The 72089-nt window shown below is 36.3% G+C and overlaps 1 protein-coding gene across 4 annotated transcripts; it reads left to right on the forward strand.

Annotated features, from left to right (window-relative positions):
- The first annotated feature begins 14305 nt into the window (after positions 1-14305).
- atad1a (ATPase family AAA domain containing 1a) lies at positions 14306-28254 on the forward strand. Of its 4 annotated transcripts, none has more exons than XM_073860484.1 (10): positions 14306-14408; positions 14874-15104; positions 16762-16863; positions 17549-17669; positions 18024-18224; positions 18689-18795; positions 22504-22593; positions 24232-24280; positions 24834-25005; positions 27368-28254. In XM_073860484.1, exons 2-10 carry the CDS (start codon positions 14934-14936, stop codon positions 27492-27494), a joined length of 1140 nt encoding a protein of 379 aa, XP_073716585.1. In that variant the 5' UTR covers positions 14306-14408; positions 14874-14933; the 3' UTR covers positions 27495-28254. The 4 variants fall into 4 exon arrangements, with proteins under 4 accessions (XP_073716585.1, XP_073716584.1, XP_073716583.1 ...); XM_073860483.1 differs by having other exon boundaries at positions 14318-14456; positions 24232-24285; positions 24839-25005; XM_073860482.1 differs by having other exon boundaries at positions 14318-14456.
- The last annotated feature ends 43835 nt before the right edge of the window (positions 28255-72089 follow it).

The following is a 72089-nucleotide window of genomic DNA, read 5'->3' on the forward strand; positions in this document are numbered from 1 at the left end:
GAGCAATGCGAAAGATCCTTTGAGATAATAAAAATATCTTTTTGTTTTCAACCAGAGGAAGAGTTAGACCAAAGACAGAAGATTGGCAAATAAAATAAGTGTAGCATGAAATTTAATTTTATTCAAAAGCTCAGCGTTCTGATAAATCAAGTTTGCTGTTAACTTTGAAATGTAAAGTCTGTTGTTAGATAAGTACACAGGCCCGACAGCTGGGCATTGTAAGCAGTCTTTAAATCAAATGTTTGGCGGTTCTGTGCCATCATCAGCTCATGTCTGAGAAAAACTCACATGCAAAAATCTACATGAGAGGAAAGATTAAGTTCTTATTAGATTTTACTCCTACTCCTTACTCCTTCAAATCCAACAGCTAACTATGAAATGTTTGAAATGTCAATGTTTGTTATGATAGCAGCAGTCTTTTTGAGGAAGTCACGTCAATGCGCCACCATGTTGTTATGTACAACGGGTGTTTAAATGGCAACAGAGCCCCTACCCCAGAGAATGTCATTCTTTAAAGGTAGGGTATCTAATTTTGAAAAATTCTAACGGTAGCCGACTAGCAATGAAATCACAATCCCACCCTCAAGTCAAATCGGCATCCAAAGTCACGCCTCTTTCAAAACAGCCATTTGCTGATCCAGGCAGTTTTTGCTGTTGTTGTTCCTGTATAAAACATGTCTTTCATTTTGTGGCTCCTGTGCAGGTTGTCAATTTAGGAAAGTTTGCCGTTCTCCCTCTGTTTACAGACGGGAGGTGAGGGCACATGAACGCATCGATGGCGTATGGTGTCTGCGTGAACAGGCTGCGCGGTGGCATTCAAATTACGCCCACGGATGAGGGACAAAAAAGGCAACGTTGGTTTGGACTATAACATCCAGCATGTATTGCAGTTAATCGTTTTATATGAATTTGTTTGATGATTGTCACCATTGCTGAGATTTGTAGGATGAGTAATGATGTCTGAATGTGTCAGCAATTTTTCTGTTTGTCTTTTCACAGTGTATTTACAAACCAAAACAATTATAAATGTCAAAAATGGATAAACATAGTCATGTAAAGCAGCTTAATTTTATATAATCTTGACTTCTTCACAAAAAGCAACCAGTTTCAACTTAACTTTGAAACACATCTTTATTTTCCATTGCACATGTGTTTCTGCATAAAAACATACATACACCAAAAAAAAGAAAAGAAAGATATATCTTAGTGAATAACAAGAGTCATTGACCCAACTAAAGCAAACACTGATCACAATAATGGTTTGTTAAAATCTCAATATTTTTTCAATATTAATGGAGGATGCAAACCTGATATTAATTCAATGCAGTTAACTATAGTCCCTTTCACACATACAGTCTTTACTGGTAATTTACTGGTAAATTGCCGTTAACATGTCATGTGTGAACAGAACCTTTCCGGTAAATCAATGCTCCCAATTTACCAGTAAGACAGGTTGTAAGATTACCAGTAATTTACCGGTAAGCGCTGTGTGTGAACGAAAATTTTAGGATTACCGGCATTAAGAACGGACGACGTCAGACCGTGCTGACAGCTTCGGGCCAATCATAGCGTTTTAATACAGATGACGCGTTTACCCCCGCACTGTTTACGGACGTTTCCACACACATATGCTGCTTGAAAGTTGAGCACACCTGAAGTTTACGTCCACATTTCTTCACCAAAGTTGTTTAAAACAGCTTACCGCCGAATTGCCGACGTCCTTAGCACGCCCTCTGTGAAACCTAAAGTGCAAACAGTAGTGTTGTTAAAAACGCATTTTCGGTTTGACGTCGTCTAATTCAATGTTGTTTGGTCATGAGCAACTTCGCGACTGTTTACCACAGACGTGAAAACAACAAAATACGGACCGTGGTTATGAATGACGTGGATTGTTTACAAATACAACACTGAGCTCGCCGCGTGCTACAGGTACTTCCGCTTTCTCAACGAATTTACCGGTATTTTGATACTGATGTGTGAATGATGTCTTACTGGTAAAATAACGGAACGCCACTGCGTGTGTGAACAGCACATTTTTGTATTTACTGGTAAATTCATTCTGGTAATTCATGGTAATTTACCAGAATTACTGTGTGAAAGAGGCTATTGACAAATCAACTGTTTTTAACATTGTTTCAATGGTTTGCATGCTATCTGGGTGGGCCATATTGGCAACTGCGATCTCCTCCATTTATAGCAATAGCAGTAACACATCTAATTAATATTAAATATTTTGATAGCAAACCTTAAAATCCACAGCTTTGTCTGATTCGTTGACATTATCTCTACTGATACAGGAAGTTAGGGCGGGACATTAACTCTTTCTCCACCATTGACAAGTTATCTCGTCAATTAAAAGAAAACATTTGTCTAAAATAAGTGTTCCTGATGAGTTTTTATGTTAATCTGTAATACCGCGATTATCCACTAATGGCGCACTTACCCAATTTATAAAAGACCAAAGCAAAAAAATGATTAATATTTTTTTAACTCCGTGTATGTTTTGATAATCATTCTAAATCTGATCTCTAACAAAATTCCTTCACAAAAATGCAATTATTTCAGCTTTTGCTAAAAAATATATAAAAATTTTATTACATTTAAAGAAAAATACCCATATTTAAGAGTTTATAAGCAGAGAAAAAATATTGATAGAATGAAACTTTTTTTCCCCGTTTTGTTTGTTTGTTTATTGTTTGTTTGAAAGCAGATGGTCTGTTCTTTCATTTGATATATTTGTATGTTTATATATTTTTAGGAACTTTCATTTTCCTGGAAGGTATTTTGTGAAACTTTTGTAAAAATCACAAAAAATGCTGGCGGGCAACTTTAAAAAAAAAGGCTGGCGGGGAATGAGTTAAGGATCTCCTCCTTTCTTAAAATAACCACTGTTCCTCACAGGAATCTGATAAGAAGATGAACTGCAGAATGACATAATGAAAATATTTGTTTCGTATTGGCGAAAGTGAGAGAGTATACGTTTTGAATGCTTACATTTTCTAAATGTGAATTGTGTCAATATTTTAAACATGCTAGTTTATAAATCTCCTTATAGCTAACTTATGTTCATACTAATAGCCAGTTTTTATGCTGACTTACCATATACACTAAAAGAAAAGGCTTAACACAGATTCTTGGTGAAATCCAACCACCAATCAGTATGAAGAAATAATCTGCAGATTCATATTTTATCAGTATGTATGTACACAGAGCATGTTGAGCAATTGCTTATTTGTCACGAATGCACCATTTCTATGGGGTTTCTATGGTAACAGAATTCTGGGTGGCACTGGGGGTTTGTGATGATCAATAAAACAATGGTGGAAGGTCAGAGCTCACGAGCAGACCAGTAGAGTGTAAAAAGGTATTTTCAGAAAGTCAAGATTATCCCAAATACTGAATTGTATATGTAGGGTCCATTTATATGCAGCATCTTTAAAAATATATTTTAGGGGGTGTAAAAAATGCAGGGTTGGGTAAAATATGGACAAAACCAGCTGTTGGGTTAAACTAAATGTTCCAGTAAACATTTCTTTAAAAACACTCATGACATTACATTATTATTCAACAATTAATACCCTTGGTTGGGAATCATAGTGGATGTATTGCAGAGGTCTCCCAAAAGCTTGCTGTCACATTGGCTTCTGTATTCTCTCCATACGCCATGAATAATCTGCAAACTAAATGCGTTCTCTATTTATCCATTCATTTTCACTAGACAAGAACTGTCATGCTGACGAATGGGAGCTGGAAAGAGCCAATTGTATTTGTTCAGTAAAGGGACTTTTATTCCCTTGAAATCCAAATGTCCCTCACAAAGAAAGTGATATCCCTCTCCCGACATTACCATACATCTCTATAGAAGCTCATCTGGGAAATCAGATGTTTATTTCTGGATCCCTGCACGAGAAGTGAAATCAGCTACTCCCTGATTGGCCGGCCCTCACCGGTTGGTTTTGTGCGTGTGTCTGGCAAGAACATTATTTTGCAAATTTGTTTCCAGTGTCGCTAATAGACAATCAAATCTTTTCATCACAAAGAAATGAGTTTTGCGAAGGTATCCGTATTAAAAGGTGGAGGCAGGTGCACTATGCTTATGAATATCAGATTAATGCAAGTGACTGAAGTCATCATGCAGGAGAAACTCAAATTCTAGCATAAGATGTTACAGCACATTATTGATAATAAAACAATCGAAAAATAAATTACTCAGACCTCTGGAGTTAAACATATGAAATCATTTAGATGAGAGACTGGGGCTAGTTGTCACACTGTTTTATCCCAATCAGTATGAGCACCTGTCATGGTCTGGTGGCCTAGACAATTTCAAAAACCTGTAAAGCCACATGTTGAAGTAATGCTGGGCGGTATCAGGTGGGATCAGGTCTTGAAAATATATCATTATTTTTTCCCAGTGGGATACGGAATTAGACAATACCAAAGCGCTGCCAGAAATGTACAGTAAGGTCAGACGTAAGCTTTCCAACCAGCTTGCATGTTGTACAGCTGTACATTTTTAAACCGGAAGGAAAACCTTGTCTTTAAAGAGCACATATTGTCCGATTCACGTTTTTACATTTCCTTTGGTGTGTAAGTGTGTATTAGTACATGTTAACGATATGCAAAAGGTACAAACCCTAAAGTAAACGATGATGTGAGTTATTGTCTCAAACGTAAATGTATTTTCTTGGACTACAACAAACACACGGATTGTAGGCAACAGTTTACTTCCTGGGATTGGTGATGTAGTAAAGACTGACATTATCATAATTCCTCCTGCTTCGCACTCAGCCTGTATGTTAACTCCTGTTATTACACAGCTCTCTGGAATGCTTGATTCTGATTGGTCAGTTGAGACATTTGCAGGTTCGTTCTTTTCAAATAATAACCGCTCCAAAGTAATAACGCATAGCCGGTGCTACTTGTATGTTTAAAATCCCTCCGCGCCAACAAAGATTACTGTTTGGCGCCATCTTGTGACAAACACTGGACAACCACAATTAAGAATGGAAAATTTTGACATTCATTTTAAAATGTACGGAAAAAACAAAACATTTAAACAGTGGATAGAAGAACGAACAATGACAAGACACAGAGAGCTTACTGAGACTGAACTTGACAAAATAGAGCATGACAGCTACGAAGCCAACACACAAAAAAATACAGAATGGGCATTAAAACTTCTCAAAGACTGGCTAAAAGAGAAAAAATGGAGACAGACAAGTATGAAGCAGAGGATCTTAATAAGGTATTATGATCATTTTATGCATCTGTGCAAAGTTTCGCGGAAGGATAAAAATGTTAATTTAAAACAAATATGCCAATAAAATGTTTCAAATTCATATTCATGTCCAGTTTTTTTTCTTATGTGGCAAGTAGCCATGTAATAAGCGGGATAATGTAGAGGCAGCCGGTAGTTATCAGGTAAATAAGCCCCTTCAGTGTGATACAAGACCCTCCGCTTCGCGTCGGGTCCTGATCACAATGTCGGGGCTTATTTCCCGATAACTACCGGCTGCCTCTACATTATCCCTTACTTTGCATTGTGACCAAATCTTTAAACATGATAAGGAGCGTTACATATCCGGCTGACGTCAGAGGTATTCAGGCCAATTACAACGTACAGATTAGCTGGCCAATCAGGGACACAGAGCTTTTCCAATCCATGCGTTTCAGGAAGAGGTGAAATCTGGAGCTACAAAAATGTACAGTATGTGGACAATAATGTGTTTTTAGACCATAAACCACGCAAACATTATTGAAATTTAAATTACATAATTGTATTATACCAAATACACAAAATAACGTTTTTTAGCAATGAAGTAGGTGCTCTTTAAATTTTATAAAAAGATTGCAGCGTTTAGCAAATAGCAACATGACCCAACTTCCAACGATCCAATCAATTCTCGATGGACAAAATTCAACCCTACCTCACCCTACCTTTTTTTTTCATTTCAGAAGCCGTTTCACTCGGATACATCACGGCGGGGAAAATAAGACAATCGCTACCGTTTAATTGTGATTTTTAATTGTATTAATTTTAATTTTTTTCACACTGTAAAAAATTCTTTGCTGCCTTAAATTTTTTTGTTGAATCAATAAAAAAAAATTTCATTTCAACTTACTATAATATGTCTTGACTAGATTAATTTCTTACATTTTATATAGCGCTTTTCTCAGTACTCAAAGCACTTTACATATGAACAGGGAATCTCCTCAACACCACCAATGTACAGCATCCACCTGGATGATGCGACGGCAGCCATATTGCGCCAGAACGCCCACCACACACCAGCTTATTAGTGGAGAGGAGACCGAGAGATATCGCCAATTAGTATGAGGGATGATTAGTAGGCCAATGGGCAAGTTTGGCCAGGATGCCAGGGCACACCCCTACTCTTTTCGAAGGACATCCTGGGATTTTTAATGACCACAGAGAGTCAGGACCTCGGTTTAACGTATCATCTAAAGGACGGTGCTTTTTTGACAGTATAGTGTCCCCATCACTATACTGGTGTGTTAGGACCCACACAGACCACAGGGTGAGCACCCCCTGCTGGTCTCACTAACACCACTACCAGCAGCAACCTGGTTTTCCCAGGTGGTCTCCCATCCAAGTACTGACCAGGCTCAGCCCTGCTTAGCTTCAGTGGGCAAGCTGTCTTGGGCTACAGGGTGATATGACTGCTGAATATGAGTTGTTATAACTATAGATAAGTTGTTATAACTTACAAAATTAGTTGAAAAAAGTTTAAGCTTCATTTTTTAAGTTGTAGCAACTTATCTTTTGTCAAGATAAATAATGTTAAGTTGACGTGACTTGTACAGTTGATTCAACAAAAAAATTTAAGGCAGCAAAGATTTTTTTTACATTTATATTTTTGGCCAGTTTTTGCCTTTATTAAACAGTGAGGTTAGGAGAGGATAGGAAAGTACAGGGAGGACATAGAGGTATGGGATCGGTAAATGACTACGAGCCGGGAATCTAACTCGGGTCACCGAAAGTGTGAAAGCACCACATGTCGGAGTGCTGCCCACTACACCATCAGCTCCGACGGCAGCAAAGATTTTTTACAGTGTGGAAAATACAAAAATGTTTATCGTATATCACCATTCATTATAAATAGATAAATAAATAAATTGCAGAGATATTAATTTTGACTGCTACTATATTTTAACATATTTTAGGTCGTTCCCATAGCTGAAACGCATGCCCTCATTATAACAGATAGAGCTTGAAAAAGAACATAATTATGTGCATTCATATCAGCATATTGCAAATTGTTAAAACATTGCTAATTTCTTAAACAGAAAACAAGCCAAAAAACAAAACAGAACAAGCCAGATTTCTCACGAATAGCGTGGCTCAAACCTAGCATAAGAAACACACCTTTCATAGTTGAAACGGTGAACGGATGTGTGCTGGACAGCGCTGTCACTGACAACCAGAATTGTAATTTATGCTATCAGTAGAAATGCAGGAGTCAGACTGAAGCTGTACACAATTTGTGGTTTCTCAGTTGCCTTAGCCTTTACTAACCTTATTTATTCTGTTTGTATTAAAAATGTTACCCATAATTGCTTCTAGTCACAATATTTAAGCTGCCTAATGTTGTATACAGTATGAGTCATGTTCTGAATCGAAGGTTATATGCCCATCTAATCTATAAATGAACCACCAGAGCATAAAAACACTGCTCTGTCAGCATTTTCAGCATCCCCTGCCTAAATTCAAAATGATTACATATGATGCATTAAAAAACATTTTGCGGTAACACTTTACTTGAAGGGGTGTTCATAAGACTGACATGACATGTGCCATGAACATGATTTTATGCACATTTATGACAACCTCATTGAGTGTCATTCGTTCAATTATGTCATTTTTAATGCAAAGATGACATTGTTTGAGATGCCTTTTTTATGACAATATGACATTAACCAATACATTATAACTTGACATTACCAAGACAACATAACTGACCAGTGATACAAATTGAATTTGTCATTGAAATGTCATTGTGTTTATACTCTGTCATATAGTTTTATAACAACATCATGATTATTTTTCTTGACCTCAACCACAGTGGTACAAATATAATTTGTCATTTAAATGTCATAAAGTGTTAATACTCTGTCAAATAGTTTTATAACAATGTCATAAATATTCTTCAGTTCATAATGTTTTTTTAAGTTTCCTCTAGGTGTTTAAGAAATAAAAGCAATCATATAATAATAATAATAATAATAATAATAATAATTAAAATTGATAAAATTGTATTTTTATTGCATTTATAGACAGTTTTACCTAAAATTAATTTAAACAGTACAATAATGAGTTAAGCCATGCAGTGTTGGGTCAATATTGCTGTAAAAACAGTTAATTACATTATATTAAATTAAATTAATTTAATTAATTAAATTTAGAACCCTCTGTGTGAGGAAGAACAAGTTCTGTTAGTTGTCAATTTTTTATGCATTGTGCACATACATAGAGTTAAGAATAATATTTTGATGTGTCTGTTGCATTTAAGGTATTTAAAATTATTTGACATAGTATTAACACGTAATGACATTTAAATGACAGTTTATTGTAATGTTAACCCATAAAGCTTGGTAGTTTCTTAAGTTTGATCATTATTTTGTTATGTCATGTTTATGACAGATTTATGACAAGTTATAATGTATTGGTTAATGTCAAGTTGACATAACAAAGACTCAAACAATGTCATCTTTGCATTAAAAATGACATAATTGAACAAATGACACTTAATAACAGTTGTCATAAATGTGCATAAAATCTCCTTCATGATCATGACATGTGTCATGTAAGTCTTATAAACATCCCTTCAAGTAAAGTGTTACCCATTTTGCTTTATGCGGTATTCCTTACTCTCAATTGTAATGTTGACATAAAATATTCTTCCGAAATTAAAAGAAGATGATGTTGTGCATGTTTACTATTCCAGGCTTAATAGTGGTTCAAATGAATTGGCATTGAAATATTGCATAATATTGCATATTGCAATTGATTATATCGGTTGATTCAGGTGCCTTCAGTTTAAATCTGTGACTGAAGAAATATGGCATTAATTTGTTTCTCTTTGGATCAAAATGAAGACACTATATTTCATCACTACATTTCTCACAGTGCATTTTGATTAGGTTTTTAATTACATTGGCAATAAAGCAAAAAGAGTTGGCCTCATTTCTCAACATAATAAAAGATTAGATTTCCGGAGCACTGGGAATCAATTTTCCTCCGAAGTGTATCCTGCTACCATATTTTGTGAATAGTGGGGAGAGAGGTGGCAGGAACAATCACCATAAAAATTTCCCTCAGGAACTGCTTGATCCTTTTTAAGTCACGTACCATACAGAGGTGGCTTGTAGTCAGGGATAAGAGAGAGAGACTTTCAGTCCCGGAGGAATTGGGAGTGTCGACCTAAAGATGATAGAGGTTGCTGAGCAGGTCTCTTTGTTGCACTTTAGTAGTACTACACAGACCACTGAGCTCTTCACTGCCAGACACATTATTATGGGATGTGGCTGTTGCTGAATGTCTGAATCACCCTTTAACATCAAGAAATGCCCAGAGGATATGATGCTGATGCAGGATAACTGGTAAGTGTACATCAATGCAATAGGTGAAAATAAAGCATTTGCTTTATAATCGTATAAAACAGAAAGATATCTCAACAAACTGAATGTCACAAACTGAGGTCAGATTTGGCAAGACTGCAATGAAATGTTAATATTATGAAGGAAATAAAATTAGGGCTGTCAAAAGATTAATCGTGATTAATATCATACAAAAGTTTGTTTTTGCATAATTAATATGTACGCACTGTGTGTAATTATTTTGTATAAATACACACACACATTCATATATCATATATGTATTTAAGAAACATTTACATGTATATACATATTTATTTAGCTTTTAATATTATATTTTATATACCTAAATAAAAATTTTCTTAAATGTACACTGAAAAAAATGATTCATTCAATTTACTCTTTTTTTAAGGTAAGTGGTCGCAATCAATTTATTTAAGCTACATTTAAACAAAACATATTAGATTTAAATGTAGCTTAAATAAATTGCAACCACTTACCTTAAAAAATTGAGTAAATTGAATGAATCATTTTATTCGATGTATACATGTATGTGTGTATTTATATGTAGATGATAATTGCACACAATACACACACAAATATATTATGTAAACACAAACTTTTATTTTGTATATGATTAATCGCAATGAATCTTTTGACAGCCTTAAATAAAATATAAATAAAAATTTAACAAAGAATAAATAAAATGTTTGTTATTAGGGTGAAGACTCTAAAAATGCTGGGTTATTTTCAACCAAGCACTGGGTCAAAAAGTACGGAGCCCCTAAGGGGACATGGATAAAAACTTAAATAAAGTTTAGATTTTTTTTAAGTTTCGCGTCCGCATGTGAAACCATTGCTTGTGCACGTGAAACTATCGCTTGGCACGTGAAACTATTGCGTGCGCACGTGAAACTATAGAAGGGAAACTTAAACAAAAAAAAATCTGCACATGAAGGTTTCGTGTGAGCGTAATTTTTTAAATTTTTTTTCGTGATATTATCATGAATTTCCGCGGTTTTTCGTGATCGTTATAACGAATTCCTGTTTTCGTGTGATTATCACGTATTGGTTTCTCAACTGTTTCGTCCTATTTTCTTACCATTGTCGCTTCGGTTTAGGATTAGATTTACATAAAATGACATCCCTACCCAAACCCAACTCTAACCCTAATGCCAGGCGACATATAAAAAATCCGAAAAAATAGTATAAACCAATGTATAAAGTGACATTCCAATGCAAGCACCAAATCTAACCCTAAACCGAAGGGACAATGGTTTAAAAATAGGAAAAAGCAGTTGAGTAACCAATACGTGATAATCACACGAAAACAGGAATTCATACGATCACGAAAAACGCGGAAATTTGTTATAATATCAAGAAAAAAGAATAAAAAAATTACGTGACTATATCACGAAACCTTGTGAGACTGGGTAGAAGTTTTTGCGTGAGCATGCGAAAGTTTCACGTGAGCACATGAAACTAAACTTTAGATTTTTTTTACTCCAATGTCACCTAAGGGCTCTGTAAAAAAAGGGACAAACCCAGCAGGTGGGTTAAATTAATCTAGACAATGTTTATATTTGACCCAATAATGGTTTAAAACAACCCAGCATTTTTTCTGTCTGTATACTTTGTAATCTAATCTAATAAAAGTTGTCAGCTTTAGGAGTGCAATAATGTCTATGTCCTCAAAGCTGTCATAAAAACTGTCGATTTCATAAATTCTGCCATGGAAAATGGCAAATATGCCAACATTTAAATGAAACTATGAGATTTCTCTCTGTTGAGCTTGGGTACAGATTTTATGCCTGCTTCAAGCAAAAAGCTCATTTTCATTATGATATCTCTGAAAAGCAGCCAACAAAGTACTGGCAGGAATGTCTAATGATGAGCCAAACAGTTTAATAAAAAATGCCACTGGTGTGTGAGTGCCATCCAAGATAAACATTTGTTGCGTTATCAAAGTGCACATTGTTTCCTCCGCTAATTGAAAGATTGAAGAAATTAAATGAATGCATATTCCAGTTTGCATCCATCACAAGAAGATGCAGGTGCCATGGCAACAAATTCAACACAGCAATTCTTAGTTTAGTCACTGGCTTGCTGCCAAAACCAGTTCTCGGTCTCCAAGATAATGACTCCTTGATGCAAGCAAACAGCCATTCTCTAGTTTAATTAACCTTCAGTATATTTAATGCATTCATGCTTCTTGCTTTTAAAGGCTGATACTATCACAAGTGCTCAATCTTTCTCTATCCATCCGGCTTTGAAAGAAAAATGACACAGGACTGCCATCATGTGGGGTATAGGAAGAAGTGTAATAAACAAGCGGATGATTAAAATTGGCGAAGTACACCAAAGTCTATGGAGGGCATAAAGCTTAATATGCGCTATCAAACCACTGCACTGCCATTTAGTGCAGAGATCAGCTCATTTGCATTTTAAATGACACACCCAAACGGCACATTTTTGCTCACACCTACAAAGTGGCAAATTTAACATGTTATAATAAATTATCTATAAAGTATTTTGAGCTAAAACTTCACATAGGTACTCTGGGGACACTAAAGATTTATTTGACATCTTAAAAAAGTCTTGTGAAATGTCCCCTTTAACTACCTTGTCTTGGCATTATAAACACATGATTTACAAACATTTTTTTATATAAAATCTTTATTTGTCCTCGAAGCATATCAGACACGCATAAAGGAAGCATAAAGGAATTTTGAAATGGTTTTATTGGTGAACAGATGATGGTTCGTAGTGTTATTTGTATTGAAAACCACATGCATTTGTATTGCTTTTTCAGCAGGGTGAGGTGCTATATTTTGCCCATCTCTGCAGAAAAGAAAAATGTACACAAAGTGCAAACAGAAAGCTGATAAAGCATTTTATAAATGTAAAATGTTTAAAGCGCAAGCACAGATGTTGTTTTGGAACACAGGGAGGGTTTATTACAGACCAACATCTGTTCATAAAAATTGTGTAGTGCATTGCAATTTACCATACAATTTCAAGCACACTTTGCACATCTGCATACATTGTAAGAGGTTTTGTATTTGGTTAGACCACACATAATTTATTCTTAGATCTTAGGGTAATAACCCTAAGATCTAAGAATAAATTATGTGTGGTCTAATCAAATACAAAACCTCTTACAATATCACCATCATCACGAAAGGTAAAGATTAGGCTTGCTTTAAGGGGCAGTATTATCCCCTTCTGACATCACTAGGGGATCCAAAATGCAACGACCTGTTTACAGAGAATGGTTATCAACACTCTAAAAATGGCTGGTTTATTTTTGACCCATAATGGGTAAATATTGGATGGAACACATGCTGGGTTAAAAATTACCCCATGCGTGGTCAAAAATGACCCAATGTTGGGTTGTTGTTATGCAACCATGCGGTATAATAACCCAGCAGCTAGGTAAAAATAACACAGCATTGGGTCAATTTTTAACCCAGCACGTGTTCTGTCCAATATTTACCCATTATGGGTCAAAAATAACCCAGCCATTTTTAGAGTGTTGATAGAAGCACTGTAGACCCACTTATAGCACGTAAACATGAAAAAGATTTTTATGGTATGTCCCCTTTAAAATATTCTCTTATGTAAAATAATTTTTTCGAACTTTATTCAACAATGTTAAGTTGAAAAAAACACTGTAGAGGCCCATTTGTGGAAACCCGTAGGAAATGAACGGGAAATGACTATAATACAGATAATTTTTTTTTATTCAATAGCCATCAAAAAATCCAACACAATGCAGATCATACACATAAATGAAGGGGTGAGCCTATACATTTACACAACCAAACACACACATTCACAAAGGAATTGAATGAGCCTATAACAAAGCTAATCACACATACATGAACACTGAGCAATAAAAAACACACGCGCACACACACAAAGTGAGATCAAAGTCCCTACTGCAAGATTTGATGATGCTTCCAGATAAAACATTAAAGTTAAGTTTTTAACTTATTCAGAAAAGATGCTTACCAGAGACCCTGAATCTTGTTCTTGAAATTTGATGTTTGTTGCTGCATATAAATGTTTACTCGTATTTTCCTTATAAAACGGTCAGGTTTGTCGGTAAGCACATTATCGCACCTTTGCGCAGTCGTACCCATATTTTATTAAAAAATTTTAACTAAAATCTTTTTTTTTACAATATTGGTTTGTAAATTTCAGCAGTGAGTATACAGCCACTGAAATTACATGGAATTGCTTTTAAAATCCAACAGATGTCACTACAAAACTGTGTCTTTTTTGAGGGATGATTTCACGGTATTTTAATTAGTGAGATGAATATATTTTTGAATATCTTTATTAAGTGAATATTAAGTAAAAATAAAATTAATGCTGCTTATTTTAAATTTACATTGATATTTCGTGTAATTGCTATTTTGATTCCATCAGATGTCACAAAAAAGTGGTAGTTATTTTAAAGGTTTTTACTGTGTTTTATTTAGTGGATTGAAGTTTTGATGAAAATCTTTATGTGAATTCTGAGTGGAAAAACATTTTACGTTCTTATTTTACAATAAATAAATAATTCAGGTAATTAAGGTCAAAACATCGCAAAGTAAATCGATATCTTGAAAGATTTTACATTTACTTAAAAGAAAGAAAGATAGCTTTATGACATTTATGTAAAACCCAAATTTGTCCACTAACAGCGGCTCTGTTGTTCGGACATAGGAACCTTTGTTTCTAGTCATTGTTTCCGGACGGTACGTGTGGAACGGTGGCACAAGTCGATGCTATGGTGAAATGCAAGTTTCATTTAAATATTTTGGGAAATATCAACGTTTACATGTTTTGTGAGTTTGTGTTTTGTACTCAAATATGATTTATTTTATTGTCGTCTCAGCAGAATACCACAGTCGCTTATTTTAACGTGTAGGTGTAGATGTACCTTATCCATTAATGTATTAGTCACAGTACGACTAGATTATAATTTATTGGTGGGTTACCTTTTAGTAACTTGCTGTTCTGTTTTATTGTTCTGGTTTATTTTGAATTATAGTCTATATCCGACTTGTATTTTGCATTACTTTCTAGCTAAATTCTGTTATATTGTAAATGTCTTTTAAATACGAGCAGATCTTTTAACAAAGATTTGTTATGAATTTTAAATCCATCCTCTCAACGAAAATGCATACTTAAATTCAGGATCAAATTTAGAGGTCAATGTCAGTAAGCTAACCACATGATTATTTGTCACTGCTCTATTTTAGATTGATTCACCCACATTTTCCTTGTCATCCAATGGGAGGTGACACCAGGGGGCAGTGAAAATGTTGAGTGACATCCCACGGGATGCCCTCCTCCGACCTCTCACCCGGAATGAGGTGGTGGGGATGCTGGTGAGACTAACCATCTTTGGAGCTGCCACATATTACAGCATCAAATGGGTGGTGGAAGCTATGGACCCAACACAGAAACAAAAATCACAAGCCAAGAAAAGGGTAAAAAGAATGAACTCCTAGCTACTTGTGCTTATTGCGATAATTTGAGAGACCCTTTTTGTGAAATCCAGTCTCAAAAATGTCAATCTTTGACATGACCTTACTACAGGGTTCCCACAGGTCCTTGAAATCCTTGAAAGTTTGTGAGTCTTGAATTGGAAACAATTCAAGGCCCTGGGAAGTTGTTGAAAATATACATAGATACAGGCCATTGAAAGTTCTTGAATCTATTTTATGCAAGAAGTTTTCTGAAAAAAAAATCCATATATCCATGTGTAGTGTAGGATAATATCATAAAAATTGTAGACTTTTTAAGCAAACGTGAACTGTTTGCTTTAAATGCTTATATCTTCTGTATGCAAATGTTGATTCATACCAAAATGCTTTTTGACATAGTTGTGTTTAACATAAGAAAACGTCTTGAGTTATTTATGTAACTCTTGTTCCCTGAGAAGGGAACGAGACGCTGCGTCTCCCTTGCCATACTTCTTGCGTCCCTGTAACGTTGTCTTTGGCAATATTTCAGATAGCAATATACTTCCTGGCTCCCGTGTCACCCTGTCTTTGTCGTTAAGCCTCACTATTGGTTGAATTTGATATACACATTCAGACGCACTTACCTCTGGAGGCGTCCCCAAAGTGTCAGCGCAGTGACGCAGTGCGAGTTCCCTTGAAAGGGAACTGTAACAATGTATCTTGAAAGGTAACACGATGTAACCTTGCTCTCACTTGAAATGTGTCCCCACATTTAGTCCTTGAATTTGAGGGTATTGGATCTGGAAAGTCCTTGAAAGTTCCTTGCATTTGAAGTTAACTAAGGTGTGGGAACCCTGTTACTAAGTCAATATTAAAGTTATATTTTCGCAAAATGTACATTATGTAGGATGATTTCATGTAGAAAACAGTAAATCACAAAACAATGACTTTTGATAGGTTTTCACAGACTGGGTCACGTATGAGTGAAATTTAATTTCCAGTAAGTAAACGTATTTGAACTTATACATACTGTATTTATACCTAATTTATAGGTTATCTCTTATATAAGATGCAAATTGTGAAACTGAAAGTAAAGTAAAGTAGCCCGTCTGTTACTTGCTAGTTTCCACCATGCAAATCCTCTTGAGAGTTTTAGGTATTTGACAGATTAGATAAATTACTTTATGCCTACAAAGACAGAAAAGTTGTATAGTGTGAATCAATATAACATGTTATCTAGCCTTAGATATTTTTTAAACGAATTTTATGAGTAACACTTAATAATAACTAATAACAGACATTATATAATGCTATCACCATTAGTTTGTCTATGTATAAGTTTTTACATTTAATAATGTTTTTACTATGTTGTGTACAGATATGATAATATTGCAATATTTCAATTTAGAACTTGACTTTATTAATATTTGCATTTGGCAGATGCTTTTATCCATTGTGACTCAAACTGTACATTTGATTAGTTATGTTTGTTTGCTGGGATTGAACCACTCACCTTTTGTGCTCCCACACAATGTTCTACCTGTTAAGCTACAGGAACCCATCCAGACAGTAAGCAGACGCTTTTATTAAAAGTGACTTACAAAAAAGGGTAAAACGACAGATCAAAAGAGAGGCAAAATTATGAGAAGATAATTTTTTTGTGTCCCCTTGTTTTCTCCAGGCTGAGCGGTTGATGAAGCAGATTGGCGTGGATGAGGGTGTGAGTTTGACGGAGTATGAAATGAACATCGCCACTCATCTCATAGATCCTCGCAGCATTAAGGTAAGTAACCCACATAAAAACATTATTATTAAATTCATTATTATTCAAACTGATTTGCAACAGATTTTTGTTGGTTAAGACATAACATAAACGGAAGCGGCAACAACATAAATTGCTTATAGTTCAAATCATAGCCAAACCATATCAACCATTACCATACCTGTCAACATTGGGATTTGAAAGGAAAATGTCCCGAACCCCAACCTACCGTTTGAATGATATGTTACAGATATACTGCGGCCTGCTTTACCAGAGGTTAATGTAGAAAGCATCAAATTTTTATCTATTTTCTATAGAAAGATAAAAATACAGGAGAAATACGGAAAATTATTTAAACAGGATGATGGCGGGATAGCATGGTAAAATACGGGAATCCCGGGAGAAACGGGAGGGTTGACAGCTATGCATTACACTGAGCTAACGTTACAGTGTGAAATTAATGTATACAATGTTAGCTATAGATCCTTAAATTCTTGCCTGGCTGCCAAACCTATCTTCGCACAGCAGTGATCAATGCTGGCCGTCTCCCCTCATCTTTAGGAAACTGAACGTTTTTAAGATATTTGTTCCAGAGGTCAGTTTAGCCAAAGTTAACTTTGGGACAGGCGTGTAACCATGACAATGCGTGTGAGCATCAGATAAAACGGTATGTACTGTATGGTAGAATGTCCTCTTACCGTTAAAGGTGACCTGGAGAGATGTTGCTGGTTTAGATGAAGTCATCACAGATCTGCAGGACACGGTCATCTTACCTTTCCAGAAATCCTATCTATTTCGTGGCTCCAAACTTTTCCAGCCTCCTAAAGGTAAAGCACTAAAAATGGGGATGTCTAAAATCGCCCTTTTAGATTTGTACAATCTTTATCATGTGCTTTCATCATTTAGATCTTTAACTAGCAGTTTGTTTGCCAGTTTTGATGTTTCTTTAACTGCTGACACTTTAATGTCCCAGGGTTTTCAAACATGTCTTACAGATAGTTTACTCATGCCCTCATCATTCATTTAGTTTCAAATCCATTGTTATATATAGATTTTATTGTTATTAAAGTGTTCCAGATCCCATCAGTTTGAAATTAAATGTGAAATATGTGACATTTTTTGAGGAATAGCAATTGGCACACCATAACAGCAGGAATTTCATTTTTGCTTCTCATTCCCAGGTGTACTGTTATATGGACCACCGGGATGCGGAAAGACTTTAATCGCCAAGGCAACGGCAAAAGCATCCGGATGCCGCTTTATTAATCTCCAGGCATCCACTTTGACTGACAAGTGGTACGGCGAATCGCAGAAGCTGACTGCAGCTGTGTTTTCATTGGCTGTCAAGATTCAGCCCTGCATCATTTTCATTGATGAAATGGGTAACCAGTGAATCAGCTCTTCAAATTCTTCATAATGTATAGATGCCAGGCAGATGCTGAATAAATCGTGCAGTCGATGCACTATGATAAACCCATCTATAATCATTGTACATTTGCAAGTATTTTATATGCATGCTGCTGAGTTGTTATTTAAAATGCGGTACACATTTTTGCATAATGATACTAGGGTTTTCTCAACACCGTGTTGTCAATGCTGTTGACATTTGAATAATAATGCACTGCGTTGCATCGTAAGACTGTGAAACAGCTCATTATTAGCAAGCTTAAATTGTAGTGTAGTTGGTCATTATTTATGTTTCCTTTAAAAAAAAAACAGAAACAGTAGGCTGTGAAAACAACTCAGAAAGGTGCAAAATAGTTGTGATTATTTAACTAATTTGTCTCAAAGGTACAAGAAAACGTATTTCTTATACAAACTGATTTCATGGTTTGTATGTAATCAGATTCGTTTTTGAGGAATCGTTCCAGTTTGGATCATGAGGCCACTGCTATGATGAAGGCCCAGTTCATGAGTCTGTGGGATGGATTAGAGACCGAAACCAGCAGCCAGGTAACCCACAAGCATACTTTTAGATACATGTTTTCTTTAAAGGGTACCTCATGCATGCCATTAAAAATCAAAGAGCATCAACGTCTTATCTTCAGCCCTTTAAATATAAACCAGAGAGTAACATAAATGATGAACAATACTTAGGCCTGTCATGATAGCTACTTTTCATAAATCAGGAAATTGCCCCAGAATTTTAAAGGGGACATATCATGAAAATCTTTTTCCATGCTTAAGTGCTATAATTGGGTCCCCAGTGCTTCTATCAACCTAGAAAATGTGAAAAAGATCAACCCAGTAACTTAGTTTTTTTGGAAACCTTTCTCTGCAAGCATTTGAAAAGATAAGTAATTGAATTTGGCTCTCCTTGTGATGTCAGAAGGGGATAATACCACCCCTTAAGGCCGGGGTATACCTTTTTCCATGTCCAGCTCGCGCTCACACGTCCCTAGTATACCTTCGGCTTTAATCCGCACCATCCAAGCACGGCACTGTTTTTCAGTGCAGAGATCAGGCCATTTGCATTTAAAAGGACACACCCAAAATTGGCACATTTTTGCTAGCACCTACAAAGTAGCAATTTTAACATGTTATAATAAATGATCTATATGGTATTTTGAGCTAAACTTCACATATGTACTCTGGGGACACCAAAGATTTATTTGACATCTTAAAAAAGTTTTTTGAAATGTCCCCTTTAAGACAATTTTATGTCACTGATTGGGTGATTCTCACGAAAACTTTGTTTTAAAAATGTCAAGCATGAAAATGTAAAAATTGCTTACATTTACTTTTTTTCCCACCAGACATTGAAAAACAAAGTCTGGAGTAAATGGGAACATTAATTTAAAAACTTTTACTTATCATTTAACACTTTTTGTAACATAATTAAAAAAATTAGTCCTAAAAAATCTCATTACCGCAACAGTCAGAAAACATCAACACTGACATATTTTCAAAATGACATGAAAACCTGAAAGAACATAATTTGGAGATTCTGCACATGCATTTAAAATCAAAGTATTATGCTTCTATTAATTAAATTAACATTTAATAAGCATCTGTTGCGGTAATGATAATCAAAATGTCGTGTAAGCATTCTGACAAGACAATATTTCAAATTAACTGTAAAAAATGATCTTACCTGGTAGCCATCTTGAAGTAACTGGTCCATGTGCTTGCTCACTCAAAATCAAACTTTATTAAAATTCTGTATGTGTGCTTAAACTGTTCTCAAAAAGTGTTGCGGTGGATGAGAACATCAGGCATGGACACATCATTTTCCTAATTTTTCTTCATTATTATTATACATATTCAGTAAATATTTTTTCTGTCATCTAAAGTAGTCTAGCAAAACATCTATTTATTTTTTTTCTTAATATTTTTGTGTTAATTTGATTAAATTACAACATAACGCATATTCAAACACAGCCGGACACATTGCGGTAATGAGAATTTCAGCAGAAAATGAGATAAAATTTCCAATTATAAATTCTTATATTGAAATCACACATTGTGCAAGGTAGAACACAGTATTGTGTTAATTCTGATGCTTTTTAATGTAACTATATTACACATTTTAAAGCTAAAATCATTAGTGCCGTGGTGTTTCAATGGTTTCGTGAGAATCACCCGATTATATAATGAAAATAAAATAGCATGATAATGCAAGTACATCCTTTTTTAATACGTTGAAATTGAAACGTTACGTTAATAACACCAAAGTGTAGAACACCCGAGATCTAAACACTAGATCAGGGATTCCCAAAGTGTGGTACGCGCACCCCCAGGGGTACGCGAGCTGCCACCGGGGGGTGCGCGAGTGGAAAAATCTAATGGCGGTCTGGTTCTTTAAGTGGGATTTTTCCATACAATAAATGAATAAAAAACATGAACAGTAAACATTTCCTTTGTAATCGCTTTTATTTTAAATAAAAAAACTATACTTTTAGTTTTTGATAGAAACATAGAAGACAGCTGCTGTCTTTTTCTACGCACTGCTCTTCTGTTATGCACTGCAGCCGCTATATGCGCATCAACTCGTTTCATTCATTCCATATTATAAATATGCTTAACTGGCTGAAATCAGGGAAACTGTCAAGTGGGACGTCTTATGATAAAGTTGTAAGTCACGAAGGAGGAGAGGGACCAAGAGAGAGAGACTTTTTTCTATGGCAAAAATAGAAATAATCAAATGGGACGAGACATGGGTGCGTCTAATGCACAGGCACACGCGAGCAATGTGCTTTCATGCATGGTAGAGAGACCGGCAATTAATTTTTATAATAAAATACATAAATACTTACAAAGACACTGTAGAGAACTTATTAAAAGCTGTAATTTAATTTTGTTTGAAACTTGAGCTGTTATAATGAATCTGCAAACTATTATACACCTTTTGTGCGAAATGTAAAGGCTTTTGTGAATGTGTTTGATGGGTCTGCACGTGACGCACGCATCTTGAGGGAGAGCGCACTGGTAAACATGAGGAAAGCTCTCATATGTCATCTATTAGCTGGCGGCAGTAAGTGTACGTTTCTTTCCATAGTAAACTCGAATGGCATTTAAATATTAAACGCATACACGGGGACGCGCATCATCTACGCTGAGCGTAGCTGCGTCTAGTCGTAGTTTCAGATGGTGCAACAGGCGTAAATATTTTTCACAATGTCAGACGTAGCTAAGCCCGACGTAGGACTAACTAACTTTACACCCAACTTCTTTACGTCCGGCTGGTGCAACCGGCCCCTGGTTATTTGCACATGATTAAACATGAGTCTTTATGGCGAGTCTTTATTTTTTTTTGAAGTGGGGTTTGGGGGTGCGCCAAAGCGGTCGGGACATAGAAGGGGGTGCGCAGGAAAAAAAGTTTGGGAACCGCTGCACTAGATTAAGTGTTTATGTTTCAAATGACTTTTACTTGTATTATGTTAACATAAAAAATTAACATTCGTTTACGTTAATTTTCTTTTATGACATTCACGTCGGAGTTGCAGGTTGTAGCTTTAAAACAGCTTCCTGTTGGATTATATCTTTTAAACTATGTGTATTCATCACAAAAACACGAAATTACAGCACGGGTAATGCTTTCTTTTCGCCTGTCTGTCACTGTCCACTCTCTCTATCTCTCTGTGTGTGTGAAAGTGAGCATTTGTTTACCCTGAGCTGCGCATGCCACTTTTTCGAAACAGACAGCAGACTATGACAGAGGCAATCACGATCGGCTAAAATGTTCATGACATTCATTTTATGCAAACAAACAAACACATAAACATGGTAATATATTGCCTATTTAAAAATCAATGAAATCATTAATAGTGCGATAAGTCGATAAAGTAAAAGGCCTAACGATATTGAAAACATACAAATGAAAGATGATCAAAATACAGGCGATCTGGAAGGTAAAAAGGTGAGAGTGTGGAGTAAAACATTCTCATATGAAAAACTATAGTAAACTAGTAATATTTTGCGACACCCGTTACACGTCATCAACCCAGATCGCAACACAATGGCAGCCTCCACAGCCTAAAATGAGTATTACATGGTGGATATGAAGTAATGCAAATATTTATTGTGTTTATATCAATGGATTTTAGTAGTAGTAGGCTAATAATAGTATACAAATCTTCATAGTCGAGGTACCCTTTAAAACTTTTTTTTTAATTAATTGTTAACGATACAGTGGATTGTGAATGTGATGTTAATTTTCAGGTAATGGTAATGGGGGCTACCAACAGACCCCAGGATGTGGATCCAGCAATACTACGCAGAATGCCAACCTCCTTTCATGTAGGACTCCCTGTAAGTCTGCCAAACACACACACACATCCCACTATCCCCTAAACCTAACCGTCACAGAAACATGTGCATGTCATTAGATTTAGTCATAGGGGCAAGATTTACTAAATGGGGCAATTCCAAAAAAGCTCAGATGGGAAATATCTGTGGGTTATTCACCAAAAAAGCCAAATTAAATAACACAGGCGCAACATCAGATTTCCATAATGACCAACGCAATTTACTAAGAGCAGCGCAAATTAGTTCAGATAAGCAGAGCTGCGGGTGATCTACTAATGCCTAAATGTACTTGAGTTTAGCACCACGGGCATCTCAGATGAAAATTCAGGATGTGAAATCCCATCAAAAGAAGTACACTGAAACAAAAAATAAAAGGTTACAAGAAGTTTTAAAACACCTGCTATTCTGTTACTTATCTTAGTGAATCTTTTGATTCTTACCATTCTGGAATCCATTCAGCTGATCTCTGGGTCAGGTGCTAGCACTTTAAGCATAGCTTAGCACAATCTATTGAATCTGATTAGACCATTAGCATTGCGCCTAAAAAAATAACCAAAGAGTTTCAATAGGTTTCCTATTTAAAACTTGACTCGTCTGTAGTTACATCGTGTACTAAGACCGACAGAAAATTAAAAGTTGTGATTTTCTAGGCAGATATGACTAGGAGCTATACTCTCATTCTGGCGTAATAATCAAGGATTTGCTGTCGTAACATGGCTGCTGGAGGCGTAGTGATATTACGCAGCAGCCGGAAATAGTCCCCTTAGTAACTTTCATGACTATTTTTGGGCAGTGCGTAATATCACTATGCCTGCTGCAGCCATGTTACGACAGCAAAGACCTTTATTATTACGCCAGAAGAGAGTATAGTTCCTAGCCATATCTGCCTAGAAAATCGCAACTTTTAATTATCCGTCGGTCTTAGTACACGATGTAACTACAGACGAGTCAAGTTTTAAATGGGGAAACATATCGAAACTCGTTGGTTAATTTTTTAGGTGCGATGCTAATGGTCTAATCAGATTCTATGGATTGTGTTAAGCTATGCTTAAGCTCTAGCGCCAAACCCGGACATCAGCTGAATAGATTCCAAAAAGGAAAGAATCAAATGTTTAACTCCAGGGGAGCTGGAAAATGAGCATATTTAAAAAAGTGGAATGTCCCTTTAAAAAAAATCTCTTTTTTAGCAACAATTTTAGCAATTTCAAGCGCAAAATTATTTAAGACATGCTTTTTCTGTGTTAAATAATGGCGCAAATACCAGCAATATCACACGCACAAACATTAGTAAATCGCGTTGCATGCATCATTTAAATAATCTACTCGTCTGACAGGAACCTTCTAGAAATGCATATCCAATAAGGTCAGTAGAAAAAAAACTAGACCACACCTTTTCAGTGCTAACTATCCACTGCGTGTCTTTAGTAAATCCTGACTCATCGTTATTTTACACCAAAATTATGGTTTGCACTGGCGCAAGCTTTTAGTAAATCTGGCCCTAGATCTTTTATATCTAGTGAGGACTAGTAAAATTGGTTGTCACGATACTTGACAATGCTCACTACACACACTAAACACTCTCTCTCTCTCTCTCTCTGTTACTGGATTGTTTATCTTAATCAAAGTATTTTACATTTTCAGAATGCAGCTCAAAGAGAAGAAATCCTTAAACTGATTTTGTCAGGTGAAAAGCTAAGTCGTAATTTGTTGGTTAAACCTGGTCAAGCCTGTGTTGACGTCAAGCTTAAACAAATTGCAGTTCCATTTGCCACCACTAGTGGTGCATCAATAACGCACGTTATCCTTAAAGTCCGATATTAAATGTGTTCTCAGCTTAAACACCACAGGATAAAGTGTTATTAACAACCCAGCCAAATTTGTATGATACAAAAACGGCAAGTTAAATAAGCAGGATTTTCTGTTCTCAAATGCTGTGGGCATGTCCGCTGTCGATGCTAAAACCACGCCCACTCACGGGAAAGCTGCCGTCTCTCTCAACTTTCAAATACAGTTACAACCTAATTGGATGCTCACGATTGTGTTCATCATCGAGACATGATTGTAGGCCTGCCCAAAAAAATCTGGAACTCAGAAACGATCTAAACCACTACATAGTTCACAGTCTTTTTAGTGTGTTTCATCAATACATTTCCAAACATTTATAAACAAATTTGAATTGACTTTACACAGACTATAAACAAATGTATATAATGCTATCAAATGTATGTTGTTGTTTCTTTTACAGCTCAGTAATGCAATCAACCTGAAAGAAATAGCAGGACAAACGGACGGTTACTCTGGTAGCGATCTGAAAGAGCTGTGCAGGGACGCCGCCATGTACCGCGTCAGGGATTATGTCCGCAAACAGCAGATGAAGCAGATCGTACAGCAGTTTCAGCTGGATGAAGAGGAAGAGTATGTGTGACATGTGTCGTGTATGTGTTTGACGTGCATCTCTCACACGGTGTCCTAACTAGGCATGACAGCAAGAGCGCAAATTATGTTAATATGCACTACAAATCATTGGTTTAACCTGTCATGTCCATCTACAGTGTTGTACATCAAGATATTTTGATAGTTGCCCTGCACTTTCAAAAAATGTATCATTTTGGTACATATATGTACCTTTGAGGTACCAGTATGTATTTTTAACACTGCAAAAAAAATGATTTTCAAGAAAAAAAAATCTTAATATTTTTGTCTTGTTTTCAGTTAAAATATCTAAAAATTCTTAAATTAAGATGCTTTTTCTTGATGAGGAAAACGACCCAAGAACATAAGTCTAGTTTTTAGACAAAAAAAAATCAAATTTAAGTGATTTTGTGCATAAAACAAGCAAAAAAATCTGCCAATGGGGTAAGCAAATTTTTCTTACATTTTTCTAGAATTTACTGTTTAAGAAAAATATTCAAGATTTTTTTTGCTTACCCCATTGGCAGATTTGGTTTGCTTGTTTTATGCACAAAAATTACTTAAATTGTATATTTTGGTCTAAACACTAGACTTATTTTCTTGGGTCGTTTTGCTCATCAAGAAAAAGCATCTTAATTAAAGAATTTTTTGATATTTTTACTGAAAACAAGACAAAAATACTAAGAATTTTTTTTCTTGAAAATCATTTTTTGCAGTGAAGGTACCACACTGCAAAAAATTACTTTCTTGATTGGTGTTTTTGTCTTGTTTTCAGTGCAGAGGTCTAGGAATTCTTAAATCAAAACTTATTTTCTTGATGAGAATGACCTAGGAAGACAAGTCTAGTTTTTAGACAAAAAATATCTGCCAATGGGGTAAGAAAAAAAACTGGAATTAAGTTTACTTAATTCACTAAAGTTTACTTAAACACTTCTCACCTCGTTGGCAGATATTTTTGATATTTTTGCTTGTTTTGACCACAATTTTTATTTTTTGTCTAAAAACTAGACTTTTTTTCTTAGGTCAATTTGCTCATCAAGAAAACGCATTTTAATTTAAGAATTTTTAGATATTTGTACTGAAACAAAACAAAAATACTAAGTAAGAAAGTTATTTTTTGCAGTGTAAACGGATAGTTCACCCAAAAATGAAAATTCTGTCATAATTTTCTAATGTTGTTGTCAACCTGTATTTTTTCTGATTAATACAAAATAAGATATTTTGATGGATGGCGGTAGGCACACAGTTGACGTGCCCATTGAATTTCATCATATTTGTTTTTCCTACTATGGAAGTCAGTGGTTAATCAGCTGTGTGCTTCATCATTTATCAGGTTATCTTCTTTTGTGTTTCTTTAAAAAAAGAAATTCATGCAGGTTTAGAACAACATAAGGATTTTAATTTTTGGGTGAACTATCTCTTTAAGTACAAAAGATGTCGCCCTAGTGACAACTTTGTACCGTTATTGCGTTGTCACAATTACCGTATTTTCCGGACTATAATTTGCACTTTTTTCATAGTTTGGCTGGTCCTGCGACTTATAGTCAGGTGCGACTTATATGCCAAAATTAACATGAACCAATATAAAACATTACTGTCTACAGCCACCAGAGGGCGTTTTATGCTGCTCTTCTAGCCCACTCCTGAAAAAATTAACTGAAAACAATTGAAACTGTAAACTTAAAGACAACTGAGAAAGACTTAACAAAATGACCCCAAAAAGAAAATCCTATTCTGCAGATTACAAACTGCAATTATTAAAATATGCACAGCAAGATCATCAGTGTTAAATCGGCACTGCTGGTGTATATATGTGGACCACCAGGTTTGGTGTTACTCAAATAAACACCAGCAGTGTTGATTTAACACTGCTGATTTTGCTGTGTGCAGCCGAAAATAATAATTTTCTAAATAAATGCGACTTATAGTCTAGTGCGACTTATGTTTTTTCCTCTTCATGGTGCATTTTTTGACTAATGCGACTTATACTCCGGAGCAACTTATAGTCCGAAAAATACGGTACGTGCCTGGCCTGAAATGAACTCTGGAACAAATACTCTTAAATAAAAATGTTTCGGTTTCGTAATGACACAGGGAGCCGGCCCGCATGGGTCACCGCTGTGTGAGGACACTCCAAAATACCTCCAAAGCAACACAATTAAAGCATTTCTGCTATTGACATTCATTTACCAAATAGTCTCAGAATTTTACCTTGCAACATCAGCACCATCTAATTAATATTAATGAGGTGCGGCACTGTTCAATGTTCAGTGTAATGGTATAGGACTCAGTATATGAGAATATCCTTCACTTAAACTTTATGAAACCCTGATTTACTCCCTGGCGTCCTGTCGTCTTTCCTCAGGTGCATGGAATGCACACAGCTGAGGCCCGTGACTCAACTGGACCTACTGTTTGGCCTAGATAAGATGAAAGAGTCCAAGCAGGCTACAGCTGACCCGGCAAATCTGAGAGAGGTGCCACTGGACTAAATATTTCTCATATACTGTAAAACTGTACGCTCGCTCCTTTTCTTGCTTTATTCTGTATTTCTTGATCCCCAACATTTGGCATTTGTTCTTTCCCCCTATTTTCGACATTTCTGTTACAACTTAAACATTATTTTACTACTAATTACTACTAAACAGGGATTATGCATACTGTATTTATAATACCAAGTCTTGGGTATTTGAGCTTCTGTTGTATATTGTAAAGTATTCGATATACTGTGTTAAACCACTACTTGGTTAGGAGGGTTGCAAATGCTAGCTGTTTCACCGTGTCTATGAATGTTTTAGTTCCCAAAGTAGAATAAATAGAAAAGTGAAACTTGTTAATACAGTAGGTCGCATGAGTAAGGTTAAACTGAATAGTGCATGTGTGATCAACATTTCCATAATTCAAAACAAAAAGATCATTGTGCATGCATAGACATTATAGTTAGACATTAAAGTCTGGTAACACTGATAAGATGTTTTGCAGAAAGGACATTTCATGAATTACCATAATTAACATGTAATTTAATTTATGCAGAGTTTATTATAAAACAATTTTGTCTGGACAAAAATGAGTTATTTAGCTATTTTGCATGACACAAATCCTATATAGGGTTGCAAGAAGTGATGTAACTTATCCCAGCATCTCAAGCAAAAAATATGATTTTATTTATTTATTGCATTACACTAATGTAAGTATTTTTTTCATTTCAACATGTTGCGTGCAATGTTTTAAATAAAAACAACTATTACCTTATATTAATTCAATTCTTTTACCCTGGACATTTCTTTTTTAACAATAGATTTGTCATATTGAGAAATTGAATGTGGTGGTACCGAAAACAAATCTAGCTTTGTTATTTGTACTATTATTATACAACACTTAAAGTGTCGAAACCAGCACCATTATACTCAATGTTACCAGGCTATCAATGACTCATCCATATAAATAGCACCTCATCTGGCAGTTATACACAAGGGTGGACTGCTTTTTTAAGTTTGTCCCTATAACCTCTGTTAGGTCATTCTCCTTCGCCAGCTGTACAGATGCCTTCAGGGGCAAACACAAAATGTTTGCTCTGTGGTGTGTTCTTGTGTGCTTCATGTGTGTCATCATTTATTTCCAACCAAAAGTTAATAGAATTTGTTTTTTAAGTCTGTGAAGCAAAATAGATTAAAGTGACTCATTATAATTAATCTAAATGAATAGAGATTATGAATTGAAGTTAAAATATGACATGCATAGTAGTGTAAAGTGTCTCATTGGTTTAGATTTGTATAATAGTAATGATGATGAATGATATTTAGTATTATATGATTTAATTGCAACTCAAGTCTGTTTTAATAGAGTGCCGCAGGGAAGACGTATTTTTGTCGGCAAAACCCTGAAGCGAATTAGCATTTTAGCACGTCCAGTTCCATCGTCCCGAAGTCAGGGTTTTGGTGAAACGTTTAAATAAGAACTTGGGTTAGCGCAAGCCCAAGATATTTTCACATTTTATTCTATGACATAAAACACTCATTTGTGAATTTTTAAAGCTTTTATTTGTCTTAAAAAGGAAAAAAATGTGCTTTTAATTTCTAGTAAACGCATTTAGACTTCAAAATTCATAAGTAAATTGAAAAAGTTGTGTTCATCTGTGAGTATTATCTTGTCGGACAATGTGTGTAAGTATCTTAAAGGGCCACTTCACTTAAAAAAGGGTGCTGATTTTCCAGCTCCTCTCGAGTTGAACATTTGATTTTTGCCGTTTTGCAGTCCATTCAGCTGATCTCCGGGTCTGGCGGTGCCACTTTTGGCATAGCTTGGCATGGTGTATTGAGTCTGATTGGACCATTGGCATCGCGCTCAAAAATAACTAAAGAGTTTCACTATTTTTCCTATTTTATACTTGACTCTTCTGTATTTACATTGTGTACTAAGACAGACGGAAAATTAATAGTTGCGATTTTCTAGGCAGATATGGCTAGGAACTATACTCTCAAACTGGCGTAATAATCAAGGACTTTGCTGCCGTAACATGGCTGCAGCTGGCGCAATGATATTACGTAGCGCCCGAAAATAGTCCCCTGGTAACTTTTAATGGCTGTGGACTATTTTCTGGTTATAGTTCCTAGCCATATCGACCTAGAAAATCGCAACGTTTGGTTTTCTGTCCGTCTTAGTTCACGATGTAAAAAATCTAAAGTCTTTGGTTATTTTTGAGTGCGATGCTAATGGTCTGGTCATGATCGGTGGATTGTGCTGGGCTATGCTGGGGGTGGTGCTACTAGACCCGGTGATCGGCTGAATGGATTCCAAAATGGTGGAACTCAATTGTTTAACTCTAGGGGAGCTGGAAAATGAGCATATTTTCAAAAAGTGGAGTGTCCCTTTAAACTTTTTTTAAACGCGAAACTTATTTTTTGCAATCATTTAAAAGTCTATAGCAAAATTATTGGGTTTTTTTGTCGAGGGGACCAGTGTCCGACTAACTTTCAGGTTGCCCTACAAAAATGCAGTATTTCATCCTTGCGGCACTCTATGTCTATAAAAGGCTACTGTGGTGCTATTGATGGGACTTTTTGGGGTGAGGTAAAAAAGGTTATAAAACTGAATAAGTTATATGTCTCTGTGTGTTATAGAGAGAAAACCACGTCTGGCACTTTTTCTGTCAGTTGCGATTCTTCAAATACATTGCCAATTAAAATAAACGTCTTCACAAATCGAGATTAGCGTGATGTCTACTTTGGTGTATATTTTAAATAATTTAATATACATGGCACGAAAGTTGTTTGTGCCTGCAGTAATTCTGTCTTTAGGGAAGACGTTTTGTTTCATTTTAGTGTTTTGGGACCATTTGGGGGCATGTTTAATATTGCTCTGTTTTGCTTTGAATGTCTGCTGTGCTGGTTTGGGAATCAGGTACTGAGTCTTATAATTGTAAACAGTAATAATGAAAGCATTTAACAGATCTTTGTCTCTGTGGTGCGATTGTTGGACTAACAGCCCTTTATTAATGTTGCCTTGCTAAGTTTGTGATTAACATGCTTGTCTCCTGACAATATAATATTACCACAATGTGAATGAACACACTACAAAAATGGCTGGGTTATTTTTGACCCATAATGGGTAAATATTGGACAGAACACCTGCTGGGTTAAAAACGACCCCATGTGGGGTTAAAATGACCCAGTGTTGGGTTGTTGTTATGCAATCATGGGGTATAATAACCCAGCAGTTGGGTTAAAACAAACCAGCATTGGGTAAATTTTACCCAATATTTACCCATTATGGGTCAAAAATAACCCAGCCATTTTTGGAGTGCAGGTCAAGTCTCTATTCCTAAATCATAATAAATCTATTTGGAGTGTATTTAATGTTGTCAGCATCACTGTTCAAAGTTAAGTTTTTGTTCTTGACTACCAATGAGAACAAACACATTTTAGACTGTAAAATCCCGATAAAGGTTTTAACCCGATTCAGACAGAATTAGCTGCATTTCTTAGTAAATTTTGTCAGTATTTAGTGTTTCAAGTTTGAAAAATCACATTTGTACAGAACTTTCTGAAATAACAGAAAAATTGGAGTTAGAAGTTATAAAGTTGCTAAACTTTTAAAAATAAAGATGCTTCACGATGCCATAGAAGAACCCTTTAATTTTTAACCTAAAGGTATTGGCATTCAGCTTTCTGCAGTATTCTGAGTCTCATTATCAAAAACTGCATAACCTTTCTACTATGAGTCATCATTTCTCTTGCATCAGAAAGCTCTGTTCACATGTTTTTCTCTTTTCCATAACAAACAACTGAAAATAGGACCGAATTGGAGTCTTTGAGCTCATGTTATGCATTTGTTCAAGTTATATTTAATAATAATAATCTATTAGCTGGCATGTTTCAGAAGTAGATATAGGTTTAATTTTCTTTTTAAATCTTAAATCATTATTGTGAGTTGTTTAATTAGCCTGTTTACACACATAGATGAGGATGTTTTGTCTGTGATGTCCACTAGAGGACAGTGTTTGAGTGTATTTCTGTGACTGGTTTGTGTGATTTCGCATAACAGTATATCTTGACTCAAAGCAGATTTACAGCTAAAAACTCAAAACCAGATCTCATGGTGGTTCTGCCTTCGATTATGTTTATAATCTGTTCAATGATATGCAAATTCTTCAAATGTAATTCTTTATGCAGATATGCTTTGCTCAGTATTAAGAATATATCATAATTGAATGATGATATCAAATATTATAGAAAAGGTATATGTATAAGAGGTACACTCTTAAAGGAAAACACCACCGTTTTTCAATATTTTACTATGTTTTTACTTTAACTTAGACAAATTAATACGTCCCTATATTTTTTAATGCGTGCACTTTAATCTTTGTACAGCGCGTCGTGAATGTGTAAGCATTTAGCCTAGCCCCATTCATTCCTATGGCTCCAAACAGGGATTAATTTAGAAGCCACCAACCACTTCCATCTTTTCTTTATTTAAAGACTGTTACATGAGTAGTTACACAAGTAAGTATGGTGGCACAAAATAAAACTTTTTTTTTTGGAGCCATAGGAATGAATGGGGCTAGGCCAAATGCTAGCACATCCAAGAAGCGCTGTACAAAGATTAAAAGTGCATGCATTGAGGTAAGAACATAGTCAAATATTTAAAAACTGTGGTGTTTTCCTTTAAAAATAAAGGTGCTTAAAGTCGCCATGAAACGGAAGTAGCGATTGCCTTATTTTCCCCGTGGTGACGTATATCCGAATGAAACGGCTTTTGAGACGAAATAAGGCAGGGCTGTAGAAGAACCATTTTTGGCTGAATGGTTCCATAAAGAACACAAAGTCAGTTCAGCCTACTATTTTAACTCTTTCGCCGCCAGCGTTTTTTAAAAAAGTTGCCAGCCAGCGCCAGCGTTTTTCATGATTTTCACAAAAAGTTTAATGCCTTCCAGAAAATGTTCTTCTTCAATTATATAAACATACAATATACCAAATGAAAGAACAGACCCTCTGCTTTCAAACAAAAAAAACCGTTTCATCCTACCTTCAGTAGTTCTTTTGTAATCAGCTTTTGAATAGGGGTAGGTTTCTGCAAAAACACATTTTGAGCAAAAAGCAGAGATAATTCCATTTTTGTGACGGACTTTTCATAGAGATCCCATTCAGAGCGATCTTTAAAACAGACACGGACATGCAGCTGCTTGCCAGAGGGCAATACTTCCGGTTTTAAAAAGTTGCGGAAGGTCGTCATTGGCGGTGAAGCGTTTTCTCTTGATTGAAGAGATATCTCGTCAATGGCGGGGAAAGAGTTAAGTTTTGACTTGTGTTCAGCTGACATAATTTATAAAAACAAGTTGACAGTGTTTAACTTAATTTAAGTTAAAGTAACATTAAAAATATATGTTGATTTGACACATATGCTGCACTTTTTTTTACAGTGAACCTTTAACATTCAAAGAGCCTTTATGTTATTGGAAATGAAAGAAGTGTTTCTTTTAAGAACCTTTGACTGAATGGTTCTTTGAGTAACCAAAAATGTTTCATTTCTGTACATTTTAAGCAACTTTATTTTTAAGAGGGTTCAAGATATATGTGACCTTGGACCACAAAACCAGTTATAAGGGTACATTTTATGAAATTGAGATTTATACATCATCTGAAGGCTCAATCAATAAGCTACAGCTGTTTGAAAATTGGGAATCTGAGGGTGCAAAAAGGGTCTATTTATCTGTCTATACGTGTACCGTGTCTGTTTGCATTTGCGGCTCGTGACTGCTCATCCGAGGGGCGCAAATTCAAAATAAGTGTTCGGAGTGTCGTGTGTGTTTCTCGTGTTTTCAAAATATGTGTTTATGTCATGTGAACCATCAGGTGTTTTGTCAAAATAAGTGCCTGCTGAACATGCGTCAAAACCGTTAATGATAAAAGAGACACGTTCACAAAATACACGCAAGACACTCCCTTAACAGTAAACTCTGATTACGCATGAGATTATGCGAGTATCTGGCAAACGTGAGCGTCTCTTTTATCATAAACCCTTTAGACGCGTCTGCAGCAGGCACTTATTTTAACAAGACACGTGATGCACATAGGTTCACTCGACACGCCGAACACATATTTTGAAATTACGAACCACATACATGACGGGCTACATACATTGCATCGTGCGCCCTCGAAAAAAGAAGTCACCAGCCGCCTCTGTTTGTTTGTCTAAAAATGGCACTTGAACTTTATGTAAACAAAAGTCCTAAAAATGGCAGCCAATATCTTGTGTATGCATCTGCGCCTCTTTAACTGACCCTCCGTTACTTCTCTGTCCGCCCTGTGACTTTTGAGGTCACCATCAATAGCCAGACAACTAAACCAATGAGAAGACAACATGTTCTTTAATCTGTTTTCCAGGTACAATTCTTCGCTTCTCTGTGATTTAATTGATCTGTTTTATGCGACTTCTTTTAATCATTATAAGCGCCTGAATGAGCTCGTTGTTAACCTGCTGTGGTCAAGTGCTAATAATACATTCAGTATAGAGATGTCTGCAGGAACATGGGCACCTGCTTTCAGCTTCAGGGTACGGGTAATAAAATAATGAAGGAAAGGGCATTCTCACAGTCCTTAGGAGAGTAATGCAAGAGCTGAGTACTTGAGAGGAGCCCATTGTAGTGTCATCTTCAGGGAAAAGATATGGAAGTGAGGGGGTGTAATGAATGACAAAACGCATGGTAAACCTGCTACACAGTGCCTTAGATTAACATTTTTGGTTGTGTGGTATTGAATGGTAAGGGTTATTTTAAGAACCTTTAACTGAATGGTTCTTTGGGTAACAAAAAAAATTTATTCTATTGCGTGCGTATCTGAGGCGCTTTTATTTTTCTTCTTCATTTTAACACAGGATTGCATGCTTTAAATGTCAAAGCAGCATTTTGCGTTGATGCAATTATATGTTTTATATGTGTTTGCACAATTAATAGTCTGCATTTTCATCGTCACGCTTTTTCTGAGAAAGAGACACGCCTGAGATTTCACGTCTCTGTGTGTTGCTTTTAATGGAGTGTCATGTTTTGCCTTCCTGCATTTCTGAGAGGAATGTTGGAATTTTCTGTTTGCATAATGAAGTTCAGTATATTAATATTCCTTTGATATTTAGCGAAAAGAGAAATGATGTGGAGAAAATGCTCTGGGGTGTTAGAGAGCTTGGAGCATTTGTTCAGCGGTATATGGGACTCAAATCCCTTATCAGCCTTAAAGGAATATTTACCTTGAAAATTTAAATTCAAGTCATAATTTACTCACCCTTAAGTTGTTTCCATATGAAGATGAGATTTTCAATGTTTTAAAAACTTTACCAAACAAGCAGCAATTTTAAATTAGACAAAATTGTTATTATATTATTTTTGCAGTTCTTAGATGTTGCTTGCAATTAAAGGATTAGTCCAAAATCCAGATAATTTACTCACCACCATGTCATCCAAAATGTTGATGTCTTTCTTTGTTCAGTCGAGAAGAAATTATGTTTTTTTAGGTAAACATTTTTTAGGTTTCTTTCATTTTAATGGACTTTAATGGACCCCAACACTTAACAGCTTTAATGGAGTTTAAAATGGCAGTTTTGAAGGACTCTAAACAATCTCAAACGAGGCATAAGGGTCCTAACTAGTGAAACGATTGTCATTTTTGCAAAGAAAAATAAAAAATATGCACTTTAAAACCACAACTTCTCTTCTTCCTCCGGTCCTGTGATGTGTCAGCGCGACCTCACGTAATACGTCATCACGTCAAGAGGTCACAGATGACGTATCGAAACTTTGCCCCAGTGTTTACAAGTGTGGAGAAAGAGGACCGTTCCGACGTTGTTGTATGTCGAATGATACTAATTGTATGTCGAATGATACGCGTCACACAGCCGGAGGAAGACGAGAAGTTGTGGTTTAAAAGTGCATATATTTCTTGCCAAAAATGACAATTGTTTTGCTAGATAGGACCCTTATGCCTCGTTTGGGATCGTTTAGAGTTCTTTTTAAACTGCAATTTTAAACTGCAATAAAGCTGTTAAGTGTTGGGGTCCATTAAAGTCCATTTAAATGAGAAAAATCCTGGAATGTTTTCCTCAAAAACCTTAATTTCTTCTCGACTGAACAAAGAAAGACATCAAGATTTTGGATGACATGGTGGTGAGTAAATTGTCTGGATTTTTTTAGAAAATGGACTAATCCTTTAACTTTATTATCTTTGCATGCACACCTTTTGAATGACTTTTTGAAAGATTTTTTGTTGATGTAGTAGAGCTAACTGGGCCATGCTAGCCAGCAAAACCTTGATATCTTGGTTGTCATTGACAAAATATACCATTGGTTTGATTTTTTTATGTATAATGAAGGATTTTAACCTCTTTGTCTGTATACTGTATGTGAACCTGCCTCTATAAAAACAGGCTAAATAAAATCAACTCACATAAAGAACATTTTGTAAAAATATAACCTTGTTATCTTCAACATTTAATATTGAGTCAATCAATGTGAAATCAATGTTTACAATTAAATGATGATACTAATTTCATTATTAGATTATGAGACTTTACCCAGACTTCACAGACGTGGTCACATATTTGTATTTGGCCTTGAATTGCTTTTATTGCTTATAATGGTGTGTGTCAGTCACTGTTAGCAGACAGATTGATTAAGAAACTATGTTAAAAAATACCAATTGCAGAACTCATGACTTCACCTATAAAACTTTTTTCTTTGCATACCTCAGATATAGCTCACTTAAAAATAAAAATGTCATGCCAAACATGCTGACAATTAGCAGCAAGTAGGATCCAAAACTAACTCTCGCCAAGTGCCAAATACGAGTAAATAAAATGCACTTGCCAGTTGGCTGTAACTTTATCAGGATTTGCAATACATAACAAATTGCTCATCTAAACTTCACTTTTGACAGCGACATGCATTATTTTCACCTCAAATACCTTAATTTTCACCTTATGGTCTGTTTTTGGTATAAGTGCTGTTTTTGTTCATTGGCTAGATATTCAATGCATTACTTTTCTCCTCTGTTGGCCATGTAAACTGAAGTGGTAACACATTTTTTATTTATCTATTTTCAAATACTTTCAAGCTTTTAGTAATTTTTCAGAATGAATGAATGACCCTCAGGGTTGTCAGTGCCGCAAGTATATTTCTTTTAGAAAATAAACGCATTATTTATCACTCAAATAAATATCATTTGAGTAGGTAGATCAAATATACTGCACTAAACAGTTTCATGTAAAGTGAATTGCCTACATGATTACCTTTTCCCAAAGGCAGCATTTAATGTTTGGACGGTCACAGAAATGCAAGCTTGTGCGAAGATATTTCCAAGTATAGTTCAAGTCTGGGGAACTCTGACTGGCAAATTCATATCACGTAAAGATGTAGGTAACCGGTATGTCACGGGATGACCTTTCTCTCTACGGAAAAACAAAGATGGACTAGGGGCTGCGCAGTTACAACCAAAACATGTTTGCATGCTCAAAGTCTATTGTGACCGGCCCTTTTGGCTCTTTATCTTTGCATTTTGGTTATATCACAGATCTAGATCTTAATATGAAAATGATGAGCATGCTCTCACTGTCTGTTTTCCCTGAGCAGAGCTGAATTCAGGATATAAAGGCCACAGATCCATTACCCATGCTGATTGAGTCTAGGGGTGTTTCGGAGGTTGTGTGCGTATGAAAAAAGAGGAAAATTTTGAGAAATCCATTCAGGCATCAAACAAAGGTGGGTATTGGAGATACACTCTTTGTGTGTGTGTGTGTGTGCGTGCGCTTCTTATGCAGCGATCGTTTCAATACTGTACCTGAGGTTTTGTCTTCAGGATTTTGTGTGTGTGTGCGTGTGTGTGTGTGTGTGAGCGATCCCTTTGATCTTAAAGCTCTTTATAGGTATACTCCAGCAGTGTTGGGGAAAGTTTCTTTTAAAATTAATGCATTACAATATTAAGGTTACTCACCAAAAAGTAACTTACTACGTTACTTAGTTACTTTTAATGGAAAGTAATCCTTACGTTACTTTTAGGTTACAATTGCGTTACTTTTTCTTACTTTGGCTGAGGCTTGATCTCTTTCAGGCCTTGCAGGTGTTTTTATATGACTGAGAAGTTCTATTCAGTTTTTTAATCAAATTAATTAAATGTAAAAGTAACTCGCATTGCTTTTTTATTATTATGTAATGCACGTTACTTGTAATGCATTACCCCCAACACTGTACTCAAAAAAATTTAATTACCCCATTATTTATATTTTTTATTAAATGTCCTTGCCTTGCTATTCCAAGTTTTTTTTATTCCAAGGGAACAACTTCTGACTTTAAAACCAAAAAAAGTACATTCATCCTCCACATAGGTAATCCACACGACTCCAATGGGTTAATATACTTCTGCGGGTAATTGATGCGATTTTGTAAGAAAAATATCCATATTTTAAACTTTATAAACTGCAATAACTGGCTTTCTCTAATGGCGGCATCTTTTAGCATAGTGAGCGTGACTTTCGTGAATTACGAGAGTCCAAGATGGCATCGTTATGGACAAATATTGAAGATTTAAATGGATTTAAACGTTGTTTGGTTAAAAGTAAGCGGCTAAAGTTTAGATTCTAAAGGGAAAGTAACGAAAGTGGGTCCGTTAGCCCCCCCTGCAGGCATTTGTTATAATACATAATGCTGTTTTTTATTACAAAGGCTACTTATTACTGTGTTTACTTGTTTTGATACTTTATTTCAGTGTTCTTCACTCCCAATCCTGGAGTGCCAGTGTCCTGCAGAGTTTAGCTCCAACCTGCTTTATTTGAACAAATGATTATTGCATCGTCATTATTATGCAATTTTAAAGGTTATTGCTAAATTGGGTCTATTTTTATTACCAAAAATATCAAATTACATCATTATAAATTAGCAACATAATTGTTAGGAACAGTCCTTGATTAGTTAAAACATTTAAAAAATAATGTGATTTCAGTTTCCAATTCATTTATTTTATCATTGAGGATTTCTTAAAAAATGTAAAAAATCTTGTCTCGTTCTCGTGAACCCAATCTCGTGTCTCGTCTCGTCTCATAGATAAAGTGGCTCGTCACACCTCTAGAAGCTAGGTTTTATAGTTTATAAAGTTTAATATTAGGGATGCACCAGTTGACCGGACAGAGATCGGAACCGGACGGTTTTTGCGCGATCGGCAACCGGACGTTTTTTGTATTTTTCTGGCTGATTTTTCCGGAAGTGCACCCGCGTGCACAGACTACATTTTTATCATTCGCAAATATGTCTTTTGTGTAAAAGCATTTCGAAATCTGTGCGCAGGACATTAAGATTGCAAGCTGCAATGTCTGTAAAGGACAAGTTAATCACAGAGAAACAACAGTTAATTCGCAGGGCTCTCAAGTCTTACAGTTATTGTTTTCAATAGCCAAACCAAGTTTAGCCTGTTAAATACCAAATAAACATATTGTTTATGTACTCTCATTCTTTCTTGTTTGTTGCTTGATAAGAAAAAAAATCGTAAATCGGATCGGAATCTGCCAATTTGCTTGTTAAGAAAATCGGTATAAAAACCGGTCATGAAAAATCAAGATCGTGCATCCCTACTTAATATATTTCCTGATCCCTGTTTTACACTATTAAAAGCTTGCAAAAGCAAGGACATTTACTAAAATAACTCTAAATGTGTTCGTCTGAAGGAAGATGGAAATATGTATCTCGGATTGCTTAAGGGTAAGTACATCATGGGGTCATTTTGATATTTGTCTGGAGTATGGTTTTAATCTATTTTATTAATGTAAAAATGCCATGGTTCATTAAAATTTGAACTACCAATTAAATAAAGGGATAAACTGTGGACTGAATTAATGAATGTATTTCTCTAATATTACTTTCTACACTGTTAAAAATAAAGATACTACAAAAGGTTCTTCACGGCGAAGCAATAGAAGAACATTTTTGCTTTCCCTTAGAACCATTTGGTTATAGGGATAGTTCACCCAAAAATTTGTTGTTGTTTTTTGTTTTGGAGATGCTCTCCATTAACACTATAATGTTGTAAATAACATTTTAAAAAATTAATGATCGATTGGCTTCACCAGACATCGATATGTTGCTAGGAGTCAAGGGGATTACTTTTGCATTGGATATATCTGCTTTTCAAAACTCTTAGGGGCTATTCACATTTCACGACTTTTGCGTGCTCAATTTCGTTATTTCAAATGTAGGCGCAGTATGCGCACTCATAATAGAAGCGATGTGGTCGCGAGGCGCACGTGATGTGATGCGCTATTTTTTTGCCAGGCGCGTTCGCATTGCATTGAGTTAAAAACAGTTCAACTTTCTAGAATGGCGCAAGGGCACCGCAGGTAATGTGACAAGAACCAACCATCGGTCGCGTTTTCCACACGGATTTAGTCGCGAAATGTGAACCGCCCCTTAAAGTGCCGTAAGCAGTGTGACGACTTGTTTTTTTTCCAGAAGTGTTCGCATCGAGTTAAAAACATTTCAACTTTCTAGAATGCCTCAAGGGCACCGCAGGTAATGTGACAAGAACCAACCATCGGTCGCGTTTTCCGCACGGATTTAGTCGCGAAATGTGAACCGCCACTTAAAGTGGCATAAGCAGTGCGACGACCCGTTTTTTTCCAGGCACGTTCGCATCGAGTTAAAATTATTTCAACTTTTTTAGAATGCCGCAAGGGCACCGCAGGTAATGTGACAAGAACCAACCATCGGTCGCGTTTTCCGCACGGATTTAGTCGCGAAATGTGAACCGCCCCTTAAAGTGGCGTAAGCAGTGCAACGACTTGTTTTTTTCCAGGAGCGTTCGCATCGAGTTAAAAAATTTCAACTTTCTAGAATGCCTCAAGGGCACCGCAGGTAATGTGACAAGAACCAACCATCGGTCGCGTTTTCCGCACGGATTTAGTCGCGAAATGTGAACCGCCCCTTAAAGTGGTGTAAGCAGTGCAACGACTCGTTTTTTTTTCCAGGCGCGGTCACATCAAGTTCAAAACATTTAAACTTTCTAAAATGCAGCAAGGGCACCCAAGGTAAAATGACACCAACCAACCATCGGTCACGTTTTATGCACGGAATTAGTCGAGAAATGTGAACCGCCCCTTAAAGTGGCGTATGCAGTGCAACGACTCATTTTTTTTCCAGGCGCGTTCGCATCAAGTTCAAAACATTTCAACTTTCTAAAATGCTGCAAGGGCACCGCATGTGACAAGAACCAACCATCGGTCACGTTTTCTGAACGGATTTAGTCGCGAAATGTGAAACGCCCCTTAAAGTGGCGTAAGAAGTGCGACGACTCGTTTTTTTCCAGGCACGTTCGCATCGAGTTAAAAACATTTCAACTTTTTAGAATGCCGCAAGGGCACCGCAGGTAATGTGACAAGAACCAACCATCGGTCACGTTTTCAGCACGGATTTAGTCGTGAAATGTGAACAGCCCCTTAAAGTGTCGTAAGCAGTGCGACGACTTGTTTTTTTCCAGGCGCGTTCGCATCAAGTTCAAAACATTTCAACTTTCTAAAATGCTGCAAGGGCACCGCAGGTAATGTGACAAGAACCAACCATCGGTCACGTTTTCTGCACGGATTTAGTCGCGAAATGTGAACCGCCCCTTAAAGTGGAGTAAACTATTGACTTTACATTAAATGATCCGGATGAAATCAAAGCATACTTTTGTTATATTAAGTCAATGACCATTAACTGTAAATCCCTGTACTTGCAGAGAATTCCAAGGGTGAGGGTTAGGTTCCCAGGGATATAGTTTGAATCTAATGTAAGTTGTAAAGCTTGGTTCACCTTGGTTCAACAGACCGTCTTTAACTTTCTTGACTTACCGTCATAGATCACTGCGGATCAGCGACACTGTGAGTGTGTTTCTGAGCATAAAGCACGGCACTGCACCCGAGCCAAGTGTCAGACTGATGGGCATGAGTCACGGTGGCACTTCTATTAGAGATGTTAATAGGACAGGACAAAAGCACAGCACCCACTCAGGAAAAAGGAGATGGGGTAATGATGGCTAATTAACTCACGGTGGCCCTCCCTTCTCCCTCACTTTAACATGCACTGAAAAAGAAAGTATGACTCATGTTGAACGGCGACCACCTGCTTTCCGAGAGGTCTGAACACTGCTTGCCTGCGAATTTAAAACTCGATTAAATCTGAACAAATGACTCGCCGGTTTTGTGCGTTTGTACCTACAGAAACCAAAATTAAGGTATTGACTTAATAAATGTAGTTGGGGTGCATCTGAATTTTAATCAGCGGCGTGGGGGGGGGGTTCGCGCTAAAAGATTTCTGATACCACCATGAGGCCTATTAGAGTAGTGAGGCATGTGAGGTTGCACGTTGCAATGATTTGATGTTGCCTGTTAGTCATGTTGGAATGAATATTTATTGATTTTTGATTTTCATTAAGATGAGACTTTCCAAGCTCTGAGTTGAGTTGTAATTAAGAAATCATGAAGGAAGAAATTGTTATTAATGATAATTTACCGTAGGGAGAACTGTGGATGTTTTGTACTTTTACATTTATGCATGTGTCAGATACTATTATGTGAAGCGATTTATGCGTCAAAGTAATAGACGGTTTTAGCAGCATCAACATAAACAAAACGCTTTTGTGGACAAAACGCAACTTCCGATAGACTTCCACATAGAATGAAAACAACACAGTCCTTTTACAGCAGTTTATTTCTGATAACAAAAGAAATAAATGACAAGTAAATTACTTTTATTAATATATATATATATATATATATATATAACGCGTATCAACTACTACACTGAGCTAACGTTATTGTTTAAAATAAATGTATTTAATGTTAGCTACAGATCCTTGAATTCTTGCCTGACTGCCAAACCTCTCCACACAGTTGTGATCCATGCTTGTCGTCTCCCCTTGTCTTTAGTAAACCAAAACATTATTTTTAACAAAGTATTTGTTTCAGAGATCAGTTTAGCCACTAGCCAGACCAATAAATAAATGTAGAGTTTGGTTCCAAAACGCAATTTGGGTAAGAATGTGTTTTCTATACCAAGAAAGTGACAAGATGAAAACCACTATTTTCTGTTACAAACTTTCACATAGCATCTTTAGGTTATAACAACATTAAAAAAATGTAATCCATACCGTATTTTCCGGACTACAAGTCGCTCCGGAGTATAAGTCGCATAAGTCAAAAATGTGGCATGAAGACGAAAAAAATATATAAGTCGCAATGGACTACACGTCACATTTATTTAGAAAATAATTTCACAACATCCAAGCCGAAGGACAGACATTTAATCAGGAAAGGCAAGTTATTCAACTAAACAATAGCGCACAGAACAGCAGGCTGAATAGATGTCTGTACGTTAACGTAACATTATCAGTTATTTACACGATACACAATAGCATACAGAACTTACCTGGAAGGTTGAATCGGCTAAATTAACAGAACAAGCCAACGAGCATCAAGGTCGCAGGCTCGTCAATCCACATCACTGAATTCATTGAATTACATAAATACAGGAGCAGCATATAGCGGATTCTCGCGGCTGTAGACGGTAATGTTGTCTCTTGGTTCATATATTTCAAAATTACTTCATACTGACTTACAAGTTGCACCTGATTAGAAGTCCCAGGACCAGCCAAACTATAAAAAAAGGGTGACTTACAGTATAGTCCGGAAAATACGTTAATTTGATTTTCAAAGATTTATTATAAAAACTAATAATTTTTTCCACGCCACAGAAAACCACCACAGGTTTATCAATGCCATTAAAATTACAATTTTGTTTTTGTTTGTTTGTTGATCACGAAGTACAAAGTAGATGAAGAAAACTAGGATTCCGTGTGTAATGAAAACGACGCTTTTAATGCGTGGAATGGTGCGCGGTGATTGGTTAAGCGGATTGACAAGAAGAACTGACGTTTGTCGCGGTTTGGAAAAAAGGGAGAAAAGATGACAGAAAAACACGCGGATATCAGATTTTGCGTAAAATGAAGTATTGACTTTTTAATACTGACCTGATAACAATACTGGTTTTGGCGTTAACTAATTTAAAGCTTACACAACACACACTGTTTCTGCCTTTCTGACGTTAATCTGGAGTACCTATAGAGTAGTATCTCCGAAGAGTCTTTAGTTTAATCAGATTTATAAAAGAAAGATTAGCTTTACCGAATCTTTCCGATAACGTACGAAAAAATGGAGGAGTTATACCGCGGGAGGAGCGAGTAAGAGTCATGCAACACTATACAACACTGTTTAACTTATGATTCACTACATGTTCATTTAATTTATATAATATGCACGTGCCTATTTCCAACATAAGACAGAAGTCTTACTTACCACATGCAACTCATGACCCGGTTGGGAAAATCCAGTGCATCAAACACACACGCAAAACTCCGCTGCTACCCCAGATAATAAACTATATCCAGTGTTTTCATAAGGCTGGATTTCTTTTCCTTGCATCCAAAAACACACTTCTTCTTTCGTGCCATTGTTGAGTTTTGAAATTAAACAAAACTGTGTCGCGTGATAAGATGTTTGCAAGTTCTAGCGTCTCACGCTGATTGACGGGTGGGCAGGGTTTTCCGGGGGAAGTGCCCATATAAAGAAGTGATACGTATAGAAAACCCCTGAAACGTGAGCTGGACCTGTAATCGAAAAAACTTTCCAAAACTTGTACTAACCCTGGCGAAGTGCATTCGTCACAGAAATACTCTGTAACACGCCCAACTGCTTTTTTGACACTTTGCCTACTTTTAGCATGAGGAAACAACTGTAAAACTGTGTTAATAAGTCAGAATGCTTGAAATACCATTGAACCCCCCTTTAAAAAAAGCTGTTTATCGCGTTTTGCAACCAAATTCTTCAAATATAGACTGGAAGTTCACTTCGGTTCAGGGGCGTAACCTCGACAACGCGTGTGTTTCTGATAAAACCATCTATACCTTATCAGTATGTGTTTTTGAACCCATGATTTTTGTGTTGCTGAGACAGTACTCTATGAGTTAAGCTACAGGAAAAAGTTAAGCTTTTTAAAGATGAATAATGGGCTTGAATTAAATTAGGCATCACTTTTGTTAAGGGTCACAGCACACTGTAGGTGAGCAAAGATTGTTTTACACCAAGGATGTGCACTTGAGTCAGGTTATTTCTAAAATAGCACAGCCCTACATAAATATATGCAACTTTATACTGTCATTTTTACTGTTGTACTCAATGAACTGTGCCGATTAGTATAAGAAACATTGAACCGCTGACGGGAAATAAAAATGTGCTGATAGTCAGAATGTAATTTCCGTATTTTGTGGCACAAATTATATGCAAATCCTCACACTTGTATTCCTGAACCCAGAAAAATGCCATCTATTATTTCAATTCTCTCACTCACTCTCTCTTTTTCTCTCTCTCTCTCTCTCTTTCTATGTGTGGCTCTCTCTCTCTCTCAAACTCACTAACTTTCTCACTCGCTCGCTCACTCGCTCTCTCTCTCTGACTTAGTTAGTTGTCTGTAGACTGTTTGAATGGTCTGATGGACTGAGGACTTCTAGGACCTTCTGATCTCTTCCACTTTTATTATGGAAAACATGCAATTTTTGCCCATATAAACTTATGATTGAATGGTTGTTATTCACTCTTTGGCAAGCACTCTACATTTTCTGTGTGAAGACTAAAATATTAACTGAAAGTCAATAATTCAGTGTATACTTGATTTAATACAAGAAAAATCCCTCCACACACCTTACTGAGGGATGATAAAACTGGAATGTTCATTCAGATGAACTCAAATTAAATTTTTCGACTGAAGTTTAAATCAAAGGCTCTCTCAAAAAATGTTGTCTTAATTGTATTTGTTTATAAATATATTGTATTGAATATTTAAGCATTCACAAATTTATCTTTTAATATGAAAAGTTGTAACTGTTAACATTAGTTAATGCCCAATAAACTAATAAACAATCGTTTTGTTTCATGGGGCACACTTTTTTATAAAGTAAGAAACAGACTAAACAACTTGATCTCATGAGAATATGTGTGTATTCTTACGTAAAGTGTAAAGTACATTTACTTACGTTTTAAAACACACTAAAACATATAATATCGACGTTTTGACAGGACTAATATGTTAATAATTTACGTATTAACAGCTTTACATACGTACAAATTTCTACATAAGTTATTCCTATTCATAAATATTAATGCATTGGCATTTCTTACTCATATTAATGACGTGTTTTCAGTCATATTTTCTGACTTATTTATTTAAGACTTTAAATGTTCATGATATTCAGAGAATTACACAATATTAAACAAGACTAACTGTTAAACTTTAAAACCTTAAAATGAATAACATCGTATGCAACAATAATTACACCAAAACACAACATAAATTCACAAAACATGTTAATTTTCATTTGCTGTAATCCACATCTTTAAAATTCATACGATTGTGAGGAACAGATCCAAATTCAGCTCTTTATCCAGCGACCTTGATCTTGATTTCTCATCAGCGACCGCAAAAGTCAAATTGCATCTTCGTTATAAATTTGAATTCAAATATCGTTCCTCAAGAGCTTTACGGCAGTGATATCAAATGCTCATTGGTTCTCTGCGTGCTACATCACAGATTTGCGTCATTTCCGTTTTTCGTTTCAGTCGAAACTTTTGAAATTTGAAATGCGCGGCATTGACAGAGGGAAGCCAGATTAACATTCTCATGGATTAATAACTTTAATACTTTTACTGATTTTATACAATAAAGTTATTGAGATTACACTTGTTTGTCTGTTATGGGTTTTTTTGTAACAGTAACGTTACATGATTTTAATAAACTGTTTTGATTTGGGACTGTATTAGCGGCTTATAATATCTTTTAAATGCTATTTTGTTATATTGTTACTAAAATCTTCCTACACATATCTGTCTGTTACGTTGCATAATATAAAAAGAATACATTACGTATTTTAAACATTTTGTATAAAAAGGGTTTGGGTTTAAGGTGCGGTTTGGGGTACACTGAAAAAAAATGATTCATTCAATTTCAATTTAAGGTAAGTGTTCGCAATCAATTTATTTAAGCTACATTTAAACAAAAAAGAAAAGAAAAACAAAACAAAAAACTTTTGTTTAAATGTAGCTTAAATAAATTGATTGCAACCATTTACCTTAATTTGTTTTGGTTTTTTTTAAATGTAGGTGTCATGGTTCTGCCATTTTGTCCTTTGTTTAATCTAGTCTTGTGGCAGAACCATGACAGACCCATGTTTTGTGTGAGAGCACTGGCTTTGTTTATTCCTAGCCATGTGCTCTCAGTCTCGTCTCTTGACCCCGCCTCCTTGTTTCCTCATTAATTATCCCATTATTGTTTGATTCCTGTCACCTGTTGCCCTCATTAGTTCTCCTCTATTTAAGGTCCTTGTGTTTGTTGTCCTGTGCTTGTGCATTGTGCCCTTACATGTGAGTACTCTGTTTATAAGTCAAGTCTATTGTTTGTATATATAAGGTGTGTATTTGTCAAGTTTAGTGTTTTATGTCATAGTCTAGTTCTGTCCAGTTAGGTGTTCATTTAGTATCTTGTTATGTTGTTTTGCCCCCTCGTGGGTTTTATTTTCAGTTTTGTCACAATAAAAGTCTTTAGTGTTCATCTTGGTCTGCATTTGGGTTCATCCTTCACCACACGCTAACAGAATGCACAAGACATTTAAGAACCCAGCAGACTGGATGTACCGGCGCTGTGCGAGGAGAGGACGCAGCTTTTCTGTGGTACTTGAACCAGGTCCCACCTGGTACGATCCTCTCCTGTTTGGACCCGGGGTCAATTCTAGGAGGGAGCCAGCCAGAACCGCTGGTCCCATCCCTTTGTCTGCCATCCCGGAGGGTCTTGCCGTGGGAGTTCTGGCGCTGGAGGACCCAGCGATCACCACTCCAGTTCCTGCCAGCTCTGTCCAGCCCCCTGACCTTCGTGGTAAGCGTGAGAGGAGGGTTTCGTGGGAGTCGCCGTCCGAGGGGTCCTCTTCGGAGCCTGCTGCTCCCACCACTGTCCTCACCTCACCTGCCACAGCATCTGCGCCACGTCCGCGCAAGAAGAGGAGGAGGAGAGGTGTTGTGGACCCTCAGCCTCAGTCTGCGCAGCCACCGCTGCAGCCCCTGCCGTCTGCGCAGCCACCGCTGCAGCCCCTGCCGTCTGCGCAGCCACCGCTGCAGCCCCTGCCGTCTGCGCAGCCACCGCTGCAGCCCCTGCCGTCTGCGCAGCCACCGCTGCAGCCCCTGCCGTCTGCGCAGCCACCGCTGCAGCCCCTGCCGTCTGCGCAGCCACCGCTGCAGCCCCTGCCGTCTGCGCAGCCACCGCTGCAGCCCCTGCCGTCTGCGCAGCCACCGCTGCAGCCCCTGCGTCTGCGCAGCCACCCACAGCGCCCCCTGTCACGGACTCTGTCTCGTCTCCGCTGCCGGACGCAGCGCCCCCTGTCTCGGTCCCTGTCTCGTCTCCGCTGCCGGACGCAGCGCCCCCTGTCTCGGCCCCTGTCTCGTCTCCGCTGCCGGACGCAGCGCCCCCTGTCACGGACCCTGTCTTGTCTCCGCTGCCGGACGCAGCGCCCCCTGTCACGGACCCTGTCTCGTCTCCGCTGCCGGACGCAGCGCCCCCTGTCACGGACCCTGTCTCGTCTCCGCTGCCGGACGCAGCGTCCCCTGTCACTGTCTCGTCTCCGCTGTCGGATGCAGCGCCCCCTGTCACCGTCCCTGTCTCGTCTCCGCTGCCGGCCACTGCGCCCCCTGTCACCGTCCCAGTCTCGTCACCGCTGCCAGCCACAGCGCCCCCTGTCTCACCGGCTCCTTCAGTTGCTTCCTCCCGTGTTCCATCGTCCTGTTTGTCTGCCTGGTCCCCTGCTACTGTCTCCATGTCTTCCCTGAACTCTCTCTCCTACCCAGTGAGTCCTGGCTCACCCCCGTCGGCTCCATTGTCTACCCCTACTACGCCCTGGAACCCTGCCTTGCCTCCTTTTGTTCCCCTTTCCCAACCTGCATCCCCATCCAAGCCTGCTCCCTCAAAGATCCCCACCAAGCCTGCCCGGACTCCTCGTCCCAAGCCCTCTACTGCCCCTGAACCCAAGACTCCTTCCCCACCTAGTCCAACCCAGCCTGGACCACCTCCCTTTGTGAACTCTGTTTTGCCTCCGCCCCCCATCCCTTGTTTATTGTTTTTATTATGTCACCCCAACCCCTTTGTATTGTATTCTTGTCTGCCTTTGATATTGATTATCATGTTTTCTTGTTGTCTGTCTATCTGTCAGTCTGTCATGTCTCGTGTTTAGTGTTCCCCTGGGGAGCGTCTGGAAGCCGCTCCTTAAGGGGGGGATTCTGTCATGGTTCTGCCATTTTGTCCTTTGTTTAATCTAGTCTTGTGGCAGAACCATGACAGACCCATGTTTTGTGTGAGAGCACTGGCTTTGTTTATTCCTAGCCATGTGCTCTCAGTCTCGTCTCTTGACCCCGCCTCCTTGTTTCCTCATTAATTATCCCATTATTGTTTGATTCCTGTCACCTGTTGCCCTCATTAGTTCTCCTCTATTTAAGGTCCTTGTGTTTGTTGTCCTGTGCTTGTGCATTGTGCCCTTACATGTGAGTACTCTGTTTATAAGTCAAGTCTATTGTTTGTATATATAAAGTGTGTATTGTCAAGTTTAGTGTTTTATGTCATAGTCTAGTTCTGTCCAGTTAGGTGTTCATTTAGTATCTTGTTATGTTGTTTTGCCCCCTCGTGGGTTTTATTTTCAGTTTTGTCACAATAAAAGTCTTTAGTGTTCATCTTGGTCTGCATTTGGGTTCATCCTTCACCATACCATAATAGTAGGGTTATAGATGGTAACATTATTGCTTAAATGGTTAAAGGGATATTATACAGCAATCTTTATGGTATGAAAGATTTGAAAATGTTTTACGTTTTGTAGCTGTAAAAACAATCTTGCTACTTTACGTAAAAAAAAATTAAAAGTTTGTTTCAGTATCTATTTAAATGTACAATAAATATGTTTTTACATAATTTTAACAAACATCAAAACACAAGGCTTTTTATTGAGACAATTTATTTTCACTTTTCAAACATTTCCTTATTTTTACTCAAAAAGTTAAAAATTACCGATGTGATATGTGATAAAAAGGGAAACGAGCAACGTTGCAAAAGGTGGGTTCGAACCAGGGAGGTCATGTTAAAAGCCTGATCAAATCACATGCACCACTAAAGATGTTGAAAAATAAGCTTTATTTTAAAAACCAGACAGACCAGATGGATAGAACTAGTGTTATAAAGTATACATAAATAAACTAAAATTTGTGTTGCTGTACACCCACTTCCCACATCCCTGCTTTTACCTTTATTCCGAATGGACAGTGAAGACACAAGAGGGACTGAACACTTTTTTTAGAAGTGGAGATTTTATTTAGAGGGGTTTGCTTCAAAAGACAGTCAAATATGTTAAAAACCAACGAAATGCCTAAAATGACATATGTAAAAATAAGGGATTTCAATTACTGACTAATGACATTTTCATTGCCATTACAGTGAAATTACTAAACCTTGACATAAGAGCCTGATACAAACTGCTCATTTACAAGAAAACATGTCAGATGCACTCAAAGGGTTTTACTTGTCATATATTGACACAATGCAAAACTGTTTCTTTTGTCTGTCATTTAATACTCAGAATCCCCTTTAATGCTAAAGTGATTTTTTTTCCACCACAGAGAAAAAACAAGATCATTTAAGGTAGAAAGTAGCATGCAGACAGATATTTTTTCAAACCTTTTATAACACTCTCACATACTTACAGTCGTTTTTCCCAGAAGTCTTGAGTGCCATTGCAGGTTAAACTACCTGTGGGACTATTAAATGTAATCTCATTGTCGTATTTTTGGCAGTTTGTCAGACAGATGCGCTTATACTGGAGCACAGAGCAATTTGTGGATGCAGGCAGTCTTCGTTTGATGGGAGATGTGTCAAATTAACTACGAAGAATCCTAAAGAACAAGAAGGCAGTCAATAAAATTGATAAAACCGCTACATTTTTACATCTAAGTTTTTTTTTTATTGTGTTGCTATGCTTCTTTATAGGTGTTTTCATAATAGCATGGTCACTATAAATTATTTGTGGTGCATCAAAAGGCTCCACAGAACCATTTTTGGTTCCCTAAAGAAACATTTCTTTCTAACTTTTTTTATAACCAATTTATAGGGATAGTTCACCCAAAAATGTACGTTTTGTCATCATGTACTTACCCTCATAATTCTAGCAAGCAATAATATCTTGCAAAAAGGACACTTATTTTTTTCTCTTCTGGCTAAGTTATTTTTTGTATGCTTTTGTACACTTTCTTACTTAGTATTTTTGTCTTGTTTTCTGTAAAAATATCTAATAATTCTTAAATTAAGATGCATTTTCTTGATAAGATAAAATTGAATAATTTGGTTTTAAACAAATAAATATACAATTTAAGTGAATTTATGTTAAAACAAGCAAAAATATCTGCATATGCGGTGAGAAAAAAAATCTTGAAATAAGTTAACTTTTTTCCTAAAATTTTCTCACCCCATTGGCAGATATTTTAGCTTGTTTTAGGAAAACATTGACTTAAATTATATATATATATATTGTCTAAAACTAGACTTATTTTCTTAGGTCATTTTGCTCATCAAGAAAATGCCTCATGATTTTAAAAAAATCATATATTTCTACTAAAAACAAGACAAAAATACTAAGTAAGAAAGTCATTTTTTCAGTGTACACTGCAAAAAATGATTTTAAAGAAAAAAAATCTTAGTATTTTTGTCTTGTTTTCTGTAAAAATATCTAATAATTCTTAAATTAAGATGCATTTTCTTGATAAGCAAAATGATCGTAGAAAATAACTTGGTTTTAAACAAAAAAATATACAATTTAAGTGAATTTATGTTAAAACAAGCAAAAATATCTGCATATGTAGTGAGGAAAAAAATCTTGAAATAAGTTAACTTTTTTCTTAAAATTTTCTCACCCCATTGGCAGATATTTTAGCTTGTTTTAGGAAAACATTGACTTAAATTATATATATATATATATATATATATATATATTGTCTAAAACTAGCCTCATGATTTAAAAAAAATATATATATATTTCTACTAAAAACAAGACAAAAATACTAAGTATGAAAGGCATTTTTTTCAGTGTACACAACAAAAAAAAATTGAAAGAAAAAAATCTTAGTATTTTTGTCTTGTTTTCTGTAAAAATATATAAAAAAATTCTTAAATTAAGATGGTTTCTCCTGATGAGCAAAACGACCCAAGAAAACAAGTCCAGTCCTTAGAGCAAAAATATCAAATTTAAGTGATTTTGTGCATAAAACAAGCAAACAAAATCTGCCAATGGGGTAAGCAAAAAATCTTGAACATTTTCTTAAACACTAAATGCAAGAAAAATTCTAGAAGAATTTGCTTACCCCATTGGCAGATTTTTTTTGCTTGTTTTATGCATAAAATCACTTAAATTTGATATTTTTGCTCTAAAAACTAGACTTATTTTCTTGGGTCGTTTTACTCATCAAAATAGATTTAAAGATTTAATTTTTAAATATTTTTACTGAAAACAAGTCAAAAATACTAAGAATTTTTTTTCTTAAAAATCATTTTTTGCAGTGTATGCAAAGTATCTTGCTTCAGAGAGGAAAACAAGTCATCGATCATAAGATAGCACCATAGCAGTCCAAATAAAGACAAACAGGCACCATCTTGGCAGTAAACAATATATTGTTATAGATATTGTAGAGAGATGGTTAACAAACAACCCATCAGATGTTACTTGTGACTGCCATATTTCTCATCTTAAGCCTTTATAAAATCACAATCCTGTTTGACATTACTGTGGTCCTCTGTGACTCAAACTCTGGCCCACCGCCTCACAAGCTTGACATTCTGCTGTGGAGGGCATGGAGCGCCGGCGGAAAGGTTTGTTACCCTTCCTCATCAGCCAGACACTTTAGCTTACTTCTGCCGTATTAGGCTTTACTGCTCACTCGTCTCCGGGCTGTCCAGGGGTCGACTAAGGAAATAGGAACAGATTTGTGACAAATTAGAAATCTGGCTGTGGACCAGCATGACTGAAAGTGGAGTCCAAGGATGAGCTGTTAGTTTTTAAGGAGTAAGGGTTTAGAAAGGATTGGTTTGATTCATGCCACAGTACAAATTGTTGGAATTAGGGTCGATCCCGGTTGTTATCTTGTGATATATGAATATTTAGCGTCTTAAGAGCCACTTCACAGATGGACATTGAAAGACTTTGGACAGATGGACTGCAGCAGGAAAAAGAAATCTAATGTTTAAATAAGTACAATGATAAAAATATTATTGTACCATAAGAGATTTTCAATGGATTTCATTGAAAAGTCCCAACCAGGTTATCAAAAATACCAACCATTATCAAAAATTATCATTACCGCAACATGATATTACATTAAATATATGCATTTACAAACTTATGTTTCGGTAATGAGAACTAAAAAGTTGTCTAGGTACTATGACAAACAAAATTTCAACTTATCTGGAGAGAAAAAAAAGAACTGCTTACCTGGCAGCCATCTTGAATGTCACACTCAATTATGTCCCTTCCAACCTTTTTTTGAAAATGTTAGTTCCTTTAGGGCTTAAACAATGATTGAAAATTTTTGCGGAGGATGAGAAAATTGGTCTTGTACACATTTATATTTCTTATTATTGTCTCTACATTTACCAATGATCCCCAAATACCACATGTTTCTTTACTGTAAATGTTTATAGTATAAAATGCACTGAAGCTTTTTATTTTTTAGATTTTTTAATTATAAATATTTACATGTCAAAGAACCCAAATCCAGTCATGGACACGTTGCGGTTATGAAAATGTTCCCCTTAAATGTGGAAAAAAACAACAAAATTAGTTTGTATGATGTCATTTGAAATCATGTGCAAAATAGTAAATAAAGAGATGTTTGTAACTGTATGCTTCTTATTTTGATACTCTTACTTTGCATTTTAATATTTTTTTTAATCAAAATGTTTCATGACACCTCATAAGTCTAATTTAGCGAGAATCACCCTTGTGTTATGTTGGAAATAGGCGCGTAAGTGCACTGAAAAAAATTATTCATTGAATTTAATAAATTTTTTAAGGTAAGTGGTTGCAATCAATTTATGTAAGCTACATTTAAACAAAAAAGATTAGTAAAGTAAAATAAAATATAAAACTTTTGTTTAAATGTAGCTTAAATAAATTGATTGCAACCACTAACCTTAAAAAAATTGATTAAATTCAATGAATATTTTTTTCGGTGTATAAACGACACAAACATGTAGTGAATCATAAGTTATCTATAAAGTGTTGACTCGTGACTCGCTCCTCCCGCATTTCGTAACTCCTTCTGAATTTTTTTTTGTATGTTATCGGAAAAAGAATTGGTAAAGCTAATCTGTCTTTTATAAACTGATAAAACTAAAGACTCTTCGGAGATATAAAGGATGTAATACTAATCTATAGGTACTCCAGATTAACATCAGATACGCAGAAACAGCGTGTGTTATGGACACTTTAATATCATTGATGTCTAGGACAGTGCTTCCCAATCCTGGTCCTCCCAAAAATATTTAGATTTCTCCTTATTTAACACACCTGATTTAACTCATCAGCTTGTTAGGTTTACCATTTTGAAAGGAGGCTGATTAGTTGAATCAGGTGTTTTAAATAAGGAAACATCTAAAACGTTTTGAAAGGGGTCCTTGAGGACCAGGATTGGAAAGGACTGGTCTAGAAGAAATAATTGAGATGTTAAAGAGATCTTGTGGTTTTTCTGTCTTATGGAATGATTCATGAATAAAATTAGTTGTTTTTGCATGGTCTGTATGTACAGTGTTGTACATTATTGGTTATTTATAAAACGGTTAGTTCCAATCCTTGATTCTGATTGGTCAATAGGTGTGCTTTATTCACAATAAAACACTGCTATGACCGCTTCACCCAACGGTGATATTTAATATCACTGCGCCCTTAGCAACACCCTTAGCAACACATAAACATATAATGAGACAAAGTCTGAGAACAGTTTGTTGTTTTTATTTGAGCTTTCATGTTATTGTTCGCAGTCAGGGACTATTTTTTCTAGCGGAAGGAATGCTTTTATTGATTTAACTTCATTAAAGTTGCACTTATATATTTTTTTACTTTAATATTGTGTGGTAAACGTTTTATAAAAGCAATAAGGTACTCGAGGCGAGTGCTGTATCGTGAATAAGTAACGGCTGAAGGGGTTGCAGGCACTCCGCTTCGCGTCGTGCCTAACAACGCCCTTCAGCCGTTACTTATTCACGATACAGCACAGCCTCTCGTACCTTATTGCTTACTTTTAGCATGTCTCTAATTAGGGATGCACCGATAGGATTTTTTTGGGCCGATACCGATTCCGATTTATACAGACAACTTCTGGCCGATACCGATACCGATATTAAACACTTGTGTACAATACTATACAGTTGGTTTATTAGCTAGTTTATTTCTGCATCAAATTATTTTTACTGAACATGGATTGGATCTAATTAACATTCAACTGACCAACATAATAAGAGAGGCACAAATTAAGCTAAAACAAATATAATAAGACAGCATGACAACCTTCAAAGGTGGTTTTTGCTATTCAGCATTTATTTTAACAACAACATCAACTCATTTTTTACATATAATGGATTTCTTTATGCAGTTAATTAATAAACAATCGGTATCGCCTTTCTCGTGCTATTGCCGATATGCCGATGGTTTCAAATTCATCAAAAATCGGCCGATAAATATCGGTGGCCGATACATCGGTGCATCACTATCTGTAATGCAATACTCTAAAAAATGCCCTGTTATTTTGAACCCAGTGTTGGATCAAAAAGGGACAAACCCAGCCACTGGGTTAAATTAATTAAATAATGAGATAAAACAACCAGCATAGGTTAAATTAAAGCACAACAGGTGGGGGATTGTACCTTTTAGACACCCACGTAGGCATTTTTACAGTGTACAGGTACATTGACCAACGAGTGATTCCAAACACAAATTCAACGATTTGCGCAAGTAGATTACATACAAAGTCAATGCAAAGACACAGACGCAAACTTATGCGGGGCAATGCGAATGACGCGAATTGGACGGAGCGACTCCCTGCAAAACACGCACTATTTGCCTCAAACGTGTTTTCGCGCAAGCTTAAAATATTAAACTAAAGCGCAATATTTGCATGACTTAAAGGTAAATCTCGTGAGTAATCTAGAATGAGGAACGTGATTTTCCGCGTTTGGTGTGTACGCAGCATTAGAAGATCACACACTAGGATCTATAAACAGACCCTTAAAGTTTCTGGCTTTTCTCCAAGTTCTCTTTTTCGCTTTCTCATTTTCTCAAAGAATGACTTGCTGCTAAAAATCCTTTTTAAATCAGCAGGTGTAAAATAATTTCTTCAGGCACCCTCTGTAATTTCCCATTATACTGCTGTATGCTTTTTTAGACTGCCATACGGTGTGTGGCTTTTATGAGCAATCCCACATTTTCATTTATGTTTCTTTTCAGTTGGTGCCATTTTCTTCCCGGTGGCGAGCGTTAACATGTGTTGATTTGGGCCGGTGTTAAGAAAGCCACGTTTCAGCAGGAATCCAATCAGTGCTGGGCTGCTTACAATTAGAGCTGTTCCTCTGGGTTCACGTGAAGCAAAGGGCTGCAAACAGGAATAAGAAGTGCTGCTTTACTGTGGACCTTTTACACAAAAGCCTAATAGTAGGAAACTGCATTTTAAAGAGTTCCTCATGAGCCATGCTTGCTGCATTATAGCCTCGATTTTTTTTTTTGGTATTACTTTATTTTGAAGGTCCTGTTCGACATTCTTTTGACTATAAGGAACGTCACACCTTGTCAATTAACTGTCATTAGAATATCAGTAGACTGTCTACTTTATACATGGTCTACAAGAAGAAAGCCTTGGAAATAAATGTAGCTAAATTTGACCAGAATTGGGTCAGTAATGTAGTCCTAAGTGATAATAATTGGCTCCATTTTCCAAGATACAGCTCAAGTCAACATTGCATCAAAATAATTCATTTTGTGCGATTATGCTCCATAACTTTTCTGCAAAATGGGATATAACAATGAGAATGGTGTCACACCAATCATTAAAAATGTATCTTTTATTGATACCAATAACAAATTTCCATTCATTTAATGTTGTTTCTTCAGGTAAAATTTTCATGCTTTTTCATGAAAAATGTACCAAATTGTTTTTTAAGGGAAAAATATTACGCAACTGTTCCTTGGAAATGTTAGGCAATGACAGTTTTACAAGCCACCAAATTTAATTGTAGATCCATAGATCTGGCCAAGACAAATGTACTCTGCAATAAAAGAAAAATAATTTACACTTAGGTAATAAACTTTTGTCTCAAAGTGAAGATGAATTTATAAACTTTCATAAGGTAACATTTTCATAATTCTGTTGAATACTTTGTTGAGAAGTATAATCTGACACCCCGTTCCCTTTTAGGCAAATAAACTTGCCTGTGTATAGATAATTACATCTTTATTGTGAAATACTTTGAAAAACAAACAGCACATTTATCACCTGTTTTCTAATTCATCTTATCAAAATGATGTAACCCATTAAATTTTATCTCAGAGGTTGATCATTTTCCAAAATTTGTAGACCAGTGATTCCTGCTAATATTTTATGATGTTCCTCCAACAAACATTTGACTGACTTTAAGTAACTACAAGTACATGTCAACTAATTTTGTCGCAGTGCACATGCGTCTTACGTCTGTACATGTATTAATCAACTAAACAGACTGTACTCCAAAAATAACAACCTCATAAGTTGTTTGTGCAAGCACCTTATTACGACGTAAAGTGACGTATTAAGGGATTAGTGTCTTCTAGCGGCAGCTTATACAACCTGTTGTTACGTTTTAAGGTTTTTGCCTTATAGACGGTTTCAGCAGTAACAACATAAACAAGCGGCTGTCGTGGTCCACACGTAACTTCCGGTAAACTCCGCTAAGAATAAATAACAACAACGTTCTTTAAACGTATGGTTTATTTATATAACAAACAAAAAAAACAACACACAGATTACCTAGGAAACCAAAACATTTGTTATTTTCGACGAGGCGCTTGTTCAAGAGATCAGTTTAGCAACTAGTCAGACCATTAAAAAAACAAAACCGGAAGTAAGGTTCAGATCCAGACGTGTATCACGTGCGTCCGATGAAACCGTGTATAGATAATTACATCTTTATTGTGAAATACTTTGAAAAACAAACAGCACATTTATCACCTGTTTTCTAATTCATCTTATCAAAATGATGTAACCCATTAAATTTTATCTCAGAGGTTGATCATTTTCCAAAATTTGTAGACCAGTGATTCCTGCTAATATTTTATGATGTTCCTCCAACAAACATTTGACTGACTTTAAGTAACTACAAGTACATGTCAACAAATTTTGTCGCAGTGCACATGCGTCTTACGTCTGTACATGTATCAATCAACTAAACAGACTGTACTCCAAAAATAACAACCTCATAAGTTGTTTGTGCAAGCACCTTATTACGACGTAAAGTGACGTATTAAGGGATTAGTGTCTTCTAGCGGCAGCTTATACAACCTGTTGTTACGTTTTAAGGTTTTTGCCTTATAGACCGTTTCAGCAGTAACAACATAAACAAGCGGCTGTCGCAGTCCACGCATAACTTCCGGTAAACTCCGCAAAGAATAAATAACAACAACGTTCTATAAACTAAAACATTTGTTATTTTCAACAAGGCATTTGTTCAAGAGATCAGTTTAGCAACTAGTCAGACCATTAAAAAAAACGAAACCGGAAGTAAAGTTCGGATCCAGACGTGTATCGCGTCAGCACGTGCGTTCGATGAAACGTCTATATGCTCTTGGCTTTAGTCTCTAGGCCCATATTTTACATCGGACATACAATTGGGTAACCTAGCACGTTACCAGATATTTTTTAATATACAAAAGCAAAAATGTCATTAAACAGGTTTTTTGTGATTGTTGTGGGCAAAAATCCTTGATCTTGCGGCACGTTTTCTTAAAAAAATGTGATGGTATATGCAGGATATTTATGCAATTTTATGCAATGAAATTGCGTGAACTTGCAAAAATTGCGTGAACTTGCAAAAATTGCAGTTGGGGTTTGCAGCTTTTCAATGATGTTCACGTCGCATATTTATGTCACTTTATAACGTTCCCATAGCAACAGGGGACATGGCTGCGCTTGTGTGAAGTAAATGCAACATTTTTCACCTTTTTGCTAAGATATATGTGACTTTTACTACGAAAATGCTATGAAATCATGCAAGCCCCGCATATTTTGCGCGCGGAAATCTGCAATTTATCCGGCGAAAGTGCAGCGTATTTGAAAAAATGTGGCCCCTGCATAAATATGCAGACTTTGGCTGATTATGCTTTTAATCATGCGATCGCATAATCGCGTTTTTCTGGAGGATTAAAGGTGCAATCTGAAATGTCTCTATATCCCCATCTCTGTTTTTTAAAAATCAAACTACAGGTTACTTTACGTGCTCATCTTTGCATATTCCTGCAAAATCTGACCCAGGAGCTTAACTTTTAAATCTTGATTATAAACTCTTATGTAATGAGGTGACTAATTCGTATAAGTTCGTACGACCACATTCGTAAATTTTTGTACATTTTGCTTTTGCCCCTGTGACATTGGGGTTAGAGGTGGGGTTTTGTAATTGTTTTTTTTATGATAATCGTATGTATTAGTATCGTATGTAATTCCCTTCGTACGAACTCGTGCAAATTAGCCAGCTCGTAAAATACGTACAAATTCTCGTGAGATCAGGCTGAAACTTACCATTGTGAATCCTGGTAAGGTAAGAAGAACTGATCACTGATCGCTTTAGCTTTAATCTATTTAAAGGGACCATGTCACAAGACTTTTTTAAGATGTCAAATAAATCTTTGGTGTCCCCAGAGCACATATATGAAGTTTTAGCTCAAAATGCCATATAAATAATTTAATATAGCATGTTAAAATTGGCACTTTGTACACTCTTAAAATGAATGTGTTAAATCAACACATCTTGTGTCTAGTTAAGGACAACACACCTAGTGTGTTGTCCTTAAATTAACACATCTCTGTGTTATTTTTAGAACAACACACTTTGTGTTGTTTTAACACATCTTGTGTTGTCCCTTTTATTTATATGAACTCTAAATCAGCACGAAATGACACATAATGTGTTAAAATTAACACATAATGTGTTAAATAGTTTAACACAAAGCAATGTGTTAAAATTAACACACCCTGGATGTGTTAATTTTAACACATTGCTTTGTGTTAAACTATTTAACACATTATGTGTTGTTTTTAACACATTAAGTGTCATTTAAGTTCATAAAAAATAAAAGGGACAACACAAGATGTGTTAAAACAACACAAAGTGTGTTGTTCCAAAAATAACACAGAGATGTGTTAAATTAAGGACAACACACTAGATGTGTTGTCCTTAACTAGACACAAGATGTGGTAATTTAACACATTCATTTTAAGAGTGTAACAGATTACATTTTAATAAGGGTTTTAATAAGGGTTTGAATGGCAACCATGCTTTCCTGTAAGTCTCATTCGCTTACAGTCCGACTTTTGAACTTTTTTCATTATTATTTATTCGCGTATATTATTATTATTATTATTATTATTTATTGCTACACTGACAAATAGCAAGAATGTCCTGAAAAAAATGCGTATAATAGCTATCTTAACGGGCCGCTTTTTCTCCTTCTCTTTCTCTACCAGCGCATCCGCGATCATAACTGTCATTAGAGTTTGAGCATACTTCTAAAACACAATCGATCAAATAATTGCAGAGGTATGACTTCATGAATCATTTGCAAATTTACCTCGTAAATCATGTCAATTCATCACGCGTGAAGAGGTTAAACTCCGTGACATTGCAAATTACTGAAAAGTAATTGCTGGCTTTTAGAAACCACTACAAAATATGATAAAAATAAACTCTTTTACTGCAATAATATTTTAACTAATACACTTTTAAAGTAGATTTGAAAGGAATACTGTTGTTTTCTGCTACTTGAACTTGGGGCTCGAGCACCCGACCTAAGGTTCGACCTGCCTTCGAAAACAGCAAGTCAAGTTCGTTTACCGTTAATTATTAAGACTAAATGGGCAGGTAAATTCGTTAAAAAAATGAAAGTAATCCGCCAAAATATGGTTTTACAGGTCTATTAAAATAAAGCCATTATTAATTTTCCTAACGCATAGTTCTTTGATCTTTACCTCCGTTTAAAACGTTATAAATTTGGCAAAGGAGGATGTTCAGCAATTTGAACAGCAACTCCGCAACCAACTCGGTTTATGATGGTGAGAAATTTGAGTGAGAGGCTTTGTCCTATTTAATTAATTATTTATATTTCATTATAAATACAATGAATACAATGTTAAAATAATATTTTTATTGGCACGAACACAATTTTTGTATAACATTTAAAATTATCTGTCTCTTTTCGTTAGAGACATTTGAATGTGAGATTCTGGAAACGAAACGTGACGTTAAGTTTTGCGGACCCGTCAGGTCAGGAAATAAAGCGGGTGAACACAAATTAATCTATGAATAGAACCTTGTCGGAGCTGGACAAAAAACAATCCAGCGGAGACCTCCTTAAACCTTAGGTGTGTATGTGTGTGTCCCGGTTAAATATTAATAAAAAAAGGAATAGTTCAAAAGTCGGACTGTAAGAGTATTTCATGAGAGCATAAATGCCTGTAATATTACCACTATAGTACTTGATCTGTTTAAAATGATTTCATTGATATATTATGCCTATAAAGGAGTTAAATAAAAAAAATGTCTAATCCAGTAATTAATTTTTTTATCTGAGCACACAATCAGAAAACCCGTGGTGGTTAATTTTTTCATTTTTGTTTTTCATTTGAAAAAAAAAACGATTGAACGAATGATACACAGACCCATTACCATGTTTTTAGCAATTTTTAATGCCGTCTTTCGTCTTTTAAATAGGAAATAAAGACAATGTTTCTTGACAAAAGATCAGATAGCCTATACTAGGCTAATTCAAAATAAGACGTAAGTGTGCCAACAACAGTTGGCCCGCCATCTACTGGCTAAAAAAAATATTGGCCCGCGGCCAAAGTTACTTGCCGACCCCTGGTGTAGAAGCACTGGGGACCCAATCATAGCACTTAAACATGGAAAAAGTCGGATTTTCATGCCATGGCCCCTTTAATATTTAAATGTATGCACATTTCCTTATTCCTGCATAGGCCTGACAATACTGTATGCAAAATTACTAACATAACATAGAATGCATATAGGAAAATTGACAGCTTTGCACATCCATAAGCAACAGCAGGAGGATGATTCACCAGCCTAACACATGGAACAAACACTGATCTAAATATTGCATTAATATTAGCCATAATACAGAGACATTCAGTATTTAGTTTAGAGATTCAGAGTAATTTAGCATGTATTTGTGCTATACTACAAAAATACAAAAATTACCATGGTCTTACAAAAAAACAGTTACTACACTTTTAATATATTAAAGGCCCGTTCTTCCTGTGTTTTTGAAGCTTTGATTGTGTTTACAGTGCGCAATATAACGTGTTCATGTTTCACGTTTAAAAATGCGGTATTTTTCACACAATTTACTTATCTTTATAGCACTGTTTTCACCTTCCTAAAAACGGGCTGATGCCTTTCTTGTTCTTTGAAATCCCTCCTTCAAAAATACGTAACAAGTTCTGATTCTGAATTAGTGTGTTGCGATTCGACAGTAGCTTAGCTTGCCGTTAGCTTAGCTTGCCATTAGCTTAACTGGCGACTGATGTATTCCTGTGGTCAGAGTTTAGTCAAAAATTCTTGCTTTGACATCATTCAACCGGGACAACCCAATATCACAAAATAATGTACCTATAGTCATGTAAATTTGTGAGGTTTTTTTTGTGACACTGTCACGTTTTTCCGTGTTTTTACTTGAACGTATCACGTATTTCTGTTTACGTGTCATTGTCACGTATTGGTTACTCAATTGCTTTTTCCTATTTTCAAACCATTGTCACTTCAGTTTAGGGTTAGATTTGGTGTTTGCGTTAGGATGTCACTTTAAGTATTGGTTAATACTATTTTTTTCTGATTTTTTAAAATATTTTCTGATATTTAAACCATTGTCGTCTGGCGTTAGGGTTAGAGTTCGGTTTGGGTATGGATGTCATTTTATGTTTATCTAACCCTAAACCAAAGTGACAATGGTAAGAAAATATGACAAAACAGTTGAGTAACCAATACGTGACAATGATTACATGATACGTTCACATAAAAATGCGGAAAAATGTGACAGTATCACGGAAAGGATTTACGCGACTATAGGTATGTAATTTCGTGATACTGGGTTGAGCGGGAAGTTAGAGGGCTGTAGTCCAAACCGGCCGTTTGTAGGCTTTGAAAGGGGAATTTTGTTAAAGAAAATATATCGCCTAGCAGTGAACTTTGAACTTTATCATTTTGCAGGTATTATTTATGCAATTACAGCAACATTACACACTAACTAAAGTTTAAAAATGGGATCAGGAAGAACGTGACCTTTAAAACCATGGTTAAGTTATTTTCAACTTAGAAAATGTTTATATTTCACACAACAATAGGTTTAAACAACCCAGCAATTTTGGTTGAAACAACCTAGCATAGGTAAAATACAATCCAGTGGGTTGGGTTCTTCCAATTTTGCCACAATGCTGGGTTGAAAATGACCCAGTGCTTTTAGTATGTGACTTTTTTGGTTAAAAATGAGCAAACATCTGCACAATTGCTATAATAACTTATAGTAAAGCATACATAAATATGCAAAAATATGAGTTTTTACTGTTCTAACATTTAGATTGTATAACCACAGATGTTATCTTCGCTAGTACTGATGATAATAATTATACAAAATTCATAAGTATATCAACAACAGATGAATAGGTCTGTTATCAGTGCACTTGCTAGCTAAAACTAGTGGTGATACAGGGTAGCAATTTAAAAGTTGGCATGCTTTCCAGTGAGTCTAACACTGTAAACACTATGACACACAGCAGTGCTGGCTAGAAGTCCTGTCCTCCAGTCTTTAAAAATACACTTTTATACGTTTAAATGTCATTATGGTCTTAAATGTTGAGCATCAACAAAATTAGCTTTTTTGGCTGTTTTGGTAACCAACGTTCCTGAATATCATAGCGCACTACTGTATGAATGGTCGCAGTAATCAAGCATCCTGAGTTTTCAGTTACTGTAGGTACAGATATGTATACATTTGGGACCAATATATTTAATATGGTACCTCTGAGGTATTACTACAGTATGAACGTTTAGGTAGAAAGCTGTTTTTTGAAAGGGTGCCGCCCCAGTGACTATTTTTTTCTGAGAGTGGGGAATATAAAATGTATTGATTGAATGCACATTAGATAAAAGCATCTGCTAAATGCATATTTTATCTTATTGTTTATAGCTTTATTAATTTATTATCATCTCCCTCCTGTAATATTTCCAATTAAGTCATTAATTTAATCGTATTTGATATTTTCGCCCATCAGCTTCAATCTCTCAGGTATAGGTATTGTTTGTTGATCATGTGTATACTGACAGTCAGATTGACAGCTGGATAAATATGCATTAGGTGGGCAGCAGCTGGCGCAGAACCTCCTCTTGAACCATTTGACACATCCACGTCTCCTCATTTCCATATAATATAATTAGCATTAATCTAAATGGGGTTAAAGGAGAGCGCACAAATGTACACCAGAGCTGAAAAATGCAACACCTCCATGGAAACTGCAAAATCTGAATGATCCACTGTGTTATGTATTTTTGGACCAAATTCTGTGGCAAGGGTGTGAAAACGAAGGCGGATTCACGTCATGTTGTTCACACTAGGCAGCAGTCGCTCTGTGTAGACAACAGCACTTAAACGTTCATTTAATTCTGATGTTTCTGGCCCAATCTCCATCCCTTTATAGGGCAATGATCAATGTTTGATGGTGTTTGGTATTTATAATCTATGTTGAATAAAACAGCCATAGGTTAATGTTCTGGGCTGACATTCATAACCAGTTTAGCTATAATAACACAAGTGCATTTATTCTTTACTTTAAGGTTTTGTAGTTTAGCATAAATCAACAAAATTATAATGAATTTTACTTAAAAATCATTATTAAATTGTTTCTTTGGCTATGGTTTTAAGGCTAATGCTCATAAAAACCTCTGTTTCGTTTGACTGGTTCAGTACCATGCCCGGGCGCGGTTTGGTTAATCACGCACTGGAGGTGAATCAATTGAGATTAAAGTGGTCATTTGTGATTTTTGCTGTTATAAAAAGGAAGTGAAGTGGAGTTCAGTGTTTCTTTATGCCTTTTCAGTCATGTTGGCTTATTACCGTAATGAATGAAATTCACTGTCATGCTTCGTTCTGATTGGTCGGGAGCTCATTCATGCGACATCCATTATGCAAAGATCTCAAGAATCTGTTTAGATGCATCAGCTGCAGAGGATGTGAGAATATGTGAGACTGACATGCAGGGTATTTGTGAGCATGAATATATGTGTAGTCTTTTGTGTATCTACATCTTTACAAATGAAGACTAATATCCATTAAACCTTTCAATTGTACAAAAATCACATTACATTAGGAACGTTTACATGCGACCAAATAATCTGTTTGCAATCGTATTGATGGCTTAATCATATTGAAAAGCCTTCATGTAAACACCTTAACCAATACTGTTGAGGTCGATCGAATGCAAATTTCAAGTGTATTGAAAGGGGTGGTGTAGTCAGATCTGTGATCCGATCATCAAGAGAAAAGTATGCATGTAAATGCGTGGATCATTGTATTTTCTCAATCGGACGCAAAAATACCTTGTGCACATGCGCAGAAGAATTAAGTGCTTAGGTTCGCATCTTATTTACGGATCACATGATTCTGGTCACAGGCATATTTCAAGGCCATTTGATGATAAAAATTGTATAGTGAAGTGAGAGTGATTTTGTTAATTGTCATTGAACTCTTATGAGTTAATATGAATTTGTATATACACTCACCTAAAGGATTATTAGGAACACCTGTTCAATTTCTCATTAATGCAATTATCTAATAAACCAATCACATGGCAGTTGCTTCAATGCATTTAGGGGTGTGGTCCTGGTCAAGACAATCCCTTGAACTCCAAACTGAATGTCAGAATAGGAAAGAAAGGTGATTTAAGCAATTTTAAACATGCCGGTTTGAGTATTTCACAATCTGCTCAGTTACTGGGATTTTCACGCACAACCATTTCTAGGGTTTACAAAGAATGGTGTGAAAAGGGAAAAACATCCAGTATGCGGCAGTCCTGTTGGCGAAAATGCCTTGTTGATACTAGAGGTCAGAGGAGAATGGGCCGACTGATTCAAGCTGATAGAAGAGCAACTTTGACTGAAATAACTACTCATTACAACCGAGGTATGCAGCAAAGCATTTGTGAAGCAACAACACGCACAACCTTGAGGCGGATTGGCTACAACAGCAGAAGACCCCACCGGGTACCACTCATCTCCATTACAAATAGGAAAAAAAGACTACAACTTGCACAAGCTCACCAAAATTGGACAGTTGAAGACAGGAAAAATGTTTCCTGGTCTGATGAGTCTCGATTTCTGTTGAGACCTTCAGATGGTAGAGTCAGAATTTGGCGTAAACAGAATGAGAACATGGATCGATCATGCCTTGTTACCACTGTGCAGGCTGCTAGTGGTGGTGTAATGGTGTGGGGGATATTTTCTTGGCACACTTTAGGCCCCGCTCAGTGCCAATTGGCCATCGTTTAAAAGCCACGGCCTACCTGAGCATTGTTTCTGACCATGTCCATCCCTTTATGACCATGTACCCATCCTCTGATGGCTACTTCCAACAGGATAATGCATCATGTCACAAAGCTCAAATCATTTCAAATTGGTTTCTTGAACATGACAATGAGTTCACTGTACTAAAATGGCCTCCACAGTCGCCAGGTCTCAACCCAATAGAGCATCTTTGGGATGTGGTGGAAAGGGAGCTTCGTGTCCTGGATGTGCATCCCACAAATCTCATCAACTGCAAGATGCTATCCTATCAGTATGGGCCAACATTTCTAAAGAATGCTTTCAGCACCTTGTTGAATCATTGCCAAGTAGAATTAAGGCAGTTCTGAAGGCGAACACAGTATTAGTATGGTGTTCCTAATAATCCTTTAGGTGAGTGTATATTCATAATTCTAATATTCTTCAAATTAATCTATGAATCTTCAAAAATCTTGACAACCTATATATCGTTGGAAAGCTCTAAGAATGTAGTTTTCATATTTCAAAACATTTGTGCATTAAAAACCCCGCAGAGACAGTCATTTATTAATTAGTAACAAGATAATGCAGCTAACCGTTGACACCTAGTGGCCTTCGTTGGTAAAACCACTAAAAGTGTGACAGAAACAGACATTTTGTGTGATTTTAACTTGAAATTTGCTTCAGAACTTGTGTCTTTACTTTTTATGATTTTTAAATATAAAAAACATGCTTTATTTTTCTTATTTAAAATACATTTAAACTGGTTTAACTATTTTTTATTTAATATTCACAACTTCAGTGTAAAACTATAAAGTGTCTTCTTTAAAAAGAGACCAATATTTTGCTTCTAAACCAAAGAGTGAGTTATAGTAGTTTGAAGGTGCAGATCACTTTTTCACCGAGTTGGGGGTTGACAGTAACTTATAAATATCCTCTATGTTGATTTGACATTATTTTTTCAGTGCATACTGTAGGTTGTTTTGGGAACGATTGGGAATGATTTTGTTACATTTCTGGGAAAACTCTTTTTTCATCTTTAGTTTAAAGAGCGTGCACAGACAAAAGTTTTGGTTTACTTTTGAGCCTCTAACTTTCTGTCTCTGGATTTATTTAACACTAGGTCACATTTTCCATCTGGCTTATTACAGATGGTGTCTAAACGGTTTTCCTGTAATATTTTTAATGTCACATAAGTGCAAAATGCGAGAATAAAAAAATATTTATCTCCCCTGCACACAGCTTACTCTTCGATAAGAACATTGTCTCAGTCTGGGACACAAGAATGCCGGAGATTTATATATGCATCATGATGAAAGCTGCTTGACTCTACTAAATAGAGGTCTTAGTCTCATCTTCACTGGTCTAAGGAGGTATTATGTTATCAATAAAACATCTCTACCTCCCTAAATCCATCCCGCGTTTTTACCGCTGCATACAAAAAAGGCCGTAAATGGAAACGACTCCTTTCGGAATACGTTCTGCCACCATCCCGTGCCACGACTCTTAATAACCTTGATGGAAAACAGCAGCTACTGTCGCGGGTCGAAACAAACCCTATTTCTCCCCATTTTCGGATTCCCAGTTGTGCCATTGTACCCACTCGCACAAATGAAATCAAATGAACGCATAACTACCCGAATGGAGCGAAGGCACGGGGCCGCAATGACTAAACACAATTCATTACCCAAAAGAATATGCTACATTTGAGGCGCATAATGTCGTAGTGGTTCGTGAACCCGCTTCTTCGGCGAGGATCAACGCAGTTGCTCGCAAATGAAAATGACACTTCGATTAGCAGCTGAGATGTTCATTAATGCCTCAAGACAATTCCTCTCCCTCCGCAGATGGAACAGCAGATTCTCTCTCTCTGCCCTTTTAAAGTGAACCCATCTGTCTTGCCTGGGACAGTCTGAATACCTTTTAATTCATTCATTTCCACCTAGATAATTTCAACATTGTAGGGGTCAGTACATTTTCAAAGTGATAGGAGATTTTTAAATAATAATTCCACGCTTTTGAACATTAAAGGGCACATATTATTTCCATTTTTACAAGATGTAATTTTAGTCTCAGGTGTGCCTAGAATGTGTCTGTGAAGTTTCAGCTGAAAATACCCCACAGATTATTTGTTATAGCATGTCAAAAGTACCCCTATTTTGGTGGGAGCCAAAAAGTGCTGTTTTTATGTGTATACCCTTAAATGCAAATAAGCTACAGCTCCTCACTCCCTTACCAAGAGACAGTAAGCGCTTTTCTGATTCCTGTGAATGTATAGTCTAAGACAATAGTATCTTTAACCACATAAGAGCTACAATATAACAAACACATTTTTTTTAATTAACCAGACAGTCAGGCGCGGGGCTTTGTTTTTGTGATGTCACATTAACAAAAGATTCAGAGACTGCTTAAATTAGGGGTGCACTAGTCTTGCGTAGCCAGACCTTCAACACAAATAGCTCTGTGGCCTATACCGGGAAAATGCCCGGTATGCCAGATGGCCAGTCCGCCCATGATACACACCCTCTGACTAAAATATATGTAGTATTTGGATGTGGGCTCACTAACAGATTTCACTTTCAAGTCTCTGCCTCTGTTCATAATTCTTGCAGTAAAGATTCAACACCCAAGATCTTATTTGGCTTTCATCAACATGATCTCTCAGGAATTTGTATGTATTTTCCAAGATGGCTAATTCCTATGAATTCATCGAAAGTGAATCATATAAAATGTATGAAAATGAGAAAAAAACATTAGTGATACCCCACCCCAAGCCCGCCCATAACATTACAGGGGCAAATAATACAAAAACATACACATTTGGTCATACTAACTCATACCAATTAGACACCTCGTAAAACACATATGCGACCCCAAAACCGGTCCCCGAAAGGGTACATTTCTTTGAAATTGAGATTTATACATCATCTGAAAAAATTTGCTTTGCATTGATGTATGGTTTGTTATGATTGGACAATATTTAGGAGAGATATAGCTATTTGAAAATCTGAGGGTCCACAATGTAAATTTTACGAAAATCGCTTTCAAATTGTTCTCAAGCGTGAGTGATTTCAATGTTAAGTCAATGTAAAGACGCGTTTACGCGCGTCTGGAGGTCTTGTGGTGCGATATGAGGCGCAAATTGAGTGTTGCCGCGTTAACCAATCAGTAGCTTGCTCTAGTAGTCACGTGATTACAGGAAGCGAGCGGAGTCGGAGAAACCCCTCCCATGACATGACTTTTTGCGTGAATGTATCAAAAGACTAGAATTTCACGTGCGGCTTTCACGCACAAATGAAGCAAGTAACCTCAAGATGTTCAAGCGTCCAACTACGTGCGAATAGCGCATTTTTGCCTCCTCTACCGCGTTTGGTGTGAATCCAGCATTATGACATTTGCCATGATATGTGTTGGTTTTCATCAAAACATGCATATTTGCGATTTAAAGAGATACAGAACACATGGTCTATTATTTATCAGGCAAGAATATTTTAAGCAATCTCTACCAAGGGACCTTTTAGAATTTCCCATAGATCCTCTACATTAAACTGACATATGCTGTGAGGCGAAGTTGATGTTCCTTCTGACACGCTTTACGTTTCAAGAAAGCTTCGACTTCAAGGACGACAGCGACTGTGTTTGTATGTCCTCTTTATACAACCACTTATGTCTGCACTTAGGGTTTAGTAGCAGTATGTCCAGTGTCCTCAACATTTATAACTGTCTGTCTCGAGAGAGAAAGCGTGCCTCAGATAAAGCAAGTCACCTTGATGAAATGCCTAAATTAGTTTATGAAACAATGTGGCATAAGCCACTGTACAGTAAGCATACTTATGGATCCACCCTTGGGGTTGGACGCCATCCATGCCAAAGGAGACAATGAACTGCGCTTCAGACCAATTTAGACGTGCATGTTGAGTGGTAAAAGCTGAAGGTTGGGTATTTGTATGCATATACAAACAACAAAAGACAAGTAATGCATTTCATTACAGTTTTATCAAGACTTGAAATTGATTTTAGAAGTGTTGACCCTGAGCTGAATATTATAAAACAGAGAGAAATGCATTTACAGAGTGCACCTGTGTATCAGATACTGTACTTACTAATAGTCACAAATATTTTACTGCGACTACAGTTAACAGATGGTAAATGGGTGATATCACGAAATCCAGGTTTAGAAGGTGTCCGGTATCAGAATTTTTAAAAAAGCCCTTGAAGCCCATTTTTTTTTGCACATATAAGATTTCTTTTTATGAACTAACTATTATCATTATGTTTAAAGGATTTAAAAAAATATTTCCTATAGAATTATTTAAATTTTTTAGATTATCATTATCAAAAATTATCATTACCGTAACATGATATTACATTAAATATATACATTTACAAACTCATGTTTCGGTAATGAGAACTAAAAAGTTGTCTAGGTACTATGATAAACAAAATTTTAACTTTTATTTTTTTATTTTATGTTCCTTCCAACAATTTTTTTTGTGAAAATGTTAGTTCCTTGAGGGCTTAAACAATTATTGAAAATTGTTGCGGAGGATGAGAAAATTGGTCTTGGACACATTTATATTCCTTATTATTGTCTCTACATTTACCAATGATCACCAAATACCACATGTTTCTTTACTGTAAATGTTTATAGTATAACATGCACTGAAGCTTTTTTTTTAGATTTTTTAATTATGAATATTTCCATGTCAAAGAACCCAAATCCAGTCATGGACATGTTGCGGTATTGAACAATTGCCCTTTAAATTTGGAAAAAACAATAAAATTGTTTTTCATGTTGTAATTTGAAATCATGTGCAAAATAGCACATGAAGAGATGTTTGTAACTGTATGCTTATTATTTTTTATAGCACTTGCTTTTATTATCAAAATGTTTCAATGACACCTCTCAAGTCTAATTTGGCGAGAATCACCCAAATAGTGACTCTGTCTTCTATTCTTCTCTGTTAGGAATAATTGATGACAGGCCATTGAATTATTCGAAAATAATGCACACCACAACGCAAAGAAATGATTTAACAATCGAAAGAAAAGGTGCACAGAAAGATGTTAAAGGGGACATTTCACAAGACTTTTTTAAGATGTCAAATAAAACGTTGGTGTCCCCCGAGTATGTATGTAAAGTTTAGGCTTAAAATACCATATAGATAGTTTATTATAACATGTTAAAATTGCCTTTTTCTAGGTGTGTTCTGTTAAATGCAAATAAGCTGATCTCTGTACTATATGGCAGTGCAGTGGCTGGATAGTGCAGATTAAGGGGCGATGTTATCCCCTTCTGACATCACAAGAGGAGACAATTTCCAATGACCTATTTTTTCAAATGTACGTGCTTGCAGAGAATGGTATACCAAAACTAAGTTACTGGGTTGATCTTTGTCACATTTTCTAGGTTAATAGAAGTACTGAGGACCCAATTATAGCACTTACTATTTTAACTCTTTAAAAGCATATTTTGCAGCGATTTTTGTGTGAGCATATCAGTGAACACCCCTGACCACTCGGTGAGTTTCACGCCTTTGTAAATGAAAGTTTAGTGCATGTTAGGAAGGATTGTTCCAGTGCATCTGTGCAGCCATTGTAGAGGTGGGGGGTAATACAACAAACACTC

The sequence above is a fragment of the Misgurnus anguillicaudatus genome, chromosome 22 (assembly GCF_027580225.2).
Source record: "Misgurnus anguillicaudatus chromosome 22, ASM2758022v2, whole genome shotgun sequence".
Taxonomy (NCBI): Eukaryota; Metazoa; Chordata; class Actinopteri; order Cypriniformes; family Cobitidae; genus Misgurnus; species Misgurnus anguillicaudatus.

Excerpts from the sequence above, each read along its gene's own strand:
- atad1a (XM_073860484.1), top strand. The coding sequence starts at position 14,934 with ATGTTGAGTGACATCCCACGGGATGCCCTCCTCCGACCTCTCACCCGG. Across the intron at positions 17,670-18,023 it reads ACTTTTCCAGCCTCCTAAAG|GTGTACTGTTATATGGACCA; the intron begins GTAAAGCACTAA and ends TCTCATTCCCAG. Across the intron at positions 18,796-22,503 it reads AGACCGAAACCAGCAGCCAG|GTAATGGTAATGGGGGCTAC; the intron begins GTAACCCACAAG and ends GTTAATTTTCAG.